This window comes from Mobula birostris, unplaced genomic scaffold, assembly GCF_030028105.1.
Source record: "Mobula birostris isolate sMobBir1 unplaced genomic scaffold, sMobBir1.hap1 scaffold_1392, whole genome shotgun sequence".
Classification (NCBI taxonomy): Eukaryota; Metazoa; Chordata; class Chondrichthyes; order Myliobatiformes; family Myliobatidae; genus Mobula; species Mobula birostris.
In genome coordinates, this window is record NW_027274433.1 from 14,572 (window position 1) to 86,660 (window position 72,089).

General features: G+C 48.1%; 1 protein-coding gene across 2 annotated transcripts; it reads left to right on the plus strand.

The window, feature by feature from the left end:
* The first annotated feature begins 12,963 nt into the window (after positions 1-12,963).
* Positions 12,964-47,027, plus strand: taf6 (TAF6 RNA polymerase II, TATA box binding protein (TBP)-associated factor). 2 transcript variants are annotated; one of them, XM_072250056.1, is made up of 16 exons: positions 12,964-13,041; positions 13,977-14,151; positions 18,092-18,178; positions 21,198-21,351; positions 24,466-24,522; positions 27,856-27,975; positions 31,931-32,073; positions 32,175-32,252; positions 34,569-34,670; positions 35,682-35,864; positions 38,650-38,724; positions 40,759-40,884; positions 42,546-42,719; positions 42,990-43,193; positions 45,310-45,510; positions 46,287-47,027. In XM_072250056.1, exons 2-16 carry the CDS (start codon positions 13,996-13,998, stop codon positions 46,512-46,514), a joined length of 2,088 nt encoding a protein of 695 aa, XP_072106157.1. In that variant the 5' UTR covers positions 12,964-13,041; positions 13,977-13,995; the 3' UTR covers positions 46,515-47,027. The 2 variants fall into 2 exon arrangements, with proteins under 2 accessions (XP_072106157.1, XP_072106156.1); XM_072250055.1 differs by lacking the exon at positions 12,964-13,041 and adding an exon at positions 13,385-13,450.
* Positions 47,028-72,089: the final 25,062 nt, after the last annotated feature.

Below are 72,089 nucleotides of genomic sequence, written 5' to 3' on the forward strand. Positions count from 1 at the left end.
GACCCCCACTGACCCCAGACCCCCTGCTGTATGGGGAAAACCCCACTGACCCCAGAACCCCTGCTGTATGGGGAAACCCCCACTGACCCCAGAACCCCTGCTGTATGGGGAAAACCCCACTGACCCCAGAACCCCTGCTGTATGGGGGCCCACACTGACCCCAGAACCCCTGCTGTATGGGGACCCCCGCTGACCCCACACCCCCTGCTGTATGGGAAACCCCCACTGACCCCAGAACCCCTGCTATATGGGGCAAACCCCCATTGCCCCCAGACCCCCTACTGATCCCAGACCCCCCCGCTGTATGGGGAAACTCCCACTGACCCCAGACCCCCTGCTGTATGGGGAAACCCCCACTGACCCCAGAACCCCTGCTGTATGGAGAAAACCCCCACTGACCCCAGACACCCTGCTGTATGGGGAATCCCCCACTGACCACAGACCCCCTGCTGTATGGGGAAACTCCCACTGACCACAGATCCCCTGCTGTATGGGGAAACCCCCACTGATCCCAGACCCCCTGCTGTATGGGGAAAACCCCACTGACCCCAGAACCCCTGCTGTATGGGAAAAACCCCACTGACCCCAGACCCCCTGTTGTATGGGGGGGACCCCCACTGACCCCAGACCCCCTGCTGAATGGGGAAAACCCCACTGACCCCAGAACCCCTGCTGTATGGGGAAACCCCCACTGACCCCAGACCCCCTGCTGTATGGGGAAAACCCCACTGACCCCAGACCCACTGCTGTATGGGGAAAACCCCACTGACCCCAGAACCCCTGCTGTATGGGAAAAACCCCACTGACCCCAGACCCCCTGTTGTATGGGGGGGACCCCCACTGACCCCAGACCCCCTGCTGAATGGGGAAAACCCCACTGACCCCAGAACCGCTGCTGTATGGGGAAAACCCCACTGACCCCAGAACCCCTGCTGTATGGGGGCCCACACTGACCCCAGAACCCCTGCTGTATGGGGACCCCCGCTGACCCCAGACCCCCTGCTGCATGGGGACCCCCACTGACCCCAGACCCCCTGCTGAATGGGGGGACCCCCAATGACCCCAGACCCCCTGCTGTATGGGGACCCCCGCTGACCCCAGACCCCCTGCTGCATGGGGACCCCCACTGACCCCAGACCCCCTGCTGAATGGGGGGACCCCCAATGACCCCAGACCCCCTGCTGTATGGGGAAAACCCCACTGACCCCAGACACCCTGCTGTATGGGGAAACTCCCACTGACCCCAGATCCCCTGCTGTATGGAGAAACCCCCACTGACCCCAGACCCTCTGCTGTATGGGGGGACCCCTAATGACCACAGACCCCCTGCTGTATGGGGAAAACCCCACTGACCCAGAACCCCTGCTGTATGGGGAAAACCCCACTGACCCCAGACCCCCTGCTGAATGGGGGGACCCCCACTTACCCCAGACGCCCTGCTGTATAGGGAAAACCCCACTGACCCCAGAACCCCTGCTGTATGGGGAAAACCCCACTGACCCCAGAACCCCTGCTGTATGGGGAAAACCCACTGACCCCAGACCCCATGCTGAATGGGAGGACCCCCACTGACCCCAGACCCCCTGCTGTATGGGGAAAACCACACTGACCCCAGAACCCCTGCTGTATGGGGAAACCCCCACTGACCCCAGATCCCCTGCTGTATGGGGAAACGCCCACTGACCCCAGACCCCCTGCTGTATGGAGGAACCCCCACTGACCCCAGACGCCCTGCTATATGGGGCAAACCCCCACTGCCCCCAGACCCCCTACTGATCCCAGACCCCCTTGCTGTTTGGGGAAACTCCCACTGACCCCAGACCCCCTGCTGTATGGGGAAACCCCCACTGACCCCAGACCCCCTGCTGTATGGAGAAAACCCCCACTGACCCCAGACACCCTGCTGTATGGGGAAACCCCCATTGACCACAGACCCCCTGCTGTATGGGGAAACCCCCACTGACCCCAGATCCCCTGCTGTATGGGGAAACCCCCACTGACCCCAGACCCCCTGCTGTATGGGGGGACCCCCAATAACCCCAGACCCCCTGCTGTACGGGAAAAACCCCACTGACCCCAGAACCCCTGCTGTATGGGAAAAACCCCACTGACCCCAGACCCCCTGTTGTATGGGGGGGACCCCCACTGACCCCAGACCCCCTGCTGAATGGGGAAAACCCCACTCACCCCAGAACCGCTGCTGTATGGGGAAAACCCCACTGACCCCAGACCCCCTGCTGTCTGGGGAAAACCCCACTGACCCCAGAACCCCTGCTGTATGGGGGCCCACACTGACCCCAGAACCCCTGCTGTATGGGGACCCCCGCTGACCCCAGACCCCCTGCTGTATGGGGACCCCCACTGACCCCAGACCCCCTGCTGAATGGGGGGACCCCCAATGACCCCAGACCCCCTGCTGTATGGGGATAACCCCACTGACCCCAGACACCCTGCTGTATGGGGAAACTCCCACTGACCCCAGATCCCCTGCTGTATGGGGAAACCCCCACTGACCCCAGACCCTCTGCTGTATGGGGGGACCCCCAATGACCCCAGAACCCCTGCTGTATGGGGAAAACCCCACTGACCCCAGAACCCCTGCTGTATGGGGAAACACCCACTGACCCCAGACCCCCTGCTATATAGGGCAAACCCCCACTGACCCAGACCCCCTGCTTTATAATGGACCCCCCCACTGACTCCAGACCCTCCCTGCTGTATGGGGGAAACTCCCACTGACCCCAGATCCCCTGCTGTATGGGGAAACCCCCACTGACCCCAGACCCCCTGCTGTATGGGAAACCCCCACTGACCCCAGAACCCCTGCAATATGGGGCAAACCCCCATTGCCCCCAGACCCCCTACTGATCCCAGACCCCCCTGCTGTATGGGGAAACTCCCACTGACCCCAGACCCCCTGCTGTATGGGGAAACTCCCACTGACCCCAGATCCCCTGCTGTATGGGGAAACCCCCACTGACCCCAGACCCCCTGCTGTATGGGGGGACCCCCAATAACCCCAGACCCCCTGCTGTATGGGGAAAACCCCACTGACCCCAGAACCCCTGCTGTATGGGAAAAACCCCACTGACCCCAGACCCCCTGTTGTATGGGGGGGACCCCCACTGACCCCAGACCCCCTGCTGAATGGGGAAAACCCCACTGACCCCAGAACCGCTGCTGTATGGGGAAAACCCCACTGACCCCAGACCCCCTGCTGTCTAGGGAAAACCCCACTGACCCCAGAACCCCTGCTGTATGGGGGCCCACACTGACCCCAGAACCCCTGCTGTATGGGGACCCCCTCTGACCCCAGACCCCCTGCTGCATGGGGACCCCCACTGACCCCAGACCCCCTGCTGAATGGGGGGACCCCCAATGACCCCAGACCCCCTGCTGTATGGGGAAAACCCCACTGACCCCAGACACCCTACTGTATGGGGAAACTCCCACTGACCGCAGATCCCCTGCTGTATGGGGAAACCCCCACTGACCCCAGACCCTCTGCTGTATGGGGGGACCCCCAATGACCACAGACCCCCTGCTGTATGGGGAAAACCCCACTGACCCCAGAACCCCTGCTGTATGGGGAAAACCCCACTGACCCCAGAACCCCTGCTGTATGGGGAAAACCCCACTGACCCCAGACCCCATGCTGAATGGGGGGACCCCCGCTGACCCCAGACCCCCTGCTGTATGGGGAAAACCCCACTGACCCCAGAACCCCTGCTGTATGGGGAAACCCCCCACTGACCCCAGAACCCCTGTTGTATGGGGGGGACCCCCACTGACCCCAGACCCCCTGCTGAATGGGGAAAACCCCACTGACCCCAGAACCGCTGCTGTATGGGGAAAACCCACTGACCCCAGACCCCCTGCTGTCTGGGGAAAACCCCACTGACCCCAGAACCCCTGCTGTATGGGGGCCCACACTGACCCCAGAACCCCTGCTGTATGGGGACCCCCGCTGACCCCAGACCCCCTGCTGTATGGGGACCCCCACTGACCCCAGACCCCCTGCTGAATGGGGGGACCCCCAATGACCCCAGACCCCCTGCTGTATGGGGATAACCCCACTGACCCCAGACACCCTGCTGTATGGGGAAACTCCCACTGACCCCAGATCCCCTGCTGTATGGGGAAACCCCCACTGACCCCAGACCCTCTGCTGTATGGGGGGACCCCCAATGACCCCAGAACCCCTGCTGTATGGGGAAAACCCCACTGACCCCAGAACCCCTGCTGTATGGGGAAACACCCACTGACCCCAGACCCCCTGCTATATAGGGCAAACCCCCACTGACCCCAGACCCCCTGCTTTATAATGGACCCCCCCACTGACTCCAGACCCTCCCTGCTGTATGGGGAAACTCCCACTGACCCCAGATCCCCTGCTGTATGGGGAAACCCCCACTGACCCCAGACCCCCTGCTGTATGGGAAACCCCCACTGACCCCAGAACCCCTGCAATGTGGGGCAAACCCCCATTGCCCCCAGACCCCCTACTGATCCCAGACCCCCCTGCTGTATGGGGAAACTCCCACTGACCCCAGACCCCCTGCTGTATGGGGAAACTCCCACTGACCCCAGATCCCCTGCTGTATGGGGAAACCCCCACTGACCCCAGACCCCCTGCTGTATGGGGGGACCCCCAATAACCCCAGACCCCCTGCTGTATGGGGAAAACCCCACTGACCCCAGAACCCCTGCTGTATGGGAAAAACCCCACTGACCCCAGACCCCCTGTTGTATGGGGGGGACCCCCACTGACCCCAGACCCCCTGCTGAATGGGGAAAACCCCACTGACCCCAGAACCGCTGCTGTATGGGGAAAACCCCACTGACCCCAGACCCCCTGCTGTCTAGGGAAAACCCCACTGACCCCAGAACCCCTGCTGTATGGGGGCCCACACTGACCCCAGAACCCCTGCTGTATGGGGACCCCCGCTGACCCCAGACCCCCTGCTGCATGGGGACCCCCACTGACCCCAGACCCCCTGCTGAATGGGGGGACCCCCAATGACCCCAGACCCCCTGCTGTATGGGGAAAACCCCACTGACCCCAGACACCCTGCTGTATGGGGAAACTCCCACTGACCGCAGATCCCCTGCTGTATGGGGAAACCCCCACTGACCCCAGACCCTCTGCTGTATGGGGGGACCCCCAATGACCACAGACCCCCTGCTGTATGGGGAAAACCCCACTGACCCCAGAACCCCTGCTGTATGGGGAAAACCCCACTGACCCCAGAACCCCTGCTGTATGGGGAAAACCCCACTGACCCCAGACACCCTGCTGTATGGGGAAACTCCCACTGACCGCAGATCCCCTGCTGTATGGGGAAACCCCCACTGACCCCAGACCCTCTGCTGTATGGGGGGACCCCCAATGACCACAGACCCCCTGCTGTATGGGGAAAACCCCACTGACCCCAGAACCCCTGCTGTATGGGGAAAACCCCACTGACCCCAGAACCCCTGCTGTATGGGGAAAACCCCACTGACCCCAGACCCCATGCTGAATGGGGAAAACCCCACTGACCCCAGAACCGCTGCTGTATGGGGAAACTCCCACTGACCGCAGATCCCCTGCTGTATGGGGAAACCCCCACTGACCCCAGACCCTCTGCTGTATGGGGGGACCCCCAATGACCACAGACCCCCTGCTGTATGGGGAAAACCCCACTGACCCCAGAACCCCTGCTGTATGGGGAAAACCCCACTGACCCCAGAACCCCTGCTGTATGGGGAAAACCCCACTGACCCCAGACCCCATGCTGAATGGGGGGACCCCCGCTGACCCCAGACCCCCTGCTGTATGGGGAAAACCCCACTGACCCCAGAACCCCTGCTGTATGGGAAACCCCCACTGACCCCAGAACCCCTGCAATATGGGGCAAACCCCCATTGCCCCCAGACCCCCTACTGATCCCAGACCCCCCTGCTGTATGGGGAAACTCCCACTGACCCCAGACCCCCTGCTGTATGGGGAAACTCCCACTGACCCCAGATCCCCTGCTGTATGGGGAAACCCCCACTTACCCCAGACCCCCTGCTGTATGGGGGGACCCCCAATAACCCCAGACCCCCTGCTGTATGGGGAAAACCCCACTGACCCCAGAACCCCTGCTGTATGGGAAAAACCCCACTGACCCCAGACCCCCTGTTGTATGGGGGGGACCCCCACTGACCCCAGACCCCCTGCTGAATGGGGAAAACCCCACTGACCCCAGAACCGCTGCTGTATGGGGAAAACCCCACTGACCCCAGACCCCCTGCTGTCTAGGGAAAACCCCACTGACCCCAGAACCCCTGCTGTATGGGGGCCCACACTGACCCCAGAACCCCTGCTGTATGGGGACCCCCGCTGACCCCAGACCCCCTGCTGCATGGGGACCCCCACTGACCCCAGACCCCCTGCTGAATGGGGGGACCCCCAATGACCCCAGACCCCCTGCTGTATGGGGAAAACCCCACTGACCCCAGACACCCTGCTGTATGGGGAAACTCCCACTGACCGCAGATCCCCTGCTGTATGGGGAAACCCCCACTGACCCCAGACCCTCTGCTGTATGGGGGGACCCCCAATGACCACAGACCCCCTGCTGTATGGGGAAAACCCCACTGACCCCAGAACCCCTGCTGTATGGGGAAAACCCCACTGACCCCAGAACCCCTGCTGTATGGGGAAAACCCCACTGACCCCAGACCCCATGCTGAATGGGGGGACCCCCGCTGACCCCAGACCCCCTGCTGTATGGGGAAAACCCCACTGACCCCAGAACCCCTGCTGTATGGGGAAACCCCCACTGACCCCAGAACCCCTGCTGTATGGGGAAAACCCCACTGACCCCAGAACCCCTGCTGTATGGGGGCCCACACTGACCCCAGAACCCCTGCTGTATGGGGACCCCCGCTGACCCCAGACCCCCTGCTGTATGGGGACCCCCGCTGACCCCAGATCCCCTGCTGTATGGGGACCCCACACTGCCCCCAGACCCCCTGCTGTATGTGGACCCGCCCTGACCTTAGACCCCCTGCTGTATGGGAACACCACACTGCCCCCAGACCCCCTGCTGTATGGGGACCCCCATCGCTCTGGACCCCCGCTGCATGGGGGACTCCCACTGTCCCCAGACCCCCTGCTGTACGGGGGGCACACACTGCCCCCAGACCCCCTTCTGTATGGGGGCACACACTGCCCCCAGACCCCCTGCTGTATGGGGAAAACCCCACTGACCCCAGAACCCCTGCTGTATGGGGAAAACCCCACTGACCCCAGACCCCCTGCTGAATGGGGGGACCCCCACTTACCCCAGACCCCCTGCTGTATAGGGAAAACCCCACTGACCCCAGAACCCCTGCTGTATGGGGAAACCCCCACTGACCCCAGACCCCCTGCTATATAGGGCAAACCCCCACTGACCCCAGACCCCCTGCTTTATAATGGACCCCCCACTGACTCCAGACCCTCCCTGCTGTATGGGGAAACTCCCACTGACCCCAGATCCCCTGCTGTATGGGGAAACCCCCACTGACCCCACACCCCCTGCTGTATGGGAAACCCCCACTGACCCCAGAACCCCTGCTATATGGGGCAAACCCCCATTGCCCCCAGACCCCCTACTGATCCCAGACCCCCCTGCTGTATGGGGAAACTCCCACTGACCCCAGACCCCCTGCTGTATGGGGAAACCCCCACTGACCCCAGAACCCCTGCTGTATGGAGAAAACCCCCACTGACCCCAGACACCCTGCTGTATGGGGAAACCCCCACTGACCACAGACCCCCTGCTGTATGGGGAAACTCCCACTGACCACAGATCCCCTGCTGTATGGGGAAACCCCCACTGATCCCAGACCCCCTGCTGTATGGGGAAAACCCCACTGACCCCAAAACCCCTGCTGTATGGGAAAAACCCCACTGACCCCAGACCCCCTGTTGTATGGGGGGGACCCCCACTGACCCCAGACCCCCTGCTGAATGGGGAAAACCCCACTGACCTTAGACCCCCTGCTGTATGGGGACCCCCATCGCTCTCGACCACAGCTGTACGGGGGGCACACACTGCCCCCAGACCCCTTTCTGTATAGGGGCACACACTGCCCCCAGACTCCCTGCTGTATGGGGACCCCCATCGCTCTGGACCCCCGCTGTATGGGGACCCCCACTGCCCCCAGACCCTGCTGCTGTATGGGGGCACACACTGCCCCCAGACTCCCTGATGTATGAGCACCCCCATCGCTCCAGACCCCCCCTGCTATATGAGGACCCCCACTGCCCCCAGACCCCCCTGCTGTATAGGGATCCCCATCGCTCCGCACTCCCTGCTATATGGGGACCCCCATCGCTCCGGGCTCCCCCTGCTGCATGGGATCACCCTCCTTCCTGCACAGACCACAGATACATGGGGATTCCCACAGCCTCGGACCCTCTGCTGCATGAGGGAAGCCCCCACAGCCCCAGACCACCTGCTGCACCGTTCCCGGACCCCCTCGCAGTATGGTTGCCCCCACCACCACCCGAACTGTCTGCTGCATAGGGCCCCCGGCATCTCTGGAGCCCGGTTGCTATGAGTAATGCGCCATCTTGGATGCCCCCCGTTGCTAGGGGTAACTAGCCATCACAGTGGCGCCCCGGGACGGACAGGTTACCCCACTTTCCTTTCGTTCTCAACATCCTGATGCCCCACCCCCTCTCCTCTTCCACACTCACCTTCGCACTTGGTCGGTAACCTCTCGTCACCTTCGGCGGCACCACCCGCGCCCGTGGGTGGCACCAGGAGTAAAATCAGCGCCCACAGCATCATAGCGTCCCGACACCGCTCCCGGCCACCAGCCAATTGGCCTCTCTCACGGTCTGCAGCCAATAGGCGCCCGCCCTGCGACCAGCGTCCAATAAACGCCGGCCTCGCTCCTCACATTGCGCCTGCGTGTCTGCATCATCTTCTTTGAACCGACGCGCCACGCTAGCAGCCACGTCACCAGCAAGGGGGCAATGAGACGTTAACATCATTACCTCATCCATTACGTCGCAGCGTGCCTGCGTCCACCACCACCCCTCCCGCGTTGGAAGGTATCCCACGTGGTTGCAACTTAACCCCATCCTCCATGACCTGTGTCCTTATTGGCTAAAAATCAGAGTGAACTCATCCGCTTGCGGGAATTACTTTTAAAATTGTAGTTAAGCGGGAACGAATGGAGATGATAAAAAATGGCCAGAAATATCAATCGGCTGATTTTTAAAATATATTTTATATATGTTTATATGTGTGTGCGCGCTATATTTTTAAAAGTGTACCAGTAAATGTATTTACCAACAGCTCAGCACATCACAGAGTTTTATGGACTCTGCCTCTGAAAAGCAGCCAGGATAATCAAGGACCCCTCCCGCCCGGGACATTCCACCTTTTCATCTTTACTTTTAAAAAAAGCCTGAAAGCACATACTACCAAATTTAGGACAGCTTCTAATCCCACTGTTATCAGATTCTTGAACGGACCTCATACGATAAACTGAACCCACAATCTACAGTACCGTGCAAAAGTCTTAGGTTGATAGATAGATTAAATAGATTATGAGGACACACAGTCCTCTTATTATCATTTAGTAATGCATGCATTATATACCCTAGCACATATATATAGACTTTTGCACAGTGGTGTATTTGTCAACGTGGAGCAGACAGCGAATTTGTAAATCTGGCAGGGTGTTGGAGATGGCGAAGGTGGAGTGCCACGGGAGGGGTGTGGGACAGGTGGCAGAGAAGGTGTGCCGGGGGCCCGGTGGTGAGGGTGCAGACACACTCAGCCCTGAGACACTAGGCAAGGTCATTTGATTCCAAACAATTTGTTTATTGACAGAGAGAATGTGCCTCACGCTCTCTCCCCTCTCCTCCTTTTCTCAGCCATAATTCCCAATCTCCCTATCCCCTTCCCACTCTCAGTCCCCAATAGACCCATATCAGAATCAGGTTTATCATCGCTCACATCTGTCATGAAATTTGTTTTGTCTTGCGGCAGCAGTACAGTGCAATACGTAAAATCGCTGCAGTACTGTGTACAGTGCATATACACACATGCCCCATGACCCTTACTGTCTACCTCATTACAATGCTTTCTGTAACTGTGGCATCTTATTCTGCATTCTGATAATGTCCCACCTCTGCACTACGCAGTGAATTGATTTGTATTAATAGTATGCAAGTCTTGCTACTTGTGAGAATACTAAACCTAAAAAAAAACGCACTGGGTCTTTTGCTTGAATATATTTGTTTGAATAAAATTTATTGTTGAAAGAAAAAAAAATCGACCAATATTAATTGAAAGCAGTAAAAAGGGAGATTTAGGAAGTTTGTGACAGAACCAGGCCGGAAAGAGATTGGAGAAATTAACAAGGAGATTGCTGAGTCTAGGAATTCAGGGAAATGTCTGGGTTCCCAATTGGATAGGACACACTAAAGAATTCAGATACTGTGTGTGTGGGGGGGGGGGTTACTAATATCATAAAATAAAGACAAAGGTTATTTTATTTCTGTTCTAAAAATATTAGGATATAGTCATGTCACTTGAGGAAGGATATGCATACACATACAAGGACTTTAGCAAGGTTTTTGACAATGTCTAGCATGGTAGGCTGGTCCATAAGAACGTAAGAAATAGGAGCAGGAGTCGGCCATCTGACCCGGCCCGTCTACTCTGTCATTCAATAAGATCAAGGCTGATTTGGCCATGGACTCATCTCCACCAACCCATCTTCTCCCCTTATTCCCCTACTATACAAAAATATATCCAACCTTGTCCTAAATCTACTACCCCAAATCTTGAGGCTATGTCCTCTAGTTCTAGTCTCACCTGCCAGTGGAAACAACTTTCCTGCCTCTATCTTATCTATCCCTTTCATAATTTTATATGTTTTCATAAGATCTCCTCTCATTCTGCTGAATTCCAGCATGTATAGTCCCAGACAACTCAATCTCTCCTCATGGTCTAACCCCCTCATCTCTGGAATCAACCTGGTGAACCTCCTCTGCACCGCTTCCAAAGCCAGTATATCCTTCCTCAAGTAAGGAGACCAGAACTGCACACAGTTCTCCAGGTGTAGTCTCACCAGTACCCTGTATAGTTGCAGCATAACCTCCCTGCTCTTAAATTCAATTCCTCTAGCAATGAAGGCCAACATTCCGTTTGCCTTCTTGATAGCCTGCTGCACCTGCAAACCAGCCTTTTGTGATTCATGCACAAGCACTCCCAAGTCCCTCTGCACAGCAGCATGCTGCAATTTTATACCATTTAAATAATAATCTGCTCTTTCATTTTTCCTTCCAAAATGGCTGACTACGCAATTACCAACATTGATTTCCATCTGCCAGACCCTTGCCCACTCACTTAACCTATCTATATCTCTCTGCAGGCTCTCCATATCTTCAGCACAATTTGTTTTTCCATTCACTTTGGTATCATCAGCAAACTTAGATACACTACACTCAGTCCCCTCTTCCAGATCGTTAATGTATATTGTGAACAGTTGCAGGCCCAGCACTGACCCCTGCGGCACACCGCACACCACTGATTGCCAACCAGAGTAACACCCATGTATCCCACTCTGTGCTTTCTATTAGTTAACCAATCCTCTATCCATGCTAATACATCACCCCAAATCTATGCATCCTTATCTCATGGATTAGTCTTTAATGTGGCACCTTATCGAACGCCTTCTGAAAATCCAAGTAAATAACGTTCCCCTCTATCCACTGCGCTCATTATAACCTCAAAGAACTCCAGTAAGTTTGTCAAACAGGACCCGCCTTTACTGAATCCATGCTGCATCTGCCTGATGGATCCATTTCTTTCCAGATGCTTTGCTATTTCTTCTTTGATGATAGCTTCAAGCATTTTCCCAACTACAGATGTTAAACTACCTGGCCTATACTTATCTGTCATTTGCCTACATCCTTTTTTGAACAGTGGGCTGATATTCACCGTCTTCCAATCTGCCGGGACCTACTCAAGAGTCCAAAGAATTTTGGTAAATCATCACCAAAGCCTCAACTATAACCTCTGCCATTTCTTTTGGTACCCTGGGATGCATTCCATCAGGACCAGGGGACTTATCTGTCTTCAGGCCCACCAGGTTCAGTAACAGTTACTACCCCTCAACCATCAAGCTCTTGAACAAAATGGGTTAGCTACAATCATTTAAGGGCTCTGTTAAGTTGTTACTTCATGCTCATTATTTATTTCTATTCAGTTATTTATGCATTTGCACAGTGTAGTTACAGTTTACAGTTACTGTTCTATAAATAGATTTGCTAAGTTTGGCCTGCATATAAAGAATCTCAGGGTCGTATTTGGTGACATGTATGTATTCTGCTAATAAATTTTACTTTGAACTTTGGTCTCCATAGTATCCAGGACATCTTCAAGCAGGGTTGCCTCTGAAAGGCGGCGTCCATCATGAAGGATCCCCATCCCCCAGGACATGCCCTATTCTCATTGTTACCATCAGGAAGGAGGTACAGGAGCCTTAAGACACATACTCTATACTTAAGGAACGGCTTCTTCCCTCTGCCCTCAGATTTCTGGATGGATGTTCAGCCCACGAACACTACCTCACCAGTTTTTTTTTAAGTTTTGCATGACATTACATCTTTCTCTGTTATTAGGTTGTACTGCTGCAGCAAAGACAACAAATTTCACGATCAATGCCGGTTACACGATTCTGAATGGTGAAGTTGCAATGTGTGTACGTACCTCCAACAAACTATTTTAATCGTCACTATTCTAACCGCGCCTCAACTCTTCTGCAGACAGTTGTGACATGATAAGAGGTTGATGCCTTGTCCCAATAGTTGCCCCGTTGGCGTTCATTCAACGCAATGACAATAGTCATTTGCAGACTCGCGTATGTCAATCAAGTCAAGACCCCGCCCCTCCAGTGACGTCATCAGATTCTCCTCGGGTGCGCTCACTGCTGCGCAGGTCCCTGGGTGCCTGGATTTTTTTACATTGATAATTTTGAGGCGAGCGGTCAGTAAATATGGTAAGGAAGAAGCAAACGGTTATTTTTCTCATCTTCTTGGGTAGGTGTGGAGATCCAAATTCGTGAGATAAAAATAGATTTATTCTCTAGTCAAACTGTAGGAACTGAAGCGGTCACGTGGGCCGTGGACGCGCCCTCCCCCGACAGATCCTCACAGGCGGATAGTTTTACCCGAACAAAAAATAAAAATTGTCCACACAGGGATAATTGAGCAATTGTGAAAGGGGGTACTTCAAAGATAAGGTTTTATTAATTGAAACGGGTATTTTGAAGTCCGGGGGAAGGGCTGGTTGTACAAGGCTCAGTGGTGACAGGGGATTTAATTTCTATTCACCTGGCGGGTCCTGGGCGGGGGCGGGGGCGGAGGCGGAGGCAAGATGGCGGATTCTGGCGAAATGGCGGCGCGTCGGTGAGACGCGGCAAGGGGGAAAAGAGAGAGCGAGAGAGAGTAATAGGAGGATGGATGGATGGATAGCGGGACGGGATGCAGTGCAGAGGGGTGGATGGAGGGAAAGAGGGGAGGACAGGGAAGTAGAAGAGGGATGGAGGGCGGGATAGATGTAACGAGAGGAGGGATAGGGAGGGAGTGCAGAGGGATAAGATTGGGACAGAGGGAGGAGTGGAGGCAGGGATAATGAGAGAGGCTAAGTAGATTCAGTGTTCGTCATTGCTCATTGCAGGAGGTTAAAGGAGAATGAAATGATTGTTACTTCGAATCTGATGCAGTCTTGACAATAAATATAAAATCCATTCTCTAAAACAAAATGTACAAATAATAAATGTTGACTGTGGCTCTATATACGTAAGATTGAGAGCTCTCTCTCCTTCATTCTGCTCCTGTGTGTTGTCTCCTCTCAGTACAGTGGTGTAGTGACCAGTCACCATGTTTGGCAAGCTGTGACCTGTGTGTCCCCCTGGCCCTGTTTGTTTTTCAGGCTATGACCGGAGGTTGGCATGGCGGAGGAGAAGAAGCTCAAGATCAGCAATACGCTGCTCCCCACAGAGTCCATGAAAGTTATTGCAGAGTCCATTGGGATCTCCCAACTCTCCGAAGAAACGTGCCAAAGTTTGACTGAGGAGGTTAGCTACAGGATCAAGGAGCTGGCACAGGTAAACCAGTTCGACACCTAGCCGGGATTTTTACTTTTGGATCAGAATCCCTCTTCCATGTTGTCGAAAACCAAAGTGGCAGTGGTGGATGAATTGATAGAAATAGAGTAGAGTATTTACCCTCAGGACTGACCCACGACTGAAATGACCATGGCTGATCTGCAGAATCAGATTTATGATCACTTAACTACCATGGAATTAGTTTTGCCAAGCATGACAGTGCCAAGACATAAGAATAGTGTTAAAAGAAGGTGGTGTTCATTTTGGAAATCTGATGGCAGAGGGGAAGGACCTGTGTCTGGATCACTGAGTGTGGGTCTTCAGGCTCCTGTGCCTCCTGTCCAATGGGAGTAACAAGAAGAGGGTGAGAAATCTTGGTAATGGATGCCACCTTCTTGAGACATTGCCTGGTGAAGATGTACGCAATGGTGGGGAGGGTTTTGCCCACGATGCAGCTGGCTGAGTCTACAAATCTCTTGGATCTTCTTCATCGCCTAGCAATTCCCCCTGAATTTAATCTGAGCTAATCATAGGTCAATTTACAATGACCATTTAATCTATTCGGTACATCTTTGGACTTTGGGAGGAAACCCACGTGGAGGAGAACGTACAAACCCCTTAAAGGCAGCGGCAGGAATTTAACCCTGGTGGCCAGTATTGTCAAACGTTGTGCTAACCATGCTGCATAAGAATCAGAAATTATAGAATGAAACAGCACAGAAGCAGGCACTTCAGCCCAACTGGTCCGTACTAACCAAGATTCCCATCCAGGTTGGTCCAATTTGCCTGTGTTCACTACTTTTCCTACCCATGTACCTGTCCAAGTACCTTTTAAATGGTGTTAATGTACATACCTGAAGTTCCACCTGGGTGAAGAAGAGAAGGCACAATAGCTGCTTTGAGAAGTCACCAATGATTGCTGTTGTTGCTCGTTGACCCCACTTACAGTGCTTATAAAAATTATTCAAACCCCCCCCCCCCCCCCCGGAAGTTTTATTGTTTTACAACATTCAATCACAGTGGATTTAATGAAGCTTTTTTTTGACACAATCAACAGAAAAAGACACGTGTCAAATTGAAAACAGATCTCTACAAGGTGATCTGTTAATTACAAATATAAAACACAAAATACTTGATTGCATAACAATTGACCCCCTTCAAGTCAGTATTCAAATTGCAACTTTGGCAACAATTACAGCATTGAATCTCTGTGGATAGGTCTCTCTATCAGCTTTGCATATGTGGATACTGCAATTTTTTCCCCCATTCTTTGCAAAACTGCTCAAGCTCTGTCAGGTTGCATGGGGATCGTGGGTGAACAGCCCTTTTCAAATCCAGCCACATATTCTCAGTTAGATTGTGGTCTGGACTCTGACTTTGCCACTCCAGGTCATTAACTTTGTTTTTTTTAAGCTATTCCTGTGTAGCTTTGGCTTTATATTGGAATATTGTCTTGCTGGAATACAGATCTCAGAAACATAGAAAACCTACAACACTATACAGGCCCTTCGGCCCACAATGCTGTTTCAAACTTGTCCTTACCTTAGAAATTACCTGGGGTTACCCATAGCTCTCTATTTTTCCAAGCTCCATGTACCTGTACAGGAGTCTCTTAAAAGACCCTATTGTATCCGCCTCCACCACCATCGCCAGCAGCCCATTCCACACACTCACCACTCTCTGTGTAAAAAAAAAAACACTTACCCGTGACATCTCCTCTGTACCTACTTTTAAGCACCTTAAAACTGTGCCCTCTCGTGCTAGCCACTTCAGCCCTGGGAAAAAAAACCTCTGACTATCCACATGATCAATGCCTCTCATCATCTTATTCACCTCTCATCTTCGTTGCTTCAAGGAGAAAAGGCCGAGTTCACTCAACTTATTCTCATAAGGCATGCTCCCCAATCCAGCTAACATCCTTGTAAGTCTCCTCTGCACCTTTTCTATGGTTTCCACATCCTTCCTGTAGTGAGGCGACCAGAACTAAGCACAGTACTCCAAGTGGCATCTGACCAGGGTCCTACACAGCTGCAAGATTACCTCTCGGCTCCACAACTTAGTCTGCCAGACAAAGCAGGATCTCGCCGTGGCCACACATTTTAATTCCACACCCCATTCCCATTCTGACATGTCTATCCACGGCCTCCTCTACTGTCAAGATGAAGCCACACTCAGGTTGGAGGAACAACACCTTATATTCCGTCTGGGTAGCCTCCAACCTGATGGCATGAACATTGACTTCTCTAACTTCCGCTAATGCCCCACCTCCCCCCCATACCCCATCCATTATTTATTTTTATACACACATTCTTTCTCTCACTCTCCTTTTTCTCCCTCTGTCCCTCTGACTATACCCCTTGCCCATCCTCTGGGCTTTTCTTCCCCCTCCCCCTTTTCCTTCTCCCTAGGCTTCCTGTCCCATGATCCTCTCATATCCCTTTTGCCAATCACCTGTCCAGCTCTTGGCTCCATCCCTCCCCCTCCTGTCTTCTCCTATCATTTTGGATCTCCCCCTCCCCCTCCCACTTTCAAATCTCTTACTAGCTCTTCCTTCAGTTAGTCCTGACGAAGGGTCTCGGCCTGAAACGTCGACTGTACCTCTTCCTAGAGATGCTGCCTGGCCTGCTGCGTTCACCAGCAACTTTGATGTGTGTTCCCACAATTGATGAAGGCTAATGCTAATTCTTAACCACATAGTTAGCCTGTGTAGCATCTTTGAGTGTCATATGGACTCGGACCCCCCTAGATCACTCTGATCCTCTCCACTGCCAAGAGTCTTGCTATTAATACTATATTCTGCCATCATGTTTGACCTACCAAAATGAACCACTTCACACTTATCTGGGTTGAACTCCCAAGTCACAGGTCTCTTGCAGACTGCATCAAGTGTTCCTTCAGGATTTCCACTGTATTTTGCTGCATTCATTGTGCCCTCTACCTTCACGAATCTTGCAGGGCCTGCTGCAGTAAAACACCTCCACAGCATGATGCATCCCCACCACCATGCTTCATGTTAGGGATGGTGTGTTTTTGATATGTATCACGTTTGGCTTATGCTAAACATAACATTTAGTCTGATGGCCAGAAAGCTCAATTTTGTTTTTTTATTGGACCATAGCATCTCCTTCCAGCTGGCTTCAGAATCTCCCACGTGCCTTCTGGCAAACTCTAGCCAAGATTTCGTGTGAGTTTTTTCAACAGTGGCTTTCTCTTTGCCACTCTCCCTTCTCAGCCACGGAAGCTTGTAACTCCTCCAGAGTTGTCATAGGTGTCTTGGTGGCCTCCGTCACTAGTCCCCTTCTTGCATGGTCACTCAGTTTTTGAGGACGGCCTGCTTTAGGCAGATTTACAGCTGTGCCATATTCTTTCCATTTCTTGGTGATTGACTTAACTGTACTCCAAGGGATATTCAGTGGCTTGGAAATTTTCTTGTATCATCTCCTGACTTGTGCTTTTCAATAACCTTTCTGCAGAGTTGTATGGAGTGTTCTTTTGTCTTCATGGTGTAGTTTTTGCCAGGATACTGACTCACCAGCAGTTGGACCTTCCAGATACAGGTGTATTTCTAGTACAGTCAATTGAAACACCTTGACTGCACACAGGTCTCCAAAAATGTATCACTATTTAACTAATTATGTGATTTCTAAACCTAATTGGCTGCACCAGTGATGATTTGGTGTGTCATTTTAAAAGGGAGGGGTCAGTATTGCACCATCAGTTAATTTAGATCACTTTGTAAAGATCTGTTCTCACTTTGACATGAAAGAGTCTTTCTCTGTTGATCAGTGTCAAAAAAGCCAAACTAAGTCACTGTTAATCAATGTTAAAACATGAAAACCTATGGGGAGGAGGTGAAGGGGTGAATACTTTCTACAGGCTGTGTAGTCCCGTCGTTCAGGCATCATTCTAATAGGAACATTGTGTTTCACTCCTCTCACAGGATGCACTGAAGTACATGTACCATGGCAAACGCAAGAAGCTGACTACAGTGGACATCGACTGTGCCTTGAAACTGAAGAATGTTGAGGTGAGTAGTTGGGCCAGTGGCTTCACTGGAAGGCCTAAATGGAGTGTGTGGAGAGGATGTTTCTAATAGTGGGGGAGTCCAGGACCAGAGGGCCCAGCCTCGGAATAGAAAGATGTCCCTTTAAAGTTGCAAGATTTGAAGTGCATTTATTATCAAAGTATACAATCCTGAGAGTCGTCCTTCCGGCGGACAGCCACGAAACAAAGAAACACCCGGAAATCTGTTCAAAGAAAACATCAAACACCCAACATGCAAAAAAAAAGAGAACAAGCGGTTTCATGCAAAAGGCAAAAAAAAAAAGTGAAAAACACAGTATAAACCATCAGACAACGGAGTCATTGAAACAGTTAAGGAATGTTCAGTTCAATTTAGTGCTGCCTTGCTCATTGACTGCAGGCCCTTTAGAACAGAGATGAGGAATTTCTTTAGCCAGAGGGTAGATAGTCCGTAGAATTCATTGCCAGAGATGGCATTGGGTATTTTAAAGTGGAGGTTGATAAGGCTGTCAAAGGTTACAGGGAGAAGGCAGGAGAATGGGGTTGAGAGGGAAAATAAATCAGCCATGATTGAATGGCAGAGCAGACTTGATGGGCTGAATGGCCTAATTCTGCTGTTAGCGAAAATTAGAAAGCTTTTGACAAGAACAGGCCCAACTTCGCTTGCCAAACGTCTATTCACATAGTGTTAAAATAACTTATCATTTAGATTTGAAAGTCTAAGGTACTACTCTCTACCACACAACTTGGTAGTTTGTTCCATGTGTCCACAACTCGCTGTATAAAGAAATGCTTCCTGATGTTAGTCTGAAATCTTCCTTTAACCAGTCTCCACCTATGACCCTGTGTCCTTTGTTGATGGATTAATTTTGAAGTAGTGGCTGGCATCCACCTTACTTTTACCCTTAATGATTTTGAACACCTCTATTATGTCTCCTCATTCTACGTGTACCTAGCCTAAAAGTATTTAATTCTTGCAATTTTTCTTCATAGCTCATACCCTGCAGACCTGGAATGAGTCTAGTTGCCCTTCTCTGAACTCTCTCCAGTGCTTTCACATCCCTCACACAATATGAAGACCAGAATTGTGCAGAGTATTCAAGGTTTGGCCTCATAAGTACATTATACAGCTTAAGGAGGACGTCTCTAGACTTGAACTCCACTGATCGCATTATATAGCCCAAAATTCTATTAGCCTTCCTAATTGCTTCTGTGCATTGTCTAGGTGTTGATAGTGATGAGTCTACCAGTACCCCAAATCCTTCTCATACGGAGCACTTGCTAACTCAAGACCCTACCCCCATTTTATATCTATATCTGATATTTCTAATTACTATTTTTCCATTTACTTACATTAAATTTCATCTGCCATCTATCTTCCCACACCTGGATTTTGTTTAGATCTAACTGCCTTATGGTTCAGAGTCAGGTTTGTTATCACTAACTAATGCGACTCTAAATTTGTTGTTTTGTAGTAGCAATGAGGTGCAAAGACATAAAATTACTATAAATTACAAAATAAACACATGGTGCAAAGAAAAAGGTGTTTACGAGTTCATGGACTGTTCAGAAATCTGATGACAGAGGGGAAGAAGCTGTTTCCAAATCATTTGAGTGTGGGTCTTCTGGCTCCTGTACCTCCTCCCTGCTGGTAGATGAGTGAGGGGAGAAAGTGGTCATGTACTGGGTGGGTATTACTACTGCTAAGGGGATTCTCTTTCAGCCGATACTCAGTGACGTTGGGTTTGCTGGTTCCAGTACCCCCGCCTGCCCCACCCCATCTTGTTCACAGACTGCAACTCAGGACTGCATTGTGCCTCTACAGACTCTTTGTAAGCCCTCTCTACCTCTGCCAAACTTTATTCCCAATTTTTATGGAACACATCCAACTCTCTGTGGAAGTTGCAGTAGTTTTTACTTTCCGCACTCCTTTCTGGCAACATTGTGACTCATAGGGAGCCACAGTAGTGTAGTGGTTAGCGCGACACTGTTACAGCCCGGGGCATTTCCAAGTTCAGAGTTCAACTTCAGCGCCATTTGTAAGCAGTTTCTTCATTCTCCCATGACCATGTGCTTTCCTCTGGGTGCTCTGGTTTCCTCCCACAGTCCAAAGACGTACTAGTTAGTATGGTCATTGTAATCTGTCCTGTGATTAGGCAAGTGTTAAATAGGGTGGGGGTTGCTAGGCAGTGTGGCTCATTGGGCTGGTAGTGCCTGCTCTCAGTTACAGAGAAATCAAGCACATCAACTCTGCTTGAACCATTGACAACCATTTACACTAGTCTACATTAATCATTTTTGTTTGTATTTTCCTCAAATTCTCATCGACACGCTCCAGATTCTCCCTCTCATCCACGCGGTGGGGGGGGGGGGAATTCATGGCAGCTAGTTAACCCCTCGGCACGTGGCATAGTAGTTGTTGGGATGTGGGAGGAGGCCAGAATACCTGGGCAGTAACCTACACAGTCACAGGGAGAAGGTACAGAGTCCATAGAGCAAGACGTGCATGCACACCTATTCTGCCATTTGGAGACCGTGGCACTTGGGCAGTCCAGTGACCCAGTGGGTAGAATCGCTTCCTCACTCTCCAGAAACCTGGGTTTGATCCCAACCTCCGGTGCTGTGTGTGTGATTTCACCTTCTCCCTGTGCAGTGTCTGTTACTCCAGAGTACTCCAGACCCCTCCCACGTCCAGGCAACGTGTGGGGTCAGTGGGTTAATTAACCACTCATTGAAGTGTGGGTGACAGGTGAAATCCGAGGGGAATATGGGGAGAACCAAATTAGGGTTACTGGGAATGAGTGTGTGGCGGTTGTTTGTGGGTTGGGTGGGAGGGGGTTAGTGCTGAAAAGCTCGTGACCTTATAAATTCTTTCTGTACACCAGTTCCCTGCATCCCATCTCCCACATGCCAGGTCATTGCTGGTGAGGATGCAGGGATTGGTGGGTCTGTATGGAAAATTAACGATGTGAATCCCCTGGGCACGTGTAACCCCCCCTCATTGTCCCTTTGCTCCCCACCAGCCGCTGTACGGCTTCCACGCGCAGGAGTTCATCCCCTTCCGCTACGCCAGTGGGGGAGGACGTGAGCTACACTTCTACGAGGAGAAGGAGGTGGATCTCAGTGACATCATCAACACGCCCCTCCCTCGCGTGCCTTTGGATGTCTGCCTCAAAGGTGAGTGCTGCCTGCCAGCACCCTCCCCCGCATTTCCATCTCACGTCTCCCACCTGGGTCTCCTCTCCTGGTGAAATGCTGCTTTAGTTTGGTTCCCTTCCTCCCCTTCCCATCCCTCATCTGGTTCCACCACCACTCGTTGCAGATATTCACCATACACTTTGTAGAAATCTTACTCCTCAGATCTCATTTAACTTTCACCCCTTTTTACAAAGCTCAATTCCCTGGAAAAGAGCCTCTCTTTGTCCTATCTTCACCACTTATAATTTAATTTTATAACTCTTAAGGTTACCCTTCAGCCTTCTACATTCCAGGAGGGACAAACCCAGCCTCAAACAAGAGAAAATCTGCAGATGCTGGAAATCCGACCAACGCACAAAATGCTGGAGGAACTCAGCAGCTCAGGCAGCATCTGTAGAGGGAAATGGACAGTCAACTTTTCAGGTGGAGATCCTTCATCTGGACTGGAAATGAAGGGTCTTGGCCTGAAATGCCAGCTGACTATTTTTCCCCATAGATAATGCCTGACCTGATCCGAACATCTACAAACGTTTGTAAGAATCTCTTCTGCGATTCTTAGCAGTGTGGAGGAACAGAGGGATCTTGGGGTCCCATCCATAGATCCCTCACAAGTTGACGCGCAAGTTGTGGTTAAGAAGGTGTTGGCCTTCATTAGATTGAACTCAAGAGCCATGAGGTAATGTTGCAGCTCTGTAAGACTTGGGGGTAATATGTTTGGTGCTGGTTGCTTCATTATAGTAAGGGTGTGAAAGCTTTAGAGAGAGAGTGCAGAGTGCCAGGATGCTGCCTGAATTAGAGAGCATGTTTTATGAGAAGTTGAGTGAATAGAGCTTTTCTCTTTGGAACAAAGGAGATTCTGAGAAGTGACTTCATGGAGGTGTCCAAGATGATAAGAATTATAGATAGTAGACAGCCAGAAACTTTTCCCCAAAATGAAAGTGGCTAATGCAAGGTGCCATAATTTAAGGTGATTGCAGGAAAGTCTAGGGCAGGGGCGGGGGCTCCAAACCTTTTTTATACATTGGAGCCTTGCCATTAACTGAGGGGTCTGTGGACCTCAGATTGGGATCCCCTGGTCTAGGGGGATATCAGTTGTTTTGTTTTAGACTCATGGGTGCAGGGAACACACTGCCAGGGGTGGTGGTAGACACAGGTACATTGGGGGCATTTAAGATGATCTCAGATGGGCATGTGGATGAAAGAAAAATGGAGGGCTGTTGGGGAGAGAAAGGTAAAGATGGCCGGTGCCGCATTGTAGGCTGAGGGGCCTGTACCCTGCTGTACTGCTCCATGTTCTCTTGGAGAAAGATGTTGTTAGGGAGCAGGAGCAGACCATGACTCTTTCAAAGCCACTGCACCGTTCACTGTCAGAATTAGGTTTATTGTCTCTGACTTCAAAGACAGTAAGTGCTTAAATGGCACAAAGTTTGCTGTTTCGTGGCAGCGATACAGTGAAGAGACGTTACCAGAAATTACACAAATAGTTCAAAAAAGAAATAATAGCATTAGGGTTCATAGGCCATTCAGAAATCTGATGACAGAGGGGAAGAAGCTGATTCTGAATTGTTGCTTGTGGGTCTTCAGTCTCCTGTACCACCTCCCTAATGAGAAGGCGGCATGTCCCGGATGGTGGGGGTCCTTAGTGGTGGATGCCACTTTATTGACACTTAATACCATTATGTTTCAATAAATAAGGGCATTTGCTCAGCACCTTACTCTGGACTTGCAGTTGCAAAGAGGAGATTGAAAACTAGTAGTGTTCTGAGTAATTGGAATGCTGCAGGTTGTTCACACTTTGGGTTTCAGTAGCCGGGCTCTGCTCTATAGTCCAGCCCTGAATACACTTTACCTCTTCTGATGCTCCCCCTCCACTTAGACTCGCACAAGTGCCCTATGGTGGCCCTTCTCCTGACTGTGCCCCCCTCAGTGTCCATGAAGGCTTGCCAGCAATGTCAGTGGGAGTTTCGTACAACAGTACAGTGCAGGAGTAGGCCCCTCAGCCCACTATGCCTGTGTCAGCCATGATGACAGATTAAACAACTCTCATCTGCCTGCACACAATCATATCCCCAGTCCTTGTCTCTTCACGTACCTGTCAGGAAGCTGCTTACATGCCACTATCATATCTGCATGTACCACTAATCTGGCACCCACTATTCTCTTCTCTTCCCCACCCCATCTTCTCACCTTAAATCTATTCCTTCCAGTGTTTGACATTTCCACCTTGGGAAAGAGACTGATCATCTACCCTCTTTATGGCTCTCATAATTTTATAAACTTTCATCAGCCACTGATGCTCCAGAGAAAACAAGCCAAGTTTGTCCAACTTCTTATGGCTGATACTCTGTAATCAAGGCAATATCCTGGTGAAACTCTTAGAATTATACAGCATGGAAACCAGCCCTTTGACCCATCTGATCCATGCTGAAAAGATGCCCATCTAAGCTAGTCCCATTTGCCTGTTTTTGGCCCACACCCCTCTCTAAACTTTTCCTATCCATGTACTTGTTCATGTTCTTCTCCACCCTTTCCAAAGCCACAGCCATCATTGACTGGAACTCCACATGATATTCCAAATGTAATAGTAATAGGCATCTGTTAGTCTCATGAGACCATGGATTTGCGCCTTGGAAGGTTTCCAGGGCGCAGGCCTGGGCAAGGTTGTATGGAAGACCAGCAGTTGCCCATGCTGCAGGTCTCCCCTCTCCACGCCACCGATGTTGTCCAAGGGAAGGGCATTAGGACCCATACAGCTTGGCACCAGTGTCGTCGCAGAGCAATGTGTGGTTCAGTGCCTTGCTCGAGGACATGCACACTGCCTCAGCCAAGGCTCGAACTAGCGATCTTCAAATCACTAGATGAATGCCTTAACCACTTGGCCAACATAATTCCAAATGTGGCTTACCAAAATTTTACATAACTCTAACATGACTACCTAATTTTTACATTCAGTGTCTGACCCATGTCAGTTATTCTACAAGTACCTTAGCATCATTTATGCCATCCACTCGCACAGGGGACTCCAGTGAGCATCATCGGGAAGGGAGAGATGGAGACCTACCTGAGGTTAACCTCTTGCTATTTACCTTCCAGCTCACTGGCTCAGTATCGAGGGAGTGCAGCCTGCCATCCCGGAGAATCCACCACCTGGTAAGGATTTTAAGTTCAAAGTAAATTTATTATCAAAGTACATATACAACCCTGAGATTCATTTTCTTGTGGGCATATTCAATAAATCGATAATAGAATAATAACCATAACAGAATCAATGAAAGACCTCACCAACTTGGGTGTTCAACCATAAGACAACAAACTGGAAATACTGTACAAAAAGAAACAAAATAATAAATAAATATAGAATAAATATCTGGAATCCTTGAGTATCTAGAAGGATCTTTGAAAGTGAGTCCATAGGTTGTGGGAACATTTCAATGATGGGACAAGTGAAGTTGAGTGTAGTTATCCCCTTTGGTTCAAGTGCCTGATAGTTGAAGGGTAATAACTGTTGCTGTGGTGTGAGTCCTGAGGCTCCTGTATATCAGGGGTCCCCAACCTTTTTTGCACCACAGACCGGTTTAATATCGACAGTATTCTGGTGGACCGGGGCGGGGGGGTAAACTTGCCTCAACATGTCTTTTACAGTTAGGGTTGCCAACTTTCTCACTCCTAAATAAGGGACAAAAGTAGCAGTAAAATACAGGACACTTGGGTTACCCCAAGAAAGACTACCATGAAGCCTTACGCAGGCACCTATCTGCGCATGCGTGTATGTGCCAATTTTTTTTCCCCACAAATCGGTTTTGGCTTAATCTTCCCGACTACACTGTACATACATTATTTCTATTTTTAAATGGCTGTGTATTTATCATGTCATTCCTGCTTTTACTATATGTTAGTGTTATTTTAGGTTTTATGTGTTATTTGGGAAGTTATTTTTTGGGTCTGGGAACACTCAAAAAATTTTTCCCATAGAAATTAATAGTATTTGCTTCTTCGCTCACGCCATTTTGGCACGAAAGGTTTCATAGGAACGCTCTACCTTAGCGGGGGAAATACGGGACAAGAGCGATCCCATATGGTACAAACCAATTTAGCCCAATATACGGGATGTCCGGGCAAATACGGGACAGTTGGCAACCCTATGCTCAAGTTCAACAATGCCTGACAGGGAATGAGGAAAGGTGCAGCTGACTCATATCGTTTCCTCGCGGCCCAGTGGTTGGGGACCGCTGCTGTATATCACTGAGTGTTGCCCGCCTGTTTGGGTTATATCAGTAAGTGAATGAGAGCAGACTGTTTGGTCCCTGCTGCACCTTTTAATAAGATCCTCTTGGATACTGTCCCTCAAGTCTACTTTTCTCCCCTCCCTGTCCACTTCTGTCTCACATCGTGATGTTTTGGATGCCCTATGTCATTGATACTTGCTGGTTCAAAGTACAGTTATTATTATACAACCTAGAGATTCATCTCCTTACAGGCAGCCACAAAACCCAATAAGAACCCATTGAAGACAAAAGAAGACTATCAAACTCCCAATGTGCAGAGACACCAAAAAAAAACTCAATCATGCAAACAATAAAAACGAGTAAACAATATTCAGAACTGATGTTCACAATGCCAGGCGTCACTGCAGCTGTTCCAGAAGTCGTCTAGTTGCAGGTCATAGCCTCAGTCCAACACAGAGACGAGCAAACTCCGCAGCAGTAAGTCGAACCAGACCGTCCCTCGCCTCTCACCCCAACCATTTCAATTTGGCCCAGCGCTTAAATTGTCCAAATCTGGGGAAGTTCCTCACTCTCTGCCACTTCAATACCACGCCCTTGGGCTCCACCGCCTTGACTTAGCCAGTACCCAACCTTTCCGATTTGGCTCAGCTTCACTCGCTTCACCATGAGTGCACCATCCCTCTACACCTGTGTCGCCGCCAATTAACTGGGCTCTGAAAACTCTCATTCCTTCCTCAGACACACTTTATTTACCTGTGCACGAGAACAGTATGGCACCTGGCACCGAACTGTTCTGAAGTCTGAACAAAGAAATGCCATTTTTATACAGAATTTGGATACAGATATAGGTCCAATAGAAACTCTGTGCTTTTCTGAATCCCATCATTTGCAGATATGTTTACCAATCATAATACAGGTCGACCTTCACTAATCCGACTACCTGTAATCCAGTTCCTTTGATAATCCGACAGTGATTATGCTTAATGTGATCCTTCTGTAATTCGGCATTTTCACTAATCCAGCACTCCTCAGGTCCCAGTGGTGCCGGATTAGTGAAGATTAGCTATTGCTTCATGTGATCCTTCTGTAATTCGGCACTTTCACTAATCTGGCACTCCTCAGGTCCCAATGGTGCCAGATTAGTGAAGGTCGACCTGTATATATTTCAGGTGTAACCAATTAAATCTACGTGTTAAAGGCCAATGGTACTTGAGAATTAGTAAAATAATTGTCCAAATAGTAAGCGTTGGCCTAGAGTCCTTCACTTGTATCTGTATCTTGTCTTGATATGCTTGGTGACCTCGGGTCCAAGGCTTGAATAGAAAGACTGTATAAAGTATTCAAGATTATAAAGGTTAACTTTACTTGTCACACATACATGGAAGCAGTGAAATGGGTTGTTTGCATAAGTAACCAACACAGTCTGAGGATGTGCTAAGGGCAGCACACAGTTGTCACCATGCTTCCGGTGCCAACATAGCATGCCCACAACATGCTAATCTTAACCTGTATGTCTTGGACTGTGGGGAGGAAACCCATGTGGTCGTGGGAACAACAGACAAACTCTGTGCAGAACAGCTGTAGAATTGAACCCGGGTAACTGGCCGGTGTTGTAATAGCATTGCACTAACTGCCTCGCTACCGTGCCGTATTCAGTTTGGGTGACTCCACTGTGCCCACTCACTGTCAGCTCATCTTGACTTACTGAATTTACACGCCTGCGCCCCACATCAGGAGGATCTGATGGCCCCACCAGTTCCCCAGTGCACACATCTGCCTGACCCTACTCGGTGATATTTCTTTTGCCACTCCCTGACCTTCAACTGAAAGCTTAATTTTGTTTTTGTATGCTCAGTGTTTTGATAAAAGAGTCTCCAACCTGAGACATTACAGTTGCTACCGGACACAAGGAGTGTTTACACCGTGTTTCACATTTATAGCAACTTTCATGCTCATGTTGATTGTTCCCTCAATGATTTGATTCAATTAATCTGCAAGCACTGATTCTTGTGCCTGTTCTGTCTCTGGTTTATTGTTGGTTATATCACATCTATTCAGAATATAACATGCTCACTGTGATGTTTGTTTGATTTTTCTCCCTCCCTCTCCCCCCCTACCCACACCCTAACCTCCCCCCCCCTGCACCTGCCCATCCTCTGCCTTCCCATACCCTCCCTCATCTCTCTCCTTCTTCCACTAATTTCCCTCTTGCCCCTTCCACCCCAATCTCCCACCCTCTCCCTCTCCCCCTCTCCAGCTCCTAAAGAGCAGCAGAAGGTTGAGTCCACTGAACCACTGAAGGTCATCAAACCAGGTCAGGAGGAGGAAGGTCAAGCCAAAGGCAAAGGTCAAGGGACCACGGCCGCCGATGGCAAAGGTCAGTGTGCCACTGTCTGGGCTCTCCAGGTCGATGGGCAGTCGTTATTTCAGTGCACTGGACCCGACACAAGGACAGTGAACACAATTCCTGGCCCTGGGGCAGCGGACGCGATTCTAAGTTTTCAAAGGGTGACTGTGAGCTGTTAGTGGAAAAATAAGTAATAACCTCAAAGCAAATGAAGTTAGTCCTGGAGAAGCAAAGCTTTATTCTCCCTGGTCCCTCCATTTATCTGCATATCCCATCTCCCCAAACACGGGGATTTTTCAACCTGGTCCCTCTGTTCTTCTACACGTTTGTACTTATCCCAACACCACATCTCCCTGGCAGTGTCTCGCAGTCATGTGTGGAGTGGTTGCTGCATCAAGCCGTAATGCATTTGGACAGATTTCTATGGTGTGGGACTTGGACCTTGTGGAGGGATGAACCCCACACAAAACGAAACATACAGTGCCTATGAAAAGTATTCACCACCCCCCTCCCCACCCCCTGGAAGTTTTCGTGTTGTACTGTTTTACAACATTGGATCACGGTGGATTTAATTTGGCTTTTTTGACACTGATCAACAGAAAAATACTCTTTTGTGTTAAAGTGAAAACAAATTTCTACGAAGTGATCTAAGTTAATTACAAATATAAAACTCAAAACAATTGATTGCATAAGTATTCACCCTCTTTTATGTGACATACCAAATCATGACTGGTGCAGCCAATTGGTTTTAGAAGTCGTACTATTAGTTAAATGGAAATCACTATGTGCACTCAAGGTGTTTCAATTGGTTATAGTAAAAATACACCTGTATCTGGAAGGTTCAACTACTGGTGAGTCAGTATCCTGGCAAAAACTACATCATGAAGACAGAACACTCCAAGTAACTCTGCGAAAACATTATTGAAAAGCACAAGTCAGGAGATGGATACAAGAAAATTTCCAAGTCACTGAATATCCCTTGGAGTACAGTTAAGTCAATCACCAAGAAATGGAAAGAATGTGGCATAGCTGTAAATCTGCCTAGAGCAGGCCATCCTCAAAAATTGAGTGGCTGTGCAAGAAGGGGACTAGTGAGTGAGGGCAACAAGAGACCTGTGACAACTCTGGAGGAGTTACAAGCTTCAGTGGCTGAGATGGGAGAGACTGCGCATATAACAACAGTTGCCCGGGTGGTTCACCAGTTGCAGCTTTATGGGAGAGTGGCAAAGAGAAAGCCACTGTTGAAAAAATTCATATGAAATCTGAGGTAGAGTTTGTCAGAAGGTACATGGGAGACTGAAGTCAGCTGGAAGAAGGCTCCATGGTCTGATGAAACCAAAATTGAGCTTTTTGGCCATCAGACTAAACACTATGCTTGGTGTAAGCCAAACACTGCGCATCATCAAAAACACATCATCCCTACCATGAAGCATGGTGGTGGTTGCATTATGCTGTGGGGATGCTTTACTGTGGCAGGCCCTAGAAGGCTTGTGAATGTTGAGGGTAAAATGAATGCAGGGAAATCCTGGAGAAAAACCTGATGCTGTCTGCAAGAGAACTGGGACTTGAGAGAAGATTTGTTTTCCACCAAGACAATGACCCCAAGCATAAAGCCAAAGCTACACAGGTATGGCTTCAAAACAAAGTTGAGGTCTTTGGGGTGGCCAAGTCAGAGTCCAGACCTCAATCTAATTGAGAATTTGTGGCTGGATGTGAAAAAGGCTGTTCACTCACAATCCCCATACAACCTGGCAGAGCTTGAGCAATTTTGTAAAGAGGAAGGGGGAAATTGCAGTGTCCAGATGTGCAAAGCTGATAGAGACCTGTCCACACAGACTCAAGGCTGTAATTGCTGACAAAGATGCATCTCCTTAATATTGACTTGAAAGGGGTGAATACTTAAGCAATCAATTGTTTTGTGTTTTATATTTGTAATTAATTTAGAACACTTTGTGGAGATTTGTTTTCACTTTGACATGAAAAGCGTCTTTTTCTATTGATAGTGTCAAAAAAAGCCAAATTAAATCCTTTGTGATTCAGTGTTGTAAAATAATAAAACATGAAAACTTTCTATCAGCACTGCACGACCTCGGCCTGGCGCCAGCATGTCAACAGTGCATTGTTCCTGGTGCGCAAGGTAACAAATTCTTCTCTCCTGCTGGGCAGTACAGCATGGATACAGGCTCTCCAGCCCAACCAGTCCCTTTCACTCGAAAGCCTCTCAGGGCCTCAGCCCTCCATGTACTCACCAAAGAGTCGCTTAAATTATATTACTGCACCCACCTCAACCACTTCCTGAGACATTGGACAAATCTGAGTTATTTTTTCTGGAGCACTTGAGGCTGAGGGGGAGACCCGATGGAAGTTTATAAAATATGAGAGGCACAAATAGATTAGGTGGTCAGAGTCATTTTCCCAGGGTGGAAATGTAAGATGCTAGAAGGTATACCTCCAAGGGGACCACAACCTTGTTTGGAGGCTTGCGTGCCTCATTGACCCAGAGAGTAATGTTGGCTGGAGTCAGGCTTTATGCTTTGGCTCTTGGTAGGGTCACCCATGCCAAAAAGGTCAAAGGGTAGAGGTCAGACTAGGAGTGGTCCACCAGTCCTCCAGGTTCGGGGGTTCAGTTCAGGGCTAACAACCCTGACTGCTAAAAGAAAATTGTTACTGAAATAGCAATGAAGAATCCTTCTAGATCTGAGTACAATGATATTCCTGAGCCTCCACCCGGGACTTGCCTGAGTGACAGTAGTGAAAACTGAGAGGAAGCTACTGACACGATGAAGGAAGCCCTGAACGCTGCCAAGAGACAGAGATCCTTCGTTGCTGCCCTAAACACCAGCAGCATAACAGGCAGTAAGTAAGAGGACATAGCTTTAAGTTAAGAGAGGGAATGTTTAAAGGAGATATGTGAAGCACAGTGAGTGGTGGGTGCTTGGAACGCACTGCACCTTGTCCCACCCATCTCCTCTGAATTTGCCTTTTCTCACCTGCTAGCATTAGGTATGTCAACCCTAGGAAAAAGATGCTGGCTGTCTACTCTGGGTGCCTCTCGCGATCTTATAAATGTTAATCAGGCCTTTCCTGTATTATTGTGATTGCCCACAAGAAACTGAATCTCAGATTTGTATGTGGTGAAATATATATACTTTTACTTTGAACCGCTCCGGAGTATAAAACCCAAGTTTGTCCAACCTCTCCTCATAGCTTATTCTCTGAAATCCAGGCAGTGTCCTGGTAAACTACTTCTGCGCCCTCTCCAAAGTCTTCACATGCTTCCTGTAGTGAGGCAACCAGAACTGTGTGCAATACTCCAGATAAGGCCTAGCTAGAATTTTTTTTAAAGTCACACAGGCAGAATGCTGGAGGAAGTCAGTACGTCAAGCACTGAGACAGACCCTTCTTGTCCTGAAGCATTGACTGTTTATTCATTTCCGTAGATGCTGCATGACCTGTTGAGTTCCTCCAGCATTTTGTCTGTGTGGCTTTGGATTGCCTGCATTGGCAGACTTTCTTGAGATTAGAGTTTTAAAAAGCTGCAACATAACTTTCGGAGTCTTGGATCAATGCCTTGAATAATAAAGGCAATCGTTTCATATGCTTTCTTTACGACGCAATTAACTTGTGCAGACGTTTTCAGTGTCACAGTAGGGTAAAGATAATTTTTAAGATTTAAAGATGAACATTATTTCTCAGATGTACATTGAAACATACAGTGAAATGCGTTGTTTGAGTCAGTGACTAAAGCAGTCCGAGGATGTGCTCAGGGCAGCCTGCAAGTGTTGCCATGCTTCCGGCGCTGACATACTTGTCCACAACTTACCTTGTGCCTTGAAATGTGGGAGAACACCGGAGCACCAGAGAACACCGGAACACCAGAGGAAATCCACACAGTCATGGGGAGAACGTACAAACTCCTTACAGACAACAGTAGGATGGATAAAATTCCTCATCTGAAGGGCGATGGCTTATCTCTCCTCTGCAGGTAAAGACAAGAAGAAATCTTTGCTGGACGGTGGTTTGATGAAACTGAAGCCGCGGACCACGCACGAGTTGTCGGTGGAGCAGCAGCTATATTACAAGGAGATCACCGAGGCGTGTGTCGGGTCTTGTGAGGCCAAGAGAGCAGTAAGATCTTGTGTTTGGAAACAAAGACCCTTTGGGCCTTATGCAAAATTCGCCGTTTTCTTCCTTCGAGGGGTGACTGCTTCCTTCGTTCTTTCCCGCAGGAGGCCCTGCAGAGCATAGCCACGGACCCTGGCTTGTACCAAATGTTGCCCAGGTTCAGCACCTTCATCTCGGAAGGGGTGAGGCTCCTCGTATTGCCCCTAATTGATGTCTCTTAAGGTTAAAAGTGGTTTGATTTGGCAGGTGTGGTATTGATGGATGACTCCTAAACTCGACCTAGAGTGGGTAAGATGGCAACAAAAACAAAATTCAGGATGAAACTTCCTCCCCTTTGAGTGGCGGAGCTTTCCCATGGGATTTATTTGTTGAGATTCAACGCGCTGCCCTGTAATCCCCCAATCTAACCCTAGCCTAATCACGGCACAGTTTACAATGACCAATTAATCTACCAACCGATTTGTCTTTGGACTGTGGGAGGAAACTGGAGCTCCTGGAGGAAACCCACGTAGTCACGGGGTGAACTTACAAACTCCTGACAGGCAGCGGCAGGAATTGAACATGGGTCGCTGGTACTGTAAAGTGTTGTGCTAACCACTACGCTACCGTGCTGCCCTTAAGTAAGGTGAATGCATAGAGAGAACAGGCCCTTTGGCCCACTGAGTCTGTGCTGACCCATCAACTGATCCTGTTTTATTCTCTCCACGTCCCCATCGGCCCTCCCCAGTTTCCACTCCTCGCTGACCCACCAGGGACCATTAACCCAACGATCTGCACATTGTTGGGCTGAGAGGGATATGGGCCAAATCAAAGTTCAAAGTACATTTATTGTCATAGTTTCTATATGATATCCAGCCTTGAGATTCGGCTCCTTACAGGCAGCCACAAAACAAAGAAACCCAGTACAGTCCATTTTATTGAAAAAAAGGACCGTCGAACGTCCAATGTGCAGAAAAAAAATCAAATCGTGCAAACAAAGTAAGCGAATAGCATTCAGAACTGAGTTCACGAAAGTGAGACTTCAGCCGCGAAGGCAGTCATCACTGCAGTCAATCCGGGAGCCCATTAGTTGCAGGCCACAGCCTCAGTTCTGTGCAGAGATGAGTAAACCTCATGGAGCAGTGAGCCCATCCCTTGCCTCCCACCCCAACACCCTGATCTTTTCAATCTCACCCGGCACTTGAATCGGCAAACCTCGGGTTGTTCCTCACTCTCGGACCTGGATCCGAGCCAGTGTCCCACCATCTCTACTTGACTTTACCCCCAAGTCTGCTCCATCAATGACCAAACATCGGCTTATTCCCTGTTCTCACCTCTGCCGTTTTGAATCGCCTCAACTCCACTCCAGCAGCCAAAAGTTAGCTCGTTACCCACTCTCAGGCTGGAAGCCTACCACACTTCAACCGTCCTGCACTTTCAAGTTCACACTGTAAAAATGCCAGGTCGTACAGTTGGGTGAAAAGGTCTGCTCCAAAAGGGAAATTACAGGCTGTTGATTACTGTGATCAGTTCTGAGAAAAAGTTTGTTTAATACAGTAATTTATAGTTTTTGTTTTGTTTGCTGCCAGCAAATCATCAGATTGTGTTGGTGAAGCACAGTGAAGCTGGAACAAATGTAGGCAAATCAGACGAACATCTTGTTTCTCTGCAACCCATTCTCACATGCCCACCAGTGCTCCCCCTATCTCTGTCCATGACTGGGGACCAATTAACCTATTGACCCCTCATGAAGATTAGCATTAGTTGTCACATGTACATTGAAAGATACGGTGTTGTTTGCATCAGATCAGCGAGGATTGTGCTGGGCAGCCCTGCTAGTATCGCCACACTTCCAGCACCAACATACATGCCCACATCTCACCCGTACGCTTTGGACTGTGGGAGGAAACCCATGTGCTCATGGGGAGAACGTACAAACTCCTTGCAGGCAGCGGTGGGAAATGCACCCCAATGGTTGATGGCGGACGGTGTAGTAGTATTGTGCTAACCACTATGCTACTGTGCTGTCCCCATGTCATTGGAATGTGGGAGGAAACACGAACACCTGGTGAAAATCCACACGATCACATGTAAGCTCCACACAGACGATGCCTTAAACTGGGATCGAACCTAGGTCCTGTGGGGTAACAGCTGTACTAACTGTACCACCCATGGGGAGGGAATGAATTATTGGAGATGGGGATAGCAGAAAACTGGGGTCAGTATAAATACAAGCACACAGTGGATGACTGAATGGCCTTCATCTTCACTTGCGATATATTAATTCATAGGGTTCTGACCGGAATGGCGAGGCAAATGCTGAGAGCTTGCAAGGGGAGCCTAGAGCCTTTTCCTCTTTACCTTAAGCCTATGCTGTTCAGTTGTTGACTCACAATACTGATAAAAAAACAGTGATTTTAGACACGGTGGACTCCGATGTTCTGTGTAAAGGGTGGTTTCATTTCTCCTTAATGCCACTTGGAGTCTTTCTGACTTTCCATGCTCTCTGTGTCCCCCAGGTACGAGTGAACGTGGTGCAGAATAACCTGGCACTCCTGATCTACCTGATGCGGATGGTGAAAGCTCTCATGGACAATCCTACACTCTACCTGGAGAAATATGTGAGTGTCACCTGGAGCAGAGGGGGCTGACGGACCTGATAAAGGTGTACCAACTGATGAGGGTAGATAGTGTAGGTAGTTGGAATCTCTCTCCCATGATGAAGATTTCCAAAACTAGAGGGCAGAATCATATTCATTATCAGCATAGAATGATCAAAATCAAATCAAATGAAGTTTAATTATCAAACAACCATACAGCTGAATGAGTCAGCATTTTTCTATGGCCAAGGTGCAAAACATACACAGCACATTCAAATAGAAAGAAAAAAAAATCACGAGGAAAATGAAGTAGTCACATAAGAAAACTCATCTATAGTCAGAGACCCTGAACAACATTCCCACAAGTTGATGGTACAGTTCCCGGGCAATCCAGCCTGTCTTTCCACTGATGGAACACTGGAAGGCAGCACTGACTGTAGAGGCCAGCCCTCAAGCAAGCACGGACACCATGCTACACCTCTCCTGGACTGCAAGCCTGCTGCTTGAGGCCTAGCCCAGGGTCGTGCAGACGCAAGAGAAACCTCCAAGAAATCATCTTGTGTTGACCTGTATGAAGATGCTCCATAATCAATCCAACCCGTCTCTCCTACACAGTCCATATTTATTACGTAATTATGTGAAATTTGTTGTTTTATGGCAGTGCAAGACATAAAAATCTATCAAATACAACAAAAAAATGGTGGAGGAAAAATGGGATAATGAGGTAGTGTGCATAGGTTCAGGGACTGATGGCAGAGGGGAAGAAGCTGATCCTGGATTGTTGAGTGTGGGTCTTCAGGCTCCTGTGCCTGATGGTAGCAATGAGAAAAGGACATGTCTTGGGTGGTGAGAGTCTTTAATGATGGCTGCCGCCGCCTTGAGGCACTGCCTCCTGAAGGCGACTCCGGTGATGGAGAGGTTGTACCTATGATTGACTTGTCTTTGAGTCCATAACTCTCTGCAACCTCTTGTGACCTCTGCATTCTCTTCCATCTTTGTCCACCTACCTGCTCCCTCCCTCCCTCACTCCAGCTGCATGAGCTGATCCCAGCAGTGGTTACGTGCATCGTGAGCCGGCAGCTGTGCCTCCGGCCAGATGTGGACAACCACTGGGCGCTGAGGGATTTTGCCGCCCGTCTCATGGCGCAGATCTGCAAGAACTTCAGCACCACCACTAACAACATCCAGTCCCGCATCACCAAAACCTTCACCAAGGTAAGGGTTATGCCTTGTACTTTTCTTTCAGTGTACAGAGTCTAAAATGCAAAATAGAGTTCTTTGTCACGGGCCTCTCAATCCATCTGTAACAGAGAGAGAGAGATCGATGGGCACCTTCCTGCTCTGCCTCTGATCCAGATCCTCGGTTCCCTTCATCTGTTCTGTTCTTGAACCAGCCAGCAAAACCCTAATCACTACAAAGTTCAAAGTAAATTTTATTATCAAAGCACATTGACGTCACCATGTACGACTCTGAGATTCATTTTCTTCTGGGCATCTTTAACAATCTATACAATAGTAACCATAATAGAATCTTTGAACAGCCACCAAACTAGGGCATTCAACCGGAGTGCAGAAGACAGCAAACTGGGAAAATGCCAAAAGAAGAAACAATAATAATAAATATCCCGGTCATGAGACGAAGAGTCCTTGAAGCTGAATCTATTGGTTGTGGGAACATGTCAGTGATGGGGCAAGTGAAGTTATCCTCCTTTGTTCAAGAGCCTGATGGTTGAGAGGTACTAACTGTTCCTAAACCTGACGCTGTGTGTCTTGAAGCTCTTGTACCTTCCTGATGGCAGCAGCAAGACCAGAGTGGTAGGGATCCCTGATGATGGATGCTGCTTTCCTGTGACAGCATTTCATGTAGTTTAGCAATACTATGACCACTTTGACAGCTTGGTACTGAAACCCCTGGACAGGAGGTGGCAGTGGGGATAGGGTATCACCTCCATAATTCTCCCCTCATGACCTGTCTATCATCACCCTAATGATCCTCCTCAGTTACAGCCAAGTTGGACAAATGGGATCTCCCCTGACTAAAACTCTGACTTTTGTTCAAGACAAAGTGGAGTTTATTGATGTGCACAAGCAGGGTGGAGGTAGGTCTCTACCAAAGGAGGTGTAAGGCGCTCCTTCCCTCTGCTAGCCTGCAGGTCACCTTGGGCAAGGTGTAGCACCTGCTTAGCCCCTACCCCACCACAATCAGGGTCAAGTAACGATGGGATCAGGTGGTGGATGGTCGAATGAGCAGCCGGTGCAGATCCCAAGTCCTGGGTATGCGACCACCGATACCAGGCAGACAGCCTCTGAAGAGTATTGATAATGGCTGGGGTCACCCGTCTGGTAGAGGCACCACCCAGAAGAATACAATGGCAAACCACTTCTGTGAACAAATTGGCCAGGAACAGCCTTGGTCATGGATAAGACCGTGATCCCTTCAGGTCCAACAAGCCCACGCCAACCAAATACATCCATGTGACCAATTAAACCAACCAAAGTGAGAAGAAGCACGTGCAGTCACGAGGAGCGTATACAAGCTGCTTACACACAGCGGCTGCTGGCACTAGTGTTACACTAATCACTATGCTACCCTGCTATCCATAACTCGATTAACAAGGGCATTGAAGCTCTCAAGGAGAAGGCAGGGGAAATGGGTTGAGAGGGAAAATGAATCAGTCATGATCATTTGGCTGAGCACACTTGAAGGGCCAAATGTCCTATTTCTGCTCCTTTGTCTTATGATCTTATAAAGATCATTCACAAGTGGAACAGAAAACATAAAAGTCCAATGTACTGCAGTGTGAACAAAGTGCCTACTGTAGATGCTAACTGATGATTGAACTGCCATTTATCGATCGATTGATTGATTGAGATGCAGCACAGAATAGGCCCTTTGAGCCACACAGCCCAGCGACTCCCCTAATATAATCCTAGCCTAATCATAGGACCAACCAACTACCAACCGGTACGTCTGGACTGTGAGACAGAACCGGAGAACCCAGAGGTAATCCATATACAAACTCTTTATAGGCAGCGGTGGGAAATGAACCCAGGGGGCTGGTACTGTCATGCTTTGTGCTAACCACTACCCCACCGTAAATTGTGGCGCAGAGTCAATGGGCAGAATGGCCTAATTGTGCTTCTACGTCTTATGGCCTTGTAGCACTCGACACTTCCCAGCGTGAGTGATCAAGGGTTAAAGCTGAATGTAGCTAGTGTGGCACAGGAGGAGGCCATTTGGTCCGTCAGGTCCTTGTCAGCTCCTAGCACAGGAAAGACGCAGAAATCAGTCAATCTATTCACATGTCGTATGGCTGTAGGATGAAACTGGAGCACTGGTGGGTGGAGAAGTGCTCACAGGGAGAATGTGCAAACTCCTCTCATGCTCACATTGACCTGCATGCAGACACACACTCACTCTTCAAACCTGTTGCACTTGCCTGCTGATATTTTTACACAAGAATCAAAGATTTATTCTTACTGACTTACGATATGAAATGTCTTATTTTGTGGCAGCAGTGAAGTGCAACAAATTAAAGTTACTACAAATTACACAAATAAATTGTGTACTAATAGAGGAATAATGAGGTAGTGTTCTTGGGTTCGTGGACTGTTCAGAAATCTGATGGTGGGGGGGAAGAAGCTGTTCCAGAATCATTGAGTGTGGGTCTTCTCCCCAGTGGCAGGAATGAGAGGGGTGCATGGCCCGGGTGGTGAGGATCCTTAGTGATGGATGTCGACTTCTTGAGCCACTTCCCCTTGAAGGTGTCCTTGATGGTGTGGAGGTCTTGTGCCCATGTTAGAGGTGGCCGAGTTTATAATTCTCTGCAGCTTCTTGCGATCCTGTGTATAAATAAGAAAGAGCTGTTGGTGCAGACATGAGCACTTGGATCCTTCATTGCTCTATCATGTGTAAACTCCTTCACTCTGATCAGTGCAGTCTTTGAGCCTGGTGGTTCAGCTTTCTCTCTGTAACCTGGCCTTTTCTGTCTCATTTCAGAGCTGGCTGGACGATAAAACTGCTTGGACAACTCGGTATGGCTGCATTGCTGGACTGGCTGAGCTCGGCCATGATGTAAGTGTTCTCTTAAAACCCTGCCAGAAATAAAGTTGGCTCAGACCCTGGAGAGTACAACAACACCCAGGTCTTGCCTGTTCTAAAACATTGAAACGTCTCCAAAAATAGTTCATTGGGTTGCTCACACAAAGGCGCACACTCTACATGACAATTCAGTGATTCCATGGTTCCATTTAATATCAGAGAACATATACAGTATACAACCTGAAATTCTTACTCTGCGCAGACTTCCTTGAAACAGAAGAAAAACCCCAAAGAATAAATTACAGAACAAAACATAAGAACCCAAAGCCCCCTGCCCACTCCCATGCATAAGCGACATCAACCCTCCCCCCCCCCCCACTTATTGTAGCAAAAAGCATCAACATATCCATCGCCCACCATGCGAGCAACAGCAAAGCTCCATAGAGAGACCATAGTCTTCGGTCCATCAAAACTACTGTTCATCCCAACAGTTGGACAGTCCTCAGGCTCTCTCTCTCACTAACGTGCTCCTTCTACAATGTCTGGGGAGACTAAACAGTCGCTGTTTTGATGTTAGTCTGTAGTGCTGCTTTTATTTCAAGTTTTCTTGACAATTGGCAGCAAACTCTCACTCACTATCAAGAGAGAGAGCATTCGCCCGCGTGCAGGGGCCTCCAACAGTCGCACTCGCTGTCTCGATATTCCAGCTCCCCGCTTTGCTTCAGTTCATGACACTGGCGAGAAGTCAGGTGCACAGGGCTGCACCCCAAAGGCGCTCATCATTAGGCCGCTCCTGGAGTTATTGACAGCTCAGCCATCAGCAAGCTCCAAGAACAGGAATGCACCACTGTGCAGAAGCACAGTTTGAGTGCAACTGTACGTCACAGACTCCGACAGGACCCCAGACACCTTGAGAAAGGAAAATAGCGACATTAGAAGAAGAATTTAAACTTTCGCTGATGGGCCAGAAGAAGTTGCACTCAAGCACCACCTTTAGCTCCGCCCTCACCTCCCAATTGTTTTTTAATTACCTTTGGTTTATCTATTTAGAGATAAATGCGGTAACGGACCCTTTCAGTTTAAGGAGCCCATGCCCATGCCTCCCATATGACCTCTAACCTGTTCATCTTTGGGATGTGGGAGGAACTGGAGCACCCGGAGGAAACCCACGCCATACGAACATCTTACAGATGGCTGTGGGAACTGAACCTGTGTCATTCGCACTGTAGTAGCATCACGTTACTGTGCCACCCCTAGAGACTCTTTACTCTGCAAATTCTTTAGTTTCCCGTCTCAGCTTTGTTGAGATTATCAGGAAAATGATGCCCTTTCACCTGCTTGAAAGTCATTGATCACACTGAGATATCTGTGGAGGAATGCAGGGAGTATCTGCTGAGGGACGCACTGAAGCTTGGTGCAGGTACCGCAAGGGCTCGGTGAGGAAGGAACACTGTGTAGAGTTCTTCTGCTTCTGAAGAGGGAGGGTCCAGGTCGGGTGAGGAAACCCCTCAGTTACTGTAGAGAAGTATCACTCTAGGGCAGCACTAGTGATATGTAGGAATGTAATAGACCAGTACTGAAGGCATTAACTAATATAAAGAATGAAAAGCCATTGAAGGTTTAATCTTGTAAATATATATCTTTATTATGAAATAATGTTTATTTGGAGAGTGACCCAAGAACCAGTTTTGTTCCCCAATATTTTAACGTGGGCTTTGGCCCTCACTGTCAACACCAGATTTATTGCCCACCCATAACTGCCCCTTAAAGGAGGAGGTGAGACACCTTGAGGTGCTGCATCCCTTCTGGTGAAGGCTCTCCCACCATGCTGCCCTCGGGAGTTCCAGGATTTGGACTCGATGATGGTGAAAGAGCGGTGAGATAGTTCCCAGTCTGGACGGTCTCTGACCCTGGAGGGGATCCTGCAGTTCCCTTGCTGCCCCGCCCTTCCCGGTGGGAGGGATGTGGTGTTTGGGAGGAGTCGCTTGGGCGAGTGTGTTTTGCTGCAGCCACCTCTCCTCGGTCCAGTCCTCTGCTCTCCAATTAACCAAGTGTCTGCTCACACAGGTTATCAAGACGCTGATCATCCAGAGGCTGCCCGTCGAAGGTGAGCGCATTCGCGTGGTGCTAGACGGACCTGTCGTCAGTAACATCGACAGGATAGGGGCTGACCACGTCCAGAGTCTACTGCTGGTGAGTGAGCCCGGGTCATCCAAGCCCGCGAAGCCACAGTTAGCAGAAAGTCATAGGACTCTGCATTCTCGTCACCGAAATTCTGCTCCACTCCCCCCCCCCACCCCCACCGGCCATCTCTGTAATCACATCCACACTCCCTGCTATGCACACTTCACCCCCTCCCTTCCCCCTTCTGTGACCCCACCCTTCACCCCCTCCATCTCTCTGTGACCCTCACTTCACTCCCTCCCTTCCCGTGTGACCTCACCACCCCTCCCATCAATTCCTCCCTCCCTCCCTCCCTCTCTGACCCCACCACCCCTCCCACCCTCCCCCTGTGCCCCTCCCTGCAACCCCTCGCTCCCTGAGGTCACATCATCCCTCCTTCCTTCTGTGAACCTCCCTTCACCCCTCCCTCCCTCTGTGACCCCACTTCACCCCCTTGCTCCCTGTGTGACCCTACTTCCCCTCCTTCTGTGACACCGCTACTCCACTATCTCATACTGTGACTCCCTTCACACTCTTCCCTACCTCAGCCCACAAGAGTCCGGTGCCAACATTGCATGCCCACAATGTTTAACAGAACTGCACAAGCAACAACAGTAAAACAAACCCCTTTCCTTTCTCTCTCTCCCCCACCCCCACCCCACCACACAGTCCTCCAAACCCAAGACAGGCTGCCTCCCAGCCTCCAGTGGACTCACAGAGGTGACGTCAGCAGCAATGTTGGAGAGTTCCCCTTCTCTCACCCCCCCCCCCCCCACCACCCTGTCACTCTTCCCAGTTAATGCTACATCATGGCAAGCTCTTTCCTGACCCATCCAGACCTTTGGTTGTTTCAAGGACAGTTCCAGCTTCCCAGCATGTCCGTTCTCCAGTCTCCCACATTTTGCTTTTGATAAACCCCACGATGGTACAGGAAAGATATTAGCATGAGCATAGTAGGAACAATTGGCTGACTGGTAGAAGGCCAAGAGTGGGAAGAAAGGGGGCCTCTTCTGGTTGGCTGCCGGTGACGAGTGGCATTCCACAGGGGTCTGTGTTGGATCTGCTTCTTTTCGTGTTGTATGTCAATGATCTGGATGGTAGAATTGGTGGCTTTCTAGCCAGGTTTGCGGACGATACAAAGATAGGCAGGTAGTTCCTGAGAAAGTAGGAAGTCTGCAGAAGGTCTTGGGGAGATTAGGAGAATGGGCAAAGAACTAGCAGATGAAATACAGCGTGGGGAAGTGCGTAGTCAGACACTTTGATAGAAGGAATAAACCGAGGGGGTCCGTGGATCTCAGGTTGGGAACCCTTGTTGTAGACAATTTTCTAAATGGGGAGTGAATTCAGAAATTGGAGGTGCAAAGGGACTTGGGAGTCCTTGTGCACGATTACTTAAAAGTTAATTTGCAGGTTGGCGAGGAAGGCAATTGTGATGTTAGCCAAGGTTTTACAAGACCCTGATTGGACAGAGAACACACTTGGAGTATTGTGAATTGTTCCGGGTCCCATATCTAAAAGGTGTGCCTGCATTGGAGAGGGTTCAGAGGAGGTTTATGAGAATAATCTCAGGAAGAAAGGGTTAATATTTGAGGAGTGTTTGATGGCTCTAGATCCCTTCCCAGTTCTGTCAAGGAGAGTCACAACTGAACCTGACATCATCTGTACTTCCTCTGAATTGTTTCCTTGTCCAGAAACACTGTGCGCCTGTTGTGGCAAAGGTCCGCTCACCGCCTGACAACCAAGAGTCTTACAAGACGGACTACGGGTACCTGGGCCCCATGCTGTGCACTCATGTGGTGAAGGCTCGTGCGCAGGCAGCTATGCAGGCACAGCAAGTGAACAGGACCACGCTGACCATCACACAGGTAAGGTGAAACAACTGCAGCTGGCCCCGTGGGGCAGCAGGTAGGGATGATGCCATGCTTCGATCTGTGTGTGTGTGTGTGTGTCCTGACTGCCCGTGCAGAAGGCGGCAACATCAAACCACTTCTGTAGAAAAGGTTTGCCAAGAACAATCATGATCATAAGACCATGATCGGTGACATCTTACAACACGGCACATGATGATAGTGAAACTCTGTAACTGTGTTCGGTGCCTCGGGTGGGAGAACCTTAATTGTGTCCTTGTGTTGCAGCCCCGACCCACCCTCACAATCTCGCAAGCTCCACAGACGACACAGACATCGCGCTCGCCCAGCATCATCAAGGTGCCAAGCTCTATCACGCTGCCCATGCAGACCCTAGTGTCTGCCCGCCCGTCGACCCCCACCCAGCCTTCACCGCCCCCTACCAAGTTCATCATGATGTCTTCGGCCTCTGGCTCGTCCACCACGCAGCAGGTGAGTGTCTCACTCGGGAGAGGAGGGGGGATGGGGTTTGATTCTGAACTCCATAGTAATCCTCCCATATTCCAAAGACGTACAGGTTTGTGGGTTACTTGGTCACGTAGAGTCATAGAAATGTACAGCACCAAAACAGGCCCTTCGGCCCACCTAGTCCATGCCTAAATCTTTTAAACTTCCTACTTCCATTGACCTACACCGGGACCATAGCCCCTCATACCCCTCCCATCCGTGTACCTATCCAAACTTCGCTTAAACATTGAAATCAAGCTCTCGTGCTGGTAGCTCATTCCACCCTCTCACAACCCTCTAAGTGAAGAAGTTTCCCCTTAAACTTTTCACCTTTTACCCTTAACCCATGATGTCTAGTTATAGTCCCACCCAACCTCAGTGGAAAAAGCCTGCTTGCATTTATTCTATCTATTCTCCTCATAATTTTGTATACCTCTGTCAAATCTCCCCTCAATCTTCTAAGGAATAAAGTCCTAATCATTTCAACCCTTCCTCATAACTCAGGTCAAGTCCTGGCAACATACTTGTAAATTTTCTCTGTGCTCTTTTCAGTCTTATTTCAATGTTTCCTGTAGGTAGGTGACTAAAACTGTACCAATACTCCAAACCAGGCCTCACCAATGTCTTGTACAACTTCAACCTGATTATGAAGTGCGATTGGAGTTTGCATTTGGCCTCGCCCTGGCAGTGCAGCTGTAGTGTTTCCAGTTGGCCACAGGAGTCTGGGTCAGTTCCACAAGCAACTCTGATTCACTTCCATCAAACCTCCCAACATAACAGGTTCAGGTTCATTATCACTGACATTTCATGGAACTTGTTTTGTGGCAGCAGTACAGTCCAATAGATAAAAATACTGCTATACACTCAGCTGCCGCTTTATTAGGTACCTCTTGTACATAATAAAATAGCCACTGAGTGTATCTTCATGGTCTTCTGTTGCTGCAGTCCATCCACTTCAAGGTTCAAAGTGCTACGCTTTCAGATATACTCTTCTGTTGTAAGGCATAGTTATTTGAGTTACTGTCAACTTGAAGCAGTCTGACCATTGTCCTCTGTCCTCTCTCATTAACAAGGTGTTTTTGCCCACAGAACTGCCAATCACTTAATTTTATTTTTTGTTTTTGTTTTTCACATCATTCTCTGTAAACTCTAGAGACTGGTGTATGAAACTCCCAGGAGATCAGCAGTTTCTGAAATACTTAAACCACCTCATCTGGCACCAGCAATCATTCCACATTCAAAGTCACTTGCATCACATTCCCTCCCCATTCTGATGTTCGATTTGAACAACAACTGAACCTCTTAACCATGTCTGCATGCCTTTATGCAATGAGTTGCTGTGTGATTGGCTAATTAGATATTTGCATTAACAAGTTGATGTACAGGTGTACCTAATAAAGTGGCCACTAAGTGTATGTTCCAATAATAAATACACCCTATCCTCGTTATATGCGAGGGATACGTTCCTCGAAGTTGACACATAATGTGAAATCGCATAATGTGAATAATTAGTTAAATGGAGAAAATAGGGATGCGTTCCAGAGGGCTTCCTAAATATGTTTTATCTGTAATTTATTCATATTTTCATACCAGTACGACACAAAAGTAGTACTACAAGACAACATTTGTATTATATTTAATCAATTTAAGTTAATATTCAATGTAATAAATCATAGCAAGTTAACATCCTCTGGTGTACAGTACTCACCAACAGTGGCAGGTGTGTTTGCTCCGGGAGATGATATGTCAGACTTTTGAACTTTTAATACTTTTACTGGAGCTCAATCATGTGTCAGGGCTTTCGACTGAGGGACAGTCGTAACTCAGGTATGGCTGTGGAAGCTGCTAATCCAGGGCTTGGACTAACGATGCAGACTTGGCAAAGTTGAATCCAGTTGGTGAGACATTCCTGCAATAGATGCAGCAAGAGAAACTGGAAATCATCCAGTTCTGGTCTTTCAGGAAAGGATATCTGTCATCTGAATATATGTGACTCCCAGCCCCCAGAGTCTTGACCCTCCCTAGGGTGAGAGACTCTGAGTGTGAGTGATGTTGATGCAGGAGTCTGACTGCAACTAACCCTCTTGTTTGTGTATTGCAGCCCAGACCCTTGCTGACCGTCCCCCAGAGCCCGCAGTCGTCGCAGCCCTCGACCTCCCCCAGTATCTTCAAGGTGCCCAGCTCCATCACGCTGCCGATGCAGACGCTCCTGACTCGGCCGTCCACCCCAACGCAGTCGTCACCATCTCCAACCAACTACATTGTGATGTCTTCGAGCTCCGGTAGCTCCAGCACGCAGCAGGTGAGTGGAACAGGCCGGGGGAGAGGTGTCGGGATCTGCTGGAGGGGATCAGGTGCTTGCGGAGAAACGCCTCCCATATGCTCTCTCACCCCACTCAGAAATGGCCTTCCCATTCCAATAGCTGACCCACACCCCACCAACTGACAAAAACAAGACAAACAGGAGAGCCCTATTTAAGCAACAAACACAAACCGCTGGAGGAACACAGCAGTATCTATGGAGGGAAATAAACAGTCAGCCATTAAGGCCGAGGTCCTTCAGTAGGACTGCTGATGAGCCCTGCTGAAGGGTCTCAGTCCAGATGTTGACGGTTTGTTTCCCTCAATAGATTGACTTTATTTATGGAGAGATGCACCACAATCATAACCCCTACCAGTCCAACGTGCCTGTCCAGTTATTCCCAGTTACACCCATGTGACCTACTAACCCTTTGGACTGTGGGAAGAAACTGAAGCTCCCACATGGTCACGGGCAGAACAGAAAATCTCCTGACGGCGGCAGAATTGAACCCAGGTCGCTGGAACTGTAATAGCGTTAGACTAACCGTTATGCTACCCTAATCTTGCCTGACTTCCTGATTTCGTAAAGCATCTGTTTCCAAAATCTGCAGTATCTCTTCTGGAACTAGCAGCTGTCAGCCTGCTCATTCTCAGGGTTGTTGGTGTAGACAGGCCCACGTGCACTGCCCACTCTTTTCTAAAGTTGGTAACCAGCTAACTGAGGGAAATGGTTGTAGTTGATTGTTTTCAAACCTTCCTCTTGCCTTCCCTACCCAGGTGATTACGCTGAGGACGACATCCTGTGGGAGTGGCAGTACGTCCCCCGTCACCACCACCATACCGAGCGTGCAGCCGATTGTCAAGCTGGTCTCCACCTCCCAGACCGCGCCCAGCAGCACTGTGACGGGCAATACCCAGAAGTACATCGTGGTCTCCCTGCCCTCGGTGTCGGACAGCAAGACGCCAAGCAGTGGCAACTCTCTACAGCAGCACTCCCCCAAGTGAGCCCTCCCCATGTTTGTTTTTGGCTCTTTCAACTTCAGCCCACCCCGTTCCAGGAGAAGGCTGGGGTGAGGTTTGCAGTGAAGAGAGGGACGAACCCAGCAAAAATGTACTCGGCGACCAGGGCTGGCGGGACGCGGCCAGCTAGTGGGACTGGGCACGGCTTGGTGGCAGCCGAGAGAGACTCTGGAGAGGCAGAGCCACTGGAGGGGACTGCCTGTGCGTGCTTTGTGTGTGATTGTTGGGGGGGGGGGGTGAGGGTATAAAGGGAACAGAAGATGTACAGCCCCCCCTAAGGGTGGGGGGTGGGGGGGGACAGTCTTGGAAGTGTTTCCAGGATATCCGATAGCTGAGCGGGTCAGTGGCAGCCAAACGCTGGCAGTGCTGTCTTCTGGTAGCGCAGCACCCGTGTAAATACTGAGGTAGCAGGGTACAGGGTGGACAGGAAAGCATACACACCTTTCCTCGAGTGACACGACTGTATCCCAGCGTTTTTAGAATAAAAGTAAAGTTTCATACCCTTTCTCTTTATTTCAGGATATTTGTACTCCACCCCCACTGTGCACTGCACCACCAAGTGGTGTCATCTGCAAACTTACTAACCACAATCACCCTGCTCATCAGTAGATATACTTTATACTTTATTGTCGCCAAACAATTGATACTAGGAACATATAATCATCACAGCGATATTTGATTCTGTGCTTCCTGCTACCCGGATTACAAATCGATAGTAAATATTAAAAATTTAAATTATAAATCATAAATAGAAAACAGAAAAATGGAAAGTAAGGTAATGCAAAAAAAGTGAGAGGCAGGTCCGGATATTTGGAGGGTACGGCCCAGATCCCGGTCAGGATCCGTTCAGCAGTCTTACCACAGTTGGAAAGGAGCTGTTTCCAAATCTGGCCGTACAAGTCTTCAAGCTCCTGAGCCTTCTCCCAGAGGAAAGAGGGACGAAAAGTGTGTTGGCTGGGTGGGTCGTGTCCTTGATTATCCTGGCAGCACTGCTCTGACAGCGTGCGGTGTAAAGTGAGTCCAAGGACGGAAGATTGGTTTGTGTGATGTGCTTGGCCATGTTCATGATCTTCTGCAGCTTCTTTTGGTCTTGGACAGGACAACTTCCATACCAGGTTGTGATGCACCCTAGAAGAATGCTTTCTACGGTGCATCTATAAAAATTAGTGAGGGCTTTAGGGGACAGGCCAAATTTCTTTAGTTTTCTCAGGAAGTAAAGGCGCTGGTGGGCCTTCTTGGCAGTGGACTCTGCTTGGTTGGACCAAGTCAGACCATTTGTGATATTGACCCTGAGGAACTTAAAAGCTTTTGACCTGTTCCACTTGCGCACACTGATGTAAATTGGGTCGTGCGGTCCGCTACTCCTTCTGAAGTCAACAACCAATTCCTTCGTCTTGCTGACGTTGAGGGATAGGTTATTGTCTTCGCACAATGCCACCAGGTTCCTAATTTCCTCTCTGTATTCAAACTCATCATTACCTGAGATACAGCCTACAATTGTTGTGTCATCAGCAAACTTACATATTGAGTTCGATGGAAACTCAGCTACACAATCATGGGTGTACAGTGAGTACAGCAGGGGGCTGAGTACACAGCCTTGTGGGGCACCGGTGCTCAGAGTGATTGTAAAGAGAGGGCTTGTCCCCTATTTTTACAGCCTGGGTCCTGTCTGTGAGGAAGTTGAAGATCCAGCTGCAAATCTGAGTGCTAAGGCCCAGGTTCTGGAGCTTAGGAATCAGTTTATTTGGAATGATGGTATTAAAGGCAGAGCTGTAGTCAATGAAAAGGAGCTTTACGTATGCATCTTTATTCTCCAGTTTTCTAAGGAGGAATGTAGGGCCAGAGAGACATGTGACGAGAATACACATAGATAAGATGTTAGCTGTCCAGTGTGATCAGCAGTTGGTCTGCCACCTGTCTTCAGGAGAGAGAGAGAGATAAGGAAAACAATGGAGCAGCATGTGGAGATGTGTAATGAAGGGGAAGGAGAGCTCCCCCTTTGAACCCTGAACTGTTTGAAGTGATGGACAGGCGATACCCCAGCAGGGGGATAAAAAGGGACAGGTTCGCTAAGGCAGGACACACACGACACCCGAGGTAACGAGACCCTGGAAGCGGTGCGCCTCTCACGAGTCGGTGGGAAGTACCGGACCATAAACACACAGGGTGGAAAGGTACGATTAGTGGGAACCCGGTGTGTATCCACCCTCGCTTGGGTGCTGGGTTCACTGCAGAGGATCGACCGCATCTGGAGGAGGGGTCACAGTCGGTGACCTCAGGTGACATCACAAAGGACCCACCCGAAAGCTGCTTGTGAGCAATATCGCCGGTCTGTGAGTGGAAGCCGTTCTGAATGATCAGTTGTTCTCGTTCTCTCTCTCCCTCCCCTGACGTCCATCGCCATGGCAACGATTACTGCGAAAGGAACTAAATTGGACTGAACTTTGTGTCACTTTGAAATTGGTCATTTGCCCCTAGACAACATACATAGAAAATAGGTGCAGGAGTAGGCCATTCGGCCCTTCGAGCCTGCACCGCCATTTATTATGATCATGGCTGATCATCCAACTCAGAACCCCACCCCAGCCTTCCCTCCATACCCCCTGACCCCCGTAGCCACAAGGGCCATATCTAGCTCCCTCTTAAATATAGCCAATGAACTGGCCTCAACTGTTTCCTGTGGCAGAGAATTCCACAGATTCACCACTCTCTGTGTGAAGAAGTTTTTCCTAATCTCGGTCCTAAAAGGCTTCCCCTCTATCCTCAAACTGTGGCCCCTCGTTCTGGACTTCCCCAACATCGGGAACAATCTTCCTGCATCTAGCCTGTCCAATCCCTTTAGGATCTTATACGTTTCAATCAGATCCCCCCTCAATCTTCTAAATTCCAACGAGTACAAGCCCAGTTCATCCAGTCTTTCTTCATATGAAAGTCCTGCCATCCCAGGAATCAATCTGGTGAACCTTCTTTGTACTCCCCCTATGGCAAGGATGTCTTTCCTCAGATTAGGGGACCAAAACTGCACACAATACTCCAGATGTGGTCTCACCAAGGCCTTGTACAACTGCAGTAGTACCTCCCTGCTCCTGTACTCGAATCCTCTCGCTATAAATGCCAGCATACCATTCGCCTTTTTCACCGCCTGCTGTACCTGCATGCCCACTTTCAAAGACTGGTGTATAATGACACCCAGGTCTCGTTGCACCTCCCCTTTTCCTAATCGGCCACCATTCAGATAATAATCTGTTTTCCTATTTTTGCCACCAAAGTGGATAACTTCACATTTATCCACATTAAATTGCATCTGCCATGAATTTGCCCACTCACCCAACCTATCCAAGTCACCCTGCATCCTCTTAGCATCCTCCTCACAGCTAACACTGCCACCCAGCTTCGTGTCATCCACAAACTTGGAGATGCTGCATTTAATTCCCCCATCCAAGTCATTAATATATATATTAAACAACTGGGGTCCCAGCACTGAGCCTTGCGGTACCCCACTAGTCACCGCCTGCCATTCTGAAAAGGTCCCGTTTATTCCCACTCTTTGCTTCCTGTCTGCTAACCAACTCTCCACCCACACCAATATCTTACCCGCAACACCGATAACAACGATAGAGCTTGATTGATCCTGTTATCTTAATTCTGTGCACATGTGTGTTCATCTTTATTATCCTTTCGATTACTGTGTTGCTTGTTTCTTTAATAAAACTTTCTTAGCTCTAGTAATCCAGACTCCAACTGAGTGATCCATTTCTGCTGGTTTGGCAACCCAGTTACGGGGTACGTAACAGATGGCATCTGCTGCTGACCTGTTGCTCCGGTAGGCGAATTGCAAAGCGTCGAGGTTGACCGGTAGGCTGTGGTTGATGTGTGCCATAACCAATCGCTCGAAGCACTTCATAGCAATTGATGTCAGAGCCACAGGTCGATAGTCATTCAGGCATGCCACCTTGCTCTTCTTCGGCACTGGGATTATCGTTGCCTTCTTAAAACACGAGGGGATCTTAGACTGAAGCAAGGAGCAGGTGAAGATGTCAGCAAACACTCCAGCTAGTTCGCTTGCACAGGCCCGGAGAACCCGTCCTGGGACGCCATCTGGGCCCGTCGCCTTCCTTGGATTTATCTTCAGGAAGGCCCTTCTAACGTCCTCCTCGGTGACGATGAATCTCGATGCCACCAGGTCCGGTTCATCCGGAGGGAGCGGGACGCTCCTCTTCTGTTCGTATCTTGCGTAAAATACGTTAAGTTGGTCAGGAAGAGAAGCACCACAGTTATATTCCCAGCCTTTTCTTTGCGCCCAGTAATCTCATTTAGACCCTGCCATAGTCTACTGGCATCCCTCTGGTTAGCCTGGGCTTCCAACTTGGCTCGATATTGCCTCTTGGCACCTTTAATGGCTTTCCGGAGTACACGCCTGGATTCCGTGTAGCGACTGGTATCCCTGACCTAAAAGCCGCAGCTCTAGTCTTCAAAAGGGACTTGACCTCATAATTCATCCAAGGTTTCCGGTTAGGGAATACCCAGATCGTCTTGCGAGACACGCAGTCGTCCATGCATTTCCAAATAAAGTCAATGACAGTTGAGGCATACTCATCGAGGTTAGCTGCTGAGTCCTTGAATACTAACCAGTCCACCGATTCAAAGCAGTCACGGAGGGCCTCAACCGTTTCCTCCGTCCAATGGGACACTACTTTTGACATCGTGACCTCCCGCTTCAGTTTCTGTTTGTAAACTGGGAGGAGGAGTACGGCCTGATAGTCCGATTTTCTGTAGTGAGGTCGTGGGACAGAACAGTAGGCATCCTTGACTGCTGTGTAGCAGTGGTCAAGTATATTTGGGCCTCTAGTGGGGCAGGAGACATGTTGGTATAACTTTGGCAGCGCCTTTCTGAGGTTGGCCTGGTTAAAGTCCCTGGCTGTAATGAGCAAAGCCTCTGGATACCTGGTCTCAAGTTCACTGATGTTGGCGTACAGTATGTTCAGAGCACACTCCACGTCCGCCTGGAGGGGGGGTGGGGAATGTAGACCGCTGTCAGTATGACCAAGGTGAATTCCCGTGGCAGATAGTAGGGACGACACTTCACCGACAGGTGTTCCAGGTCCGGGCTGCAGGAGCTTGTCAGTGCCACGGTGTCCAAGCACCACGCAGTGTTGATCAGTAGGCAGACACCACCTCCCCTCGTCTTGCCCGAAGATGCCGTGCGGTCCATCCGATGGATCGAAAATCCCTCCGGTTGGATGGCACAGTCAGGGGTGGCAGGGGAGAGCCAGGTCTCGGTGAAACAGAATACACAGCCATTCTGCATCTCCCTGCAATAGGTGAGTCTCCCTTTAAGATCATCCACCTTGTTCTCTATGGCTTGCACATTAGCCAGTAGGATGGTGGGCATAGGGACCCTGAAGCCCCTCAGCTTCAATCTGACCAGCAGCCCAGCTCTTTTCCCACGCTTCCTTGGTAAATAGTGCATCTTTCCAGGTTTCCATCAATGCAGTGTGTTGTTGTCAAGTCTTTGAGGTAGGTGGACGTGTCCCGCGGGGATCGATCGGCGGGTTGCGTCGTTGGGCCGAATGATGGGGGAGGCTCCGCTGCCACTTCCAGCTGCCAGGGGCCTGGACAGACAACAGAGGCTCCAACACTGAGCCCTGTGATCTCTTCCCCTGTCCTAATGTTTCACAGCATTATAGCCCCTCACTGTAATTTGGAGATCCTGGAGCAAGGCACAAGATGCTAGAGGAAACGGGTGGGTCAGGCGGCAGCTGTGGAGTCCTAGAACAGTACAGCACAGAAGGAGGCACTTCGGCCCATCCAGTCATTGGCAAGCCATTTATACTGTCGTCTCCCATCTATCTCCAATAGGATCATAGCCCTTTATCCAAACTTGAGCATTGAAATTGAGCTCACATGGACCACTTGTACTGCCACCTCATTCCACACTCTCACTACCCACTGAGTGAAGAAGTTTCCCCTCATGCTGCCCTTAAACTCTTCACCTTTCATCCTTAACCTATGACCTCTAGCTGTAGTCTTACCCAACCTCAGCAGAAAAAGCCTGCTTGCATTTACACTATCTATACTCATAATTTTGTATACCTCTATCAAATCTCCTCCCAATCTTGAATGTTCCAAGGAATAAAGTCCTAATCTATTCAATCTTTCCATATAACTCAGGTACTCCAGACGCAGCAACATCCTTGAAGTTTTATCTGTATGCTTTCAACCTGTAGGTAGGTGACCAAGACTACACACAATACTCCAAATTAGGCCTCAGCAATGTTTTATACATCACCAACATAACATCCCAAATCCTGTACTCCATACTTTGATTTGTGAAGGCCAATGAGCGAAGATTTTTTTTTTACGAACCTATCTAACTGTGACACCACTTTCAATGAATTATGGACCTGCATTCTCAGATCCCTCAGTTTTACCACACTCCTCAGTGCCCTACCCGGGTTGATCCTACTGAAGTGCAATACCTCGCACTTGTCTTCATTAAGTTCCATGCAGATGGTACAGAAAAGATTCAAAAGGATAAGAGATTGGGTTGGTTTCCCTAGAGTGTAGGGGACTGAGGGGATGATCTTGTAGGACCTTAGATAAGGTCAGTCTTTTCCCCCAGGGTAGGGGAGCTTAAAACTACAGGCCGTAGGTTTAAGGTGAAAGATATAAAAGGGATCCAAGGGGCAACTTATTCCATGCAGTCAGTGCTGAATATTTGGAACATGCTGCTAGAGGAAGTGGTAGAGGCAGGTACAGACATTTTGGCTCGTCTGTCCAATTCCCTTCACAGATGCTGCCTGACCCACTGAGTTCCTCAAGCATTTTTTTTTGTCTTGCTCCAGATTTCCAGCATCTGCAGAATCTCCTGTGTCTCCCTGGGAGAACTTTGTTGGTAAGGTTGTTTACTATGTGTTGCTTTGGATTTCCAGCATCTGCAGATTTCCTCCTGTTTATAATTTGCTGCTTGTCTCTTCGAAGGATGCCTACCCTGAAGAAGTTTAAATCTTCCCTTTGAACGGAGCTCAGTGAAACACTATCTGACTGCTCCCACCCTGTGACCTCTGCTGCCTTCCAACTCTTCAACCATGTACTCCTCCAGACCCGCTACTAGAGCCATGTATCACTCCTGGGAACTTGTCTTCACCGCCATCTTCTGCCATATGGCTTCCAGATGTGTTTTCAGGCTTTCACCAATCAACTTCCCAGCTCTTCTTTACTTCACATCCTCCTCCCAGTTTCACCTATCACCTGCAGCCTTGTACTCTTCTTCCACCATCCCAGCACCTTATTCTGACTCTTTCCCCCCTTCCTTTCCATTCCTGAAGAAGGGTCTCGGCCCAAAAGGTCAACTGTTTATTCATTTCCATAGATGCTGCCTGACCAGCTGAGTTCCTCCAGCAATTTGTGAGTGTTACTGTATAACATGGATGCCTTAATGTAGTTCAATCCCTTCCAGCAACCACCAACCACAGCTCAGGTACACTTTGCAAGAACAATAAACAGACATCCTGTATAAGTAACAGGTAATGTTGCAGCTGTATAGCACCCTAGTCAGACCCCACTTGGAGTACTGTGCTCAATTCTGGTTGCCTCACTGCAGGAAGGACGTGGAAACCATAGAAAGGGTACAGAGGAGATTTACAAGGATGTTGCCTGGATTGGGGAGCATGCCTTATGAAAACAGGTTGAGTGAACTTGGCCTTTTCTCCTTGGAGTGGTGGGTGATGAGAGGTGACCTGATAGAGATGTATAAGATGATGAGAGGCATTGATCATGTGGATAGTCAGAGGCTTTTCCCCAGGGCTGAAATGGCTAGCACGAGAGGGCATAGTTTTAAGGTGCGTGGAAGATGTACAGAGGAGATGTCAGGGGTAAGTTTTTAACGCAGAGAGCAGTGAGTGTGTGGAATGGGCGGCCGGCGGCGATGGTGGAGGTGGATACGATAGGGTCTTTTAAGAGACTCCTGGATGACTACATGGAGCTTCGAAAAATGGAGGGCTATGGGTAAAGCCTAGATAGTTCTAAGGTAGGGACATGTTCGTCACAGATTCGTGGGCCGAAGGGCCTGTATTGTGCTGTAAGTTTTCTATGTTTCTGGAGCCATACAGCACAGAAACAGCCCCTTTGGCCCAACTTGCATGTGCTGACCAAGTTCTCTAGCTGAACTGCTCCCATTTGGCACATATCCCTCCAAACCTTTCCAACCTGTATACCTATCCAAATGTCTTTTCAACATTGTAATTGTACCTGCTTCTATCCTTGATCAGCAAATAAAATAAGCTGTAAGGGAGGAAAAGATGAAATATGAAGGTAAGCTGGCCAATAATATCAAAGAGGATACCAAAAGTTTTTTGCAGATACATAAGAGTAAGAGAGGCAAGAGTAGATATTGGACAGCTGGAAAATCAGTAGGAATAGTGGACAAACTGGATAAATATTTTGCATCAGTCTTCACTGTGGAAGACTAGTAGTATGCCAGAAGTTTGAGAGTGTCAGAGTGCAGAAGTGAATGCAGTTGCTATTACTAAGGAGAAGTAAGTACTATGTAAGTAAATATGTACTGACATTGGAGAAGGTTCAGAGGAGGTTTGTGAGAAGAAAGGGTTATCGTATGAGGATAGCTCTGAGCCTGTACTCGCTGGAATTTAGAAGAACGGGGGAGTGGGTGTGGAGAGGATGTTTCCTGTGGTGGGGGAGTCAAGGACCAGATGTTACAACCTCAAAATAGACAGATGTCCATTTAGATCAGAAATGAGGAATTCCTTTAGCCAGAGGGTAGTGAACCTATGGAATTTGTTGCCACAGACAGCTATGGAGACCAAGACATTAGAAATATTTAAGGCTGAGTTTGATAAGTTAATCAGCCAGGACAAGAAAGGTTACTGGGAGGCAGGAGATTGGGGTTGAGAGGGAAATGGATCAGCCATGACGAAATGGCGGAGCTGACTCAAAGGAGCAGAATTAAGCTATTGGGCCCAATGTCTTACGGTCTTGTTTAGCTATGTTGTTCTTTACACTTTTACACCTTTGAGGTGCTATGTATTTATACCCCAGGTCTTTCCATCCTACGACGCTCTCCATTTGCTGTATATCTTGCCTCAATAAAATATAAAATTATAAGATGCATCACCAGTGGCGGACCAATCAATTTGCAGAGAGAACGAGCTTCGCACAGGTCGGAGAGAAGAGTTTAAAAAAGGAGTGTTTCACGGTGTTGGAACATTAGCGGTGGACCAATCGATTCACAATTCATTAGCAGGAGCAAATAAAAGTAAAGCAGGGTCAAAACAGAGTGGCCATTGTGTGAGTCGACCAGGGTGGGAGTGGGAACTTGGGGCTTTGGTGGAGAGGCACAGGTATGTAGCAGGTAAGGCTGTTGAGGTGGTTGAATAAAAAGTCTCTAAATTACAGCTAATTAAATAAAGGGATGATGCAGGATCAGGTGATGTGGTGTAGCTGCATGATGTGGGAGCTGGTGGACCCCATTGTGGTTCCTGGTGACCACATCTGCAGCAAGTGTTGGCTGCTCGAGGAACTCAGGCTCAAAGTTGATGACCTGCAATCTGAGCTTCAAACACTGTGACAGGGGACAGTTACCTGGATCCTCTGTTTCAGGAGGGAGTCTGCCTCAAATTCAGTCTGGGACAAGAGGGTGTGACGAGTAAGTGAGGCGGGTAGTGGGATCCAAGAGACAGTGCTGGAGGAGCCTCAGCCCTTGAGCTTGTCTAACAGGACTGAAATCCTTGCTCCCTGTGTGGATGAGAGTGGGGCTGTAGGAAGGATGAGCAACCTAACTGTGGCACCATAGTTCAGGGAGCCATTCAAGAGAGTGGGAGAGAAGAGAAATGTAGTGCTAATTGGGGATAGTACAGTCAGGGGAATAGACAAAGTTGTCTATCGTGAAGATAGAGAGCCCTGAAGAGTGTCCGGGTTCGGGGCATCTTATCTGACCTGCAGAGGAATTTGCAGTGGTGGGGGCGGGGGGAGATACAGTCGTTGTCCATGTGGGTACCAACGACAGAGGTAGAAAAAGGTTCTGCTGAGGGAATTTGAGCAGCTAGGGACTAAATTAAAAAGCAGAACCAAAAAGGTAATAATGTCTGGATTAACACACAAAAAATGCTGGAGGAACTCTGCTGGCCAGGCAACATAAGTACAGTTGACATTTCGGCCGAAACCCTTCAGCAGGACTGAAGGAAAAAAAGAGCTGAGGGGTAGATTTAAAAGGTTGGGGCCGGGGAGAGAACTACCAGGTGAAACCTGGCGGGGGAGTGATGAAGTAAAGAGCTGGGGAGTTGATTGGTGAAAGAGACGGGAGGCCATGGAAGAAAGAAACAAGGGGGAAGAAGCACCAGAGAGAGGCGATGGGTGGGCAATTAGATGAGGTAACAGAGGGAAAAGGGGATGGGAAATTGAGAAGTGGGGTTGGGGGCATTACAGGAAGTTTGAAAAATCGATGTTCATGCCATCAGGTTGAAGTCTATCCAAATGGAATATGAGGTGTTGTTCCTCCACCCAAAGTGTGGCCTCATCACGACAATGGAGGACATATGGGAATGGAAAGTGGAATTAAAATGGGTGGCCATTGGGAGACCCCGTTTGTTCTGGTGGATGAGCTTAGATACTCGGCGAAGTAGTCTTCCAGTCTACGTCGGGTCTCACCGATGTACAGGAGTCCGCACCGGGAGCACAAAACACAGTAAATAACCCTAACAGGGAGAGAGATGTAATTGGCGGTGGGATCCCATTGGAGGTGGCGGAAGTTTCGGAGAATTATGTGCTGGATGTGGAGACTGGTGGGGTGGTAGGTGAGGACAAGAGGAACCCTATCCCTGGTAGGGTGGCGGGAGGATGGGGTAAGAGCAGACGTGCGTGACGCGATTGAAAGCAGCTTTGATGGTGGAGAAAGGGAAGCCCCTTTGAAAAAGGAGGACATCGCCTTCGTTCTAGAATGAAAAGTCTCATCCTGAGAGTAGATGTGGTGGTGACGGAGGAACTGAGAGAAGAGGATGGCATTTTTACGAGTAGTAGGTTGGGACAAGGTGTAGTCTAGGTAGCAGTGAGAGTCTGTGGGTTTGTAATAGACACGGGTGAATAAGCTCTCCGGAGATAGAGACAGTGAGATCGAGAAAGGGAAGGGAGGTGTCGGAAACTGATCAGGTGAATTTGAGGGCAGGGTGGAAGTTGGAGGTAAAGTGGATGAAATCGACGAGTTCAGTACGGGTGCAGGAAGCAGCGCCAATGCTGTCGTCGATGTAGCATAGGAAAAGTGCGGGACAGTTGCCAGTTTAGGCTTGGAACATGGGCTTTTCCACGTAGCTGATAAACAGGCAGCCATAGCTGGGCCCCATGCGAGTGCCCGTGGCCACCCCTTTTGTTTGAAGGAAGTGGGAGGAGCCAAAGGAGAGATTATTAAGAGTGAGAACAAGTTCCACTAGACGGAGGAGAGTGGTGGTGGAGGGGAACTGGTTGGGTCCGGTATCCAGAAAGAAACGGAGAGCTTTGAGGCCTTCCTGGTGGGGAATGGAGGTGTATAGGGACTGGACATCCATAGTAAATGAGATGATGTGGGCCAGGGAACTTGAAATCTTTGAAAAGATGATGAAAATCTCTGAATTACTACCTGAGCCATATGCAACTTGGCATAAGGTCAAGAAGATTAGAGAGTTAAATGTTGGCTCAAGGATTGGTGTGGGAGAAGTGGGTTTGAATTCATGGGAAATTGGCACCAGCTGTACCAATGAGAGGGGCTCCACCCGAACCGTGATGGGACCTGGATCCTGCCTGGTGAATGGCGTAACTAGGGCTGTGGATAGGGGGTTGTGTTCAGAAGATTGGAGAAGTATGGATAAAGTAAAAAGAAAAGTGTGGATAAAGATAAAGAAAAAGTGAAAGATAAAAAAGAAAAGTAACAGTAAAATGAACAAAATCAAGCGCAATAGAGAAAAAGATTACAAAATTTTAAAAGCACAATGAGTGTAAGGGCACTTTATTTTAATGCCCGAGGTATTTGAAACAAGGTCAGTGAACCTGTGGCATAAATCAGTACAAGGGGGTATAATTTAGTGGCTATTACAGAGATGTGGTTGCAGGGTGGAGAGGATTGGGAGTTAAATACCCAAGGATATCAGGTAATATGGAAGGATAGGCAGGAAGGTAAGGAAGGTGGAGCAGTGCCTCTTAATTAAAGATGAGGTCAGGGCGGTAGTGAGAGATGATATAAAATCTAAGGAGCAATGTTGAATCCATCTGGGTAGAGATTAGGAATAGTAAAGGGAAAAAAATCACTGGTGGGAGTTGTCTATCAGCCACCGAATAATAACATTATAGTGGCGCAGGCAATAAAAAGAAATATCCGAGGTATGTAAGAATGGAACAGCACTTATCGTGGGGGTCTAACTTGCACATGGATTGGGTGAATCAAGTTGGTCAAGGCAGTCTTGATGAGGACTTCATAGAGTGCATCCATGATGGCTTTCTTGAACTGCATGTTACTGAACCTACAAGGGAACGTGTTATCTTAGATCTGGTCCTGTGCAATGAGACAGGTAAAATTAGTGATCTTGCAGTTAGGGATCCTCTTGGAAAGAGTGATCACAGTATGAGTGAGTGGAGGGTGCAGTAGTTCAATCTAAAACCAGTATATTATGCCCAAACATTGGAGACTACAGTGGGACGAGGGAGGATTTGGCCAGTGTAGACTGGGAGCACAGATTATATTATGGGACTGTTGCGGATCAGTGGAAGACTTTCAAAGAGATTTTTCATGGTGCTCAACAAAAGTATATTCCAGTTAAAAGCAAGAACTGTAAGGGTGGGGAGAGCCAGCCTTGGGTAACTAAGGAAATGAAAGAAGGCATCAAACTAAAAACTCATGTATACAAAGTCGCCAAGAGTAGTGAGAAACTAGAAGATTGAGAAAACTTTAAAAAGCAACAAAGAACCACTAAGTGAGCAGTAAAGGAAGAGAAGAAAAATTATGCAAATAAACCGGCACAAAATATAAAAATGGACAGTATATGTTTTTACAATTATAAAGCAGAAGTGATCATAGGTCCCTGAGAGGACGAGAAGAGGAAATTGATATGGGGTAATGAGAAAATGACAGAGGCTTTGAATCACTATTTTGTGTCAGTCTTCATGGTGGAAGTCACGTCTAACATGCCAAAGAGAGATGTTACGGATACGATAGGAGGTGAGGAACTCGATACAATGCCTACCACTAAAGAGGTACTGCCGTGCAAACTTGTGGGTCTGAAGATAGACAAGTCCCCTGGTCCTGATGGAACACATTCCAGGGTACTGAAAGAAATGGCAGAAGTTATATAGAGGCTTTGGTGATAATTTACCAAAATTCTCTGGACTCTGGACAGGTCCGACATATAGGACAACAGTGAGTGTCACGCCACTGTTCAAAAAAGGATATAGGCACAAGGCAGGTAACTATAGACCAGTTAGTTTAACATCTGCAGTTGGCAAAATGCCTGAAGATATCATTAAAGTAGAAATAGGTATCTGAAAGGAATGGATCCATCAGGCAGACACAGCATGGATTCAGTAAAGGCGGGTCCTGTTTGACAAACTTACTGGAGCTCTTTGAGAATATAATGAGCACAGTGGATAGAGGGGAACAGATGGATATTATTTACTTGGATTTCCAGAAGGTGTTTGATAAGGTGCCACATAAAAGACTTATCCATGAGATAAGGATGCATAGAGTTGGAGGTGATGGATAGAGGATTGGTTAACTAATATTAAGCAGAGAGTTGGGATACATGGGTGTTACTCTGGTTGGCAATCAGTGGTGAGCGGTGTGCCACAAGGTCGGTGCTGTGCCCGCAATTGTTCACTATATACATTAACGATCTGGAAGAGGGGACCAAGTGTAGTGTATCTAAGTTTGTTTATAATACCAAATTGAGTGGAAAAAGAAATTGTGCAGAAGATACGGAGAGTCTACAGAGAGATATAGATAGGTTAAGAGAGTGGTCAGGGGTCTGGCAGATGGAGTACTATGTTGCTAAGTGCAAGATCATGCACTTTGGAAGGATAAATGAAAGAGCAGATTATTATTTAAATGGTATAAAATTGCAGCCTGCTGCTGTGCAGAGGGATTAGGGAGTGCTTGTGCATGAATCACAAAACATTTTGCAGGTGCAGCAGGCTATCAAGAAGGCAAATGGTATGTTAGCCTCATTACTAGAGGGATTGAATTTAAGAGCAGGGAGGTTAAGCTGCAACTGTACAGGGTACTGGTGAGGTCACACCTGGAGTACTGTGTGCGGTTCTGGTCTCCTTACTTGAGGAAGGATATCCTGGCTTTGGAAGCGGTGCAGAGGAGGTTCACCAGGGTGATGCCAGAGATGAGGGGGTTAGATTATGAGGAGAGATTGAGTTGCCTGGGACTGTACTCACTGGAATTCAGAAGAATGAGAGGAGATCTTATAGAAACATATAACATTATGAAAGGGATAGATAAGATGGAGGCAGGAAAGTTGTTTCCGCTAGTAGTTGAGACTAGAACTAGTGGACATAGCCTCAAGATTTGGGGTAGTAGATTTAGGACAAGGTTGGATATATTTTTGTATAGTAGGGGAATAAGGGGAGAAGATGGGTTGGTGGAGATGAGTCCATGGCCAAATCAGCCTTGATCTTATTGAATGACAGAGTAGACGGGCCGGGTCAGATGGCCGACTCCTGCTCCTATTTCTTATGTTCTTATGGACCAGCCTACCATGCTGGACGTTGTCAAAAACCTTGCTAAAGTCCTTGTATGTGTATGCATATCCTTCCTCAAGTGACATGACTATATCCTAATATTTTTAGAACAAAAATAAAATAACATTTGTCTTTATTTTATGATATTGGTAACCCCTGCACCCACCCACACACTCACAATCTGTGCAGTACACCACCAGATGGTGTCAGCTCTAGACTTACAGTCTCCCCACTCACCAATGGGTCTGACAGACAACACCGATCCTTGCGATCTCTTCTCCTGTCAGCATTACAGCCGATCACCGTAACCCGGAAAGCTTGGAGATCCTGGAGCAGGGTGAAAGGCGCTGGGGGAATTGGGCAGGTCAAGTAGCATCTGTGGAGGTGCAAAAGGATGTTACTGGGACTAGAGAGCGTGAGTTAAGAGGAGGGATTGGGTATAAGAGTGCAAGAGACCGAGGGGTGACCTTATAAAATCTTGAGGAAAGTAGAGGGTACACCTGCCTGATAAAGGGTCTCGGCCCAAAACGTCGACTGTCTATTCCCCTCTGTAGATACTGCCTGACCTGCTGAGCTCCTCCAGCATTTTGTGGGTGTTGATTTGAAAGAAATTTCAGTCAAAATGTGGCCATGTTAAGCAGTGTCCTTGCTATGCTACAACTCCTCTTACTCAGTATAGGACCAAGTTACAATGCTGACTCGCAACTTCTCTGAGTTCTTGTGGAGCAACGGGCATTAACCAGCAGGATCTGATCCGGGTCAAATCACCTCAAGGGATCTGGGGGCAAACACTTCCAACGGCAGCTTCACAGGAAGGCAAAAGAACAGGAGGAGGAGCCCAGCCAGGTCACCATTCCTCAGCTGATGTACCCTGGCTCTGTATAAGTTCCCTTAACCCTGAATTCCTTGATCTCTTGGCTAGTTATTTGTCTCTACCTTAAATACATCTCCACCCTGAGGTATCTCTCGATCAGTGTCACTTGACCCTACGTTGGTCATTTGAGACTAAGGTGCATGGAAATTTCTTCTCTATGGGGGTGAAAGATTAGGAGTCTCCCGGTCAAAGTTCAAAGTTGCATGTATTATTAAAGTATACAACTTTGAGATTCTTCTGCTTACAGGCAACCACAGAACAAAGAAACCCAATCAAACCCATTTTAAAAAAGACAGTCAGACACCCAGAGTGCAGAGAGAGAAGGGGGAAAAATAACAAATTGTGCAAACATTAAAGATAAGCAAACAGTATTCGGAACTGAAGTTCACATAGCCGGGCATCACTGCAGCTGATCCAGAAGTCCACTGGTTGTAGGCCACAACCTCCGTCCAACACAGAGACCATAAGACATAGGAGCAGAATTAGGCCATTCAGCCCAACGAGTCTGCTCCGCCATTATATCATGGCTCAACCACATACAACTGCCTCCTCACCATACCCTTTGATGCTCTGACCGATCAGGAAACATAGAAATTAACAGCATATTACAGGCCCTTCGGCCCACAATGTTGTGCCGGCCACGTAACCAGGTAAAATCAAAAACACTGAGGAAAATAATCCGAGAATTGAAATAGTTAAATGCACCTTTCCAAAAACTGAACAGCCAAATCCTAGATTTTGGGACAATAGCACCAAATATAATTAAACTCGAGGGGAAAATACTGAAATGCAGGAAGTTTTACAATATGGACTGAAAATACCTTGGCAAAATTTCAAAATCACTTCCAGTGGATAACTGTCATCAGCACATCAAGTGGCAATATCAATGTAACATGAAAGGAAAAGGGTTTCTTAAGATCTTAAAATCATCATACAATAAATATTAGGTAAGATACACTTTTCCCAGTAATATTCTTTTAGCATACAGTAACAATTCATGTGGAAAATTATTTCAGAGGAGAATGAGTTCATTTGGTCATTGGAACATAATTCAAACTACACTAGCTACCTAACTAACCAATTACCTGCAATTTCAAAACTCTTTTGTTTCAGACTGTTAACTCCCATAAAACCCTAACACTGGAAGCCCATTTGCAGTCCTTTGCTCTACTCCAGTTAATCATCAGCTGCAATGCCCTAAAACGATCAACATCTGCCTTAAATGTACCCACAGATTTGGCCTCCACCGCAGTCTGTGGCAGAGTGTTCCACAGATTCACTACTCTCTGGCTAAAAAAGCTCCTCCTCCTATTCCAAGAGGTTGCTCCCTCTAGTTCTGGATACCCCCACCACAGGAAGCATCCTCTCCACATTCACCTTATCTAGTCCTTTCAACATTCGGTAGTTTCAATGAGATTCTCTCTCATTTTTCTAAACTCCAGCAAGTACAGCTCCGAAGCTGCCAAACAGCCTTCATGTGTTAACCCCTTCATTCCCAGAATCATCCTTGTGAACTTCCTCTGGACTCCCTCCAATGACAAAACATCCTTTCTGAGATATAGGGCCCAAAATTGTTAACAATACTCCAAGTATGGCTTGGCTAGTGCCTTATAAAGACTCAACATTATCTCCTTGTTTTTATATTCTGTTCCCCTTGAAATAAATGCCAACATTGCACTTGCCTTCTTTACCACAGACTCAACCTGTAAATTAACCTTCTGGGAGTCTTGTATGAGGACTCCTAAGTCCCTCTGCATCTCAGATGTTTGAACCTTCTCCCCATTTAGATAATAGTCTGCACTATTGTTCCTTTTACCAAAATACATTATCATACATTTCCCAACACTGTATTCCATCTGCCACCTTTTTGCCCATTCTTCCAATTTGTCTAAGTCCTGCTGCAATCACATTGCTTCCTCATCATTACCTACCCCTCTACCCATCGTTGTATCTTCTGCAAACTTCACCATAAAGCCATCAATTTCATGATCTAAATCATTTACAAATAATGTGAAAAGTAGTGGTCCCAATACTGACCCCTGAGGAACACCACTAGTCACTGGCAGCCAACTGGAAAAGGCCCCTTTTATTCCCACTCGCTGCCTCCTGCCTGTCAGCCATTCCTCTGACCATGTCAGTATCTTTCCTGTAACACCACAGGATTTTTTCTTATTCGGCAGCCTCAAAGCCTGAGCAAACCCCCCCACAAAGCCAGGCAACACTGCAGCCGATCCTGAAATTCACTAGTTGCAGGCCACGTCCTCAGTCCAGCACAGAGACGAGCGAACCCCGCAGAGCTCTGAGCCAAAATGGATCATCCCTCACCTCCGACCCTGGCACCCTGACCATTTCAATCCGGCCCGGTGCTCATTCACTCGCTTAGAGAAGAGACTTCTATGCAGCTCAGTTTCAAATGACCAGTGTTGGGTCTGGTCGCACCGACACAGAGGCTCTGTGGAAGTAAAGAATGAAGCGTAAAACTTGGTTGCTACAGCTGTTTATTAGACATTGCAAGGACAAAGAACGAATAGAGAAAGAAAAAGAACAAAGCAGTTGTCGTCCCATAGATAACAAAAAAGAGATTAAAGATGAGCTTTATTTGTCACATATATTGAAACATGCAGTAAAATGCATTGTTTGTGTCCATGACTAATACACTCCGAGGACTGTGCTAAGGGCAGCCCATAAGTCTCTCCACCTTTCCAGCACCAATGTAGCATGCCCACTCACTAGCCCTAGATGTATGTCTTTGGAATAGACCATAAGGCCATAAGACAAAGGAGCAGAAGCCAGCCATTCGGCCCATCGAATCTGCTCCGCCATTTTATCATGAGCTGATCCATTCTCCCATTCAGTCCCACTCCCCTGCCTTCTCACCATAACCCTTGATGCCCTGGTTACTCAGATACCTATCAATCTCTGCCTTAAATACACCCAATGACTTGGCCTCTACTGCTGCCCGTGGCAACAAATTCCATAGATTCACCACCCTCTGGCTAAAAAAATTTCTCCGCATTTCTGTTCTGAATGGGTGCCCTTCAATCCTTAAGTCATGCCCTCTTGTACTAGACTCCCCCATCATGGGGAACAACTTTGCCACATCCACCCTGTCCCCGCCTTTCAACATTCGAAATGTTTCTATGAGGTCTCCCCTCATTCTTCTAAACTCTAAGGAATACAGTCCAAGAGCGGACAAATGTTCCTCATATGTTAACCCTCTCATTCCCGGAATCACTCTAGTGAATCTTCTCTGAACCCTCTCCAATGTCAGCACATCGTTTCTTAAATAAGGAGACCAAAACTGCCCACCGTCCTCCAAGTGAGGTCTCACCAGTGCCTTATAGAGCCTCAACATCACATCCCTGCTCCCATACTCTATTCCTCTAGAAATGAATGCCAACATTGCATTCGCCTTCTTCACCAGCAACTCAAACATAGAACATAGAACATAGAATAGTACAGCACAGTACAGGCCCTTTGGCCCACAATGTTGTGCTGATCCTCAAACCCTGCCTCCCATATAAGCCCCCACCTTAAATTCCTCCATATACCTATCTAGTAGTCTCTTAAACTTCACTAGTGTATCTGCCTCCACCACTGACTCAGGCAGTGCATTCCACGCACCAACCACTCTGAGTAAAAAACCTTCCTCTAATATCCCCCTTGAACTTCCAACCCCTTACCTTAAAGCCATGTCCTCTTGTATTGAGCAGTGGTGCCCCGGGGAAGAGGCGCTGGCTATCCACTCTATCTATTCCTCTTATTATCTTGTACACCTCTATCATGTCTCCTCTCATCCTCCTTCTCTCCAAAGAGTAAAGCCCTAGCTCCCTTAATCTCTGATCATAATGTGTACTCTCTAAACCAGGCAGCATCCTGGTAAATCTCCTCTGTCCCCTTTCCAATGCTTCCACATCCTTCCTATAGTGAGGCGACCAGAACTGGACACAACACTCCAAGTGTGGCCTAACCAGAGTTTTATAGAGCTGCATCATTACATCGCGATTCTTAAACTCTATCCCTCGACTTATGGAAGCTAACACCCCATAAGCTTTCTTAACTACCCTATCCACCTGTGAGGCAACTTTCAGGGATCTGTGGACATGTACCCCGAGATCCCTCTGCTCCTCCACACTACCAAGTATCCTGCCATTTACTTTGTACTCTGCCTTGGAGTTTGTCCTTCCAAAGTGTACCACCTCAAACTTCTCCAGGTTGAACTCCATCTGCCACTTCTCAGCCCACTCCTGCATCCTATCAATGTCTCTCTGCAATCTTTGACAATCCTCTACACTATCTACAACACCACCAACCTTTGTGTCGTCTGCAAACTTGCCAACCCAACCTTCTACCCCCACATCCAGGTTGTTAATAAAAATCACGAAAGTAGAGGTCCCAGAACAGATCCTTGTGGGACACCACTAGTCACAATCCTCCAATCTGAATGTACTCCCTGCACCACCACCCTCTGCCTTCTGCAGGCAAGCCAATTCTGAATCCACCTGGCCAAACTTCCCTGGATCCCATGCCTTCTAACTTTCTGAATAAGCCTACCATGTGGAACCTTGTCAAATGCCTTACTAAAATCCATATAGATCACATCCACTGCACTACCCTCATCTATAGTCCTGGTCACCTCCTCAAAGAACTCTATCAGGCTTGTTAGACATGATCTGCCCTTCACAAAACCATGCTGACTGTCCCTGATCAGACCATGATTCTCTGAATGCCTATAGATCCTATCTCTAAGAATTTTTTCCAACAGCTTTCCCACCACAGACGTAAGGCTCACTGGTCTGTAATTACCCGGACTATCCCTACTACCTTTTTTGAACAAGGGGACAACATTCGCCTCCCTCCAATCCTCTGGTACCATTCCCGTGGACAACGAGGACATAAAGATCCTAGCCAGAGGCTCAACAATCTCTTCCCTCACCTCGTGGAGCAGCCTGGGGAATATTCCTTCAGGCTCCAGGGACTTATCTGTCCTAATGTATTTTAACAACTCCAACACCTCCTCTCCCTTAATATCAACATGCTCCAGAACATCAACCTCACTCATATTGTCCTCACCTTCATCAAGTTCCCTCTCATTGGTGAATATCGAAGAGAAGTATTCATTGAGGACCTCGCTCACTTCCACAGCCTCCAGGCACATCTTCCCACCTTTATCTCTAATTGGTCCTACCTTCACTCCTGTCATCCTTTTTTTCTTCACATAATTGAAGAATGCCTTGGGGTTTTCCTTTACCCTACTTGCCAAGGCCTTCTCATGCCCCCTTCTTGCTCTTCTCAACCCCTTCTTAAGCCCCTTTCTTGCTTCCCTATATTCCTCAATAGACCCATCTGATCCTTGCTTCCTAAACCTCATGTATGCTGTCTTCTTCCACCTGACTAGATTTTCCCCCTCACTTGTCACCCATGGTTCCTTCACCCTACCATTCTTTATCTTCCTCACCGGGACAAATTTATCCCTAACATCCCGCAAGAGATCTCTAAACATCGACCACATGTCCATAGTACATTTCCCTGCAAAAACATCATCCCAATTCACACCCGCAAGCCTTATAGCCTCATAATTTGCCTTTCCCCAATTAAAAATTTTCCTGTCCTCTCTGATTCTATCCTTTTCCATGATAATGCTAAAGGCCAGGGAGCAGTGGTCACTGTCCCCCAGATGCTCACCCACTGAGAGATCTGTGACCTGACCCGGTTCATTACCTAGTACTAGATCTAGTATGGCATTCCCCCTGGAGGTTAACCTTAAGGGTATCCTGTACGAGGACTCCCAAGTCCCGCTGCATCTCAGAACTTTGAATTCTCTCCCCATTTAATTAATAGTCTGCCTGTTTATTTCTTGTACCAAAGTGCATAACCATACACTTTCCAATGAATGTGGGAGGAAAGCGGAGCATTCGGAGGAAACCCACACAGTCACAGGGAGAAGGTACAGACTGTGGCAGCAACTGAACCACAATGGGTGATCACTGGCACTGTGAAGTGTTGCACTAACCGACCGCTACATTACTGAGCTGCCGTGAATATGAATGGTCTCATACTCAGACTGCGGAGACAGATAAACACATTCCGGTGTTAAAGGGTAATCTATAGGTTCAGGGGCGTGACACAGACTGCAGAGAAACTTCTAGAAAAAATGCAGGATCAGCTACAGTATTATTACTGAAGGTAAACTGAACAGGTACAAATGTACAGTTGATTATATAAAATCCATCCACCAAAAGCAGAGCTTCCTGGTGGCCAAACATTTTAAAATGATTTCCACTCCTGTGTTGGTTCACGGCCTCTTCTTTTGCCACGATGGAATATTGATTTCTCCCTCCGGTAAACCACTCCCTCCCCTCTTTTTCTATTCCCCACTCTGGTCTCCTAACTCTATCACCTCCTCCTGGGTCCCCTCCTCCTTCCTTTTCTCCTATTGTCCAACCTCCTCTCCTACCAGATTCCTTTCCATCCAGCCCTTTACCTTTCCCACCCACCTGGCTTCACCATTAACCTTCCAGCTATCCTCCTCCCCTTCTCCCCTAAATTTTTATTTTGGCATCTTCCCCCTTCCTTACCAGTCCCGAAGAAGGGTCTTGGACTTAAACGTTGACTGTTTGTTAATTTCCATAGATGCTACCCGACCTGCTGAGTTCCTCCAGCATTTTGTGTGTGTTCCTTTGGACTTGCAGCATCTGCAGAATTTCTTATGTTTAATATTTAAATATTTAAGCTAGCATTGTGATGATTATATAAAAATATTCGCAAGCATGCGATTATATATTTTTAAAAAAGTAAGCATAGGGAAGTTATATTACAAGAAAAACACAGAAAAAATCAATTCTGCCCAATAATTACAAATTACAACGGGAGATAGAAAGTACATGCCAAAACGGCAACGTTACGTTAATTATGGGGGATTTCAATATGCAGGAAGATTGTGAAAATCATGTTGGTAGGTTCTAAGAGGGGAATTTCTGGAATGCCTACAAAATGGCTTTTTGGAGCTTAAACTCACTTGAGGATCAGCTATTCTGAGTTAGTGTTGTGCAATGAACGGGAATTGATTAGAGAGCTTGAGGTAAAAGAACCCTTGGGGGAGAAAGTGATCATAATATGATCAAATTCACACTGAAATTTGAGAAGGAGAAGCTAAAGTCAGATGTATCAGTACTACAGTGGACTAAAGGGAATTACAAAGGCACGAGAGGGGAGTTGGTCAACATTGAAAAGAACACTGGCAGGGATGATGGCAGAGCAGCAATGGCTGGAATTTCTGGAAGCAATCTGGAAGGCACAGGATATGTACATTCCAAACAGGAAGAAGTATTCTAAAGGCAAGATGGCACAACCATGACTAACAAGAGAAGTCGAAGCCAACATAGGAGCCAAAGAGAGGACATAGAGCAAAAATTAGTGGGAAGTTAGAGGATTGGAAAGCTTTTAAAAACCAACAGAAGGCAACTAAAAAGTCATTAACAAGGTAAAGATGGAATATGAAAGTAAGTAGCCAATAATATTAGAGGATACCAAAAGTTTCTTCAGATACATAAAGTGTGAAAGAGAGTTAAGAGTGGACATCGGAATGCTGGAAAACAATGCTGGAGAAGTAGTAATGGGGGACAACAAAATGGTGTAAAAACTGAATAAGAATTTTGTATCAATCTTCCCTGTGGAAGACACTAGCAGTATGGTGGAAATGTGTGAAGTTACCATTACTAGAGAGAAGGTTCTTCAAAAACTGAAAGGTTTTAAGGTAGATGAGTCACCTGGATCAGATGGTGTACACCCCAGAGTTCTGAAAGAGGTGACTGGAGGCATTAGTAATGATCTTTCAAGGATCACTTGATTCTGGAGTGGTTCTGGGAGACTGGAAAATTGTAAATGTCACTCCACTCTTCAAGAAGGGAGAGAGGCAGAAGAAAGGAAACTATAGGCTAAACAACACACACAAAATGCTGGAGGTTCCTGTTGAAGTGTCCCAGCTTGAAATGTCGACTGTACTCTTTTCCATAGATGCTGCCTGGCCTGCCAGTTCCTCCAGCATTTTCTGTGTGTTGCTTGGATTTCCAGCATCTGCAGCTTTTCTCTTGTTTGTGATTTGGAAACTGTAGGCCAGTTAGTCTGAACTCAGTGGTTGGGAAGATGTTAGAGTCGATTGTTAAGGATGAGGTCTCAGGGTGCTTGGAGGCATGTGATAAAATAGGCCCAGTTTCTTCAAGGGAAAATCTTACCTGTTGAATTTCTTTGAAGAAATAACAAGCAGGATAGACAAAGGAGAATCGGTTGATGTTGTGTACTTGGTTTTCAGAAGGCCTTTGACAAGGTGCCACACATGAGGCTGCTTAACAAACTATGGTATCACAGGAAAGATTCTAGCGTGGATAAAGCAGTGGCTGATTGGCAGAACGCAAAGAGTGGGAATAAAGGGAGCCTTTTCTGGTTGCCTGCCAGTAACTAGTGGTGTTCCACAGGGGTCTGTGTAGGGACTGATTATTTTTACATTATATGTCAGTGATTTAGATGATGGAATTGATGGGTTTGTTGCAAAGTTTGTGGATGATATGAAGATAGGTGGAGGGCAGGTAGTTTTGTGGAAGTAGAAAGGCTACAGAAGGCCTTGGACAGGTTAGGAGAATGGGCAAAGAAGTGACAGATGGAATACAGTGTCAGGAAGTGTATGGTCATGCACTTTGGTAGATGAAATGAAAGGGTTGACTATTTTCTAAATGGAGAAAGATACACAAATCTGAGGTGCAAAGGGACTTGGGAATCCTTACACAGGATTCCCTAAAGGTTAATTTGCAAGTTGTATCGGTGGTGAGGAAGGCAAATGCAATGTTAGCATTCATTTCAAGAGGACTAGAATATAAAAGCAAGGATGTAATGTTGAGACTTTATAAAGCACTGATGAGGCCTCACTTGGAGTAATGTGAGCAGTCTTGGGTCCCTTAATAAAGGATTGGAGAGGTTCAGAGGAGGTTCATGAGAATGATTCTGAGAAGGAAGGGTTTTCATATCAGGAGTTTTTGATGGCTTTGGGCCTGTACTCACTGGGATTTAGAAGAATGGGTGATTTTATTGAAACGTATCAAATGTTGAAAAGATGCAATAGTGTGAATGTGGAGAGGACGTTTCCTGTGGTGGGGGAGTTTAGGACCAGAGGGCATTGTCTCAGAATAGACAGACGCCAATTTAGAATGGAAATGAGGAGGAATTTCTTTAGCCAGAGAGTGGTGAATCTGTGGAATTCATTGCCATAGGCAATGTTTGATAGATTCTTCATTAGTCAGGGCATGAAGGGATGTGGGGAAAAGGCAGGAGACTGGGGCTGAGAGAAAGATTGGATCAGCCATGATGAAATGGTGGAGCAGACTCGATGGGCCAAATGGGTTAATTTTGCTCCTCTATTGTATGGTTTTATAATCCATCACCAATAGCACATCTAGTATCAATATCCCCTCGTTTGAAACACTCCCACTGGTGGATATATCTCAACAACATAAACACAAAAGATACTGCAGATGCTGGAAATCTAAAGCAACAGACACAAAATGCTGGAGGAACTCAGAAGCAGACAGCATCTGAGGAAATTATTAAACAGTAGACATTTTGGGCCAAGACCCCCCTTCAGGACTGGTAAGAAAGGGGGAAGATGCCAGAATGAAAAGGCGGTGGGAGGGGAAGGAGAATAACTGGAAGTTGATAGGTGAAGCCAAGCCGGGAGGGTAGGAAAGGTAAAGGGCTAGAGAGGAAGGAATCTGATTGGAGAGGAGAGTGGACCATAGGAGAAAGGGAAGGGGGAGGGGACCCAGGGGAAGTGAGAAGAGGTGAGAGGCCAGATAGGGAATAGATATTTCCCTTTGAACTGGTTGTCTGGGTGCAGGAATTAGTACAACAGATAAGTGATTGGAGTATCCAAGGTGGAGAAAAAGAAAACCTTTGTATGCATCAGGGATTCTACC

What these genes read in the sequence shown, in the direction of transcription:
- taf6 (XM_072250056.1), top strand. Translation starts at nt 13,996, where the DNA reads ATGGCGGAGGAGAAGAAGCTCAAGATCAGCAATACGCTGCTCCCCACA. An exon ending in GGATCAAGGAGCTGGCACAG is followed by an intron (nt 14,152 to 18,091) that starts GTAAACCAGTTC and finishes CTCCTCTCACAG; the next exon opens with GATGCACTGAAGTACATGTA. An exon ending in CACTCTACCTGGAGAAATAT is followed by an intron (nt 34,671 to 35,681) that starts GTGAGTGTCACC and finishes CCCTCACTCCAG; the next exon opens with CTGCATGAGCTGATCCCAGC.